Consider the following 65,269-nt stretch of genomic DNA (forward strand, 5'->3'; position numbering starts at 1 on the left):
AGTCGATTTTTGAATAGAAACTTGACCCTTGCAGCTGGTCAAATAGATCGTCGATACGAGGCAAAGGATAACGGTTTTTGACCGTCACCTTGTTGAGCTCGCGATAATCTATACACATCCGAAAGGATCCATCCTTCTTCTTCACAAATAACACAGGGGCTCCCCAAGGCGAAGAGCTCGGTCGGATAAAACCCCTATCCAACAGCTCTTGGAGCTGATTTGACAACTCCTGTAATTCCCCTGGCGCAAGACGATAAGGAGCACGAGCAATCGGGGCTGCTCCTGGCACAAGGTCGATCTGAAATTCTACCTGACGGTGTGGAGGTAGACCAGGGAGTTCCTCAGGAAACACATCAGGAAACTCACGAACTACTGGAAAATCCCCGATCTTTCTCTCATCAGGCTGTGAATTAGTAACGAGGGCTAACATAGCAGGATAACCCTTACGCAGACACTTCTGAGCCTTCATTGCTGAAATAATGCTAACTGTGGCACCACTACGATGGCCCTGAACCGATAAAGATTCTCCGCTAGTGTCACAACCCCCGACCCCTCAGGAACGGGCGACCGTGAGCCAGTTTCGGTGGTATCGTGTATTGTCTAATTTGGCAGCGGAATTTTTCATCAGGACCGTAGTTAGGAAATATTTTTATCAGAGTAAAACCACCATATTTTCATAATATTAAACACATGGGTAAAACCCAAGTTTTCAGTATACACACTTTCATAGGAATAAATCCTATTTTTATTAATAAAAACATCTATTTTATTTTAGGTAACTTTATAGCCACTTTTCCAAGCCTTCAGTGCTCTCCAGCTGGCTTTTATTGGCTTCACACTAAGTTACCTGAAACACGTGTTTAAAACATTTTATCAGCAGGAAATACTGGTGAGTGAATCCCAGTTTAATCAAGTTTAAATAAAAACCAATTTGCAGTATTGAGGGCACATCCGCAATTACATTTGTATCCAAGACATCACAATTAACATCAGTGGTACGGTCATACTCAACTTATGGGATGTTACCACGCCAGTAACCAATTTTGTATACAAAACCCCAACATACCCACTATAATTGTATTCTTTACAAATACTCAATAACTGCTTTGTATATATTTAATTAAGTGAGGTTTTGTAAAATAGGAACAAAAAGTTTACAAAAGATGGATCAACTCACAAAAAATGAGTTCATAAAAAGAAGGATCACTCACATTGCTATTATAGGGCTTTCCTTTGTGATTCCCTGGTTATAGTCTAATTAAATAAACAATGCACACGCGTTAGTATAATAACCCATTTTAACATTAGTAATACCCTCCCCGAGACGGTATTCCAACGACTACGTCGGGCAGAACCACGACAGCCGTTACGGAACCCTAAATCAATCGGGCAGAGTATCTAATACGTATCCAGGGGTTATGATACTTACAACGAGGCAGAGCTTTGCTAATTAGGGGGGTATAATACCCGCGTATAATAAGCCCACTATCAGAAATTTGAGAGAAAGAAACGTTTGTGAGCGAATTCAACTGAAGATCCGATGGCCTGATTATATAGTGCTTCACCTGGGTTTTCTCGCGGCCCGCGTAAGGGTATACCAAAGTCTACGCGGCCCGCGTCAACGCTGGTCAACAGCGTAGGTGATCCGGGTCACTATCTAGCTTCGACATGTGTTGGGCCACGTGGCGGCCCAGAGCTGCGCCACCTTTTGGGACTCTCGCGGCCCGCATAAACTTAAACGGGGGCGTACGCGGCCCGCCTGAACTAATGAAATTAAAGGAATCCGGTTACACCTTAATACGGCCCGCGTAAACTAAGGGTGAGGGTTGTCGCGGCCCGCCTAAACTTATATTTTCTTGTTTTTGATTATTTTTAATAATATATTGTATTTCGGGCTCGGTTTTCACATACGGGGTGTATTTTAGGAAGTGTAGGGTGTCAGAAAAATATTCGGGAGGGTTGTTATATTTTGGGTACAACTCCTGGATTATTTAATAAAATATATAGTGCACTCACATTAAGTATAGCAACCCAATTCAACTTTATCCCTACGTCACGAGACAGAACCCCCAACGAATTTAGGTAGAGCCTTGTCATACGTTACGGGGCCCTACGTCACTTGGACAGGGTATCAGTAATCAAGGGTTAAAACACTTAAAACGGGGCAGGATTTTATTATTATTATTAGTATAATAAAAGGAAAATTTTGAATTCAAGAGAGAGATTTGGCGAGATAGAGAGTATGAACAAGAAATGGTTCTATGAACTGGCTCTCTATATATAATTGTTTCAAGATCCTTGGGATGCAAGCTTCGATGTACACGTACCCTGAATCATTAATTTTCAAAGTTACATGTAGGACACGTAGACACAAATCCATGATTATCATATGTGATGTAAATGTTGGATGAGATTCCTTTTTAATTATTTCTTTCTTTCTTTTCTTTTCTTTGAAAGCCTACGTTTACATATAAATGATTTATATGTTAATATTATTTTATTATTTATATATTATAATTAATTTAACTGGTTCACTTATTTGACGCTTATAACTTATAAAATATGACGTTTTATAAAATAATGAATATGCCATTAGGACGAGCATATTTTTATCTACATTTTGAACCAAGTTTCATTAAAAACAGAGTAGGTTCAATAATATACCATTTAATTATTAAATGGTTCCTACGCTTGCTCAAAGTACCTTATATTTCCATTGGTCCACTTACCCATGATGCATCCTTTTAATAACATAAGTTTTTATATTTTATATAAATAAAATCTTTGGGAATGTTACATCCTCCCCACCTTGTTTTAAATCTCGTCCTCGAGATTCCCTGAAATATGGATTAATATTTTTAGTTAGTTTAGCTTCTAGGTATATTCCGTTCTTTGTTTTTGAATTTCACTTTACTTTGACCAGAACTATTCTCTATGCTTGGAGATTCTTACTTTTAATTTGTATGATCTTTTAATGGATTTAAATTCTTCATTTACCTCTATAACATTGAAGAGGTACAACTTAAGATTTATCAGTTAGGTATGTATTCCGGTCATTTCAAATAAATTTAAGGGTTCCGAATGATATATCTTAGTAGAATCATAGGGGAAGGGAGTTCTAGTCGTGGTTATTCTTATCTTCTCAATAGCTCTTAATAAAGGTAAAACGACTCTCTATAAATTTTTAGATGTTTTGTGTCTTAGCACAACTTTTGGTTAAAGGCTTCCTAATGCATTAATAATCACAAAGGGAAATCTTATACTTTCCATGGCGTCCCAACTTATAGGATTCCCGTCGTTCATCTTGTCGCACGAGTTTCGAGACTGATGATCAAACGAAATAGTGTTTGATATTGGAATTATAGACGTATACGGGAGATTCTTAATAAACCAAATTATCATTGACATACTTGTTCGTGATTTATCCCTAATTGTCAATCAATATGGTCTTTGGATTTCCTCATAGATATACATATCTATATAATCATATATTTCACATACTGTAATATACACACCATTCATCAGGTCAACAGATTCATATTTCCAAAATCAGACATCAAGTCATGGTACTATTTAGGGAATTTCATTATCATAACATATACCCCATCTCACCCGGTCTCGCCGGAGAGGTACCCCCATCTCACCCGGACAAGCTGGAGTGTATACCACATCATACCCAGGCTTGCCGGAGAGGTAGTTATCATAGTATTTCCCATAAATAGAATTTTCTCAAATAATGATTTCAGAAGTACATCATTTATCATGGCTTGTATCAAGGAAAAAGGAAATTAGTATTCTCATGATGGATCATACTCTAGAACCGAGTAGTATTAATAAACAAGAAATAACAGTGGCCAGTTGTTATCGCTTATTTATCATACTTGCACTGTTCTAGTCATCATCCTCACGGGATACCAATAACCATCACACTTTATCCACGCAAGTAATTAGCTTATCTCAAAGCTTTATACTAAGGCATTTTTCTTAGATTCAAGTCTAAATATTGTCCTGGTTGTTACCAGTGAATATCAATATCGTAACTCTTTCATTTAAGCATAGATATTATTATGGTTGTAGTTTTCTTTTGGTTGGAGAATGGAGTTTCAAATATATCATTGTCTCCATTGATACTATAGCTAGGTTCAATGTAATAAGTATGCTTACAGTCAACTCTGTTCATGCTTATATATTATGAGATTCCGATGCACGGAATATTTTGTTGAAACAGATGGTATTTTTAAAACATAGTAGGTTTCATGATTTATTCTTATAATGGCTTCATGTCTTTATAAAATAGAAGCAAATACACTGTTTACTGAAAACGTACCAGTAACTACGTTGCCGTCGTTCCGCGCTTCCCCAGCTCCTAATACAAACCCGCGCCCACGCGCAACATTATCCCCATTGTTTCCAGCATTGTTATTCCCGTTGTTACCCCCTGTGTTCTGCTTCAGCTGAGGGCAGTCCCGCTTGAAGTGCCCCTCGCCCCCACACTGATAACACCCTTTTTGAGTACCCTGATTCTGCTGAGTCTGTTGTCTACCCGACTGCTGTGATGGCTGCTGCTGAACTGGAAGTGTAGCCCTACAATCCCTAGCCACATGTCCTGATCGGTTACACCGATGACAAACCCGAGCACACTGTCCCTTGTGATGATAGTTACACTTGTTGCACAAAGGCAGCTTCCCCGCATAAGATCCCTGCCCTGACTTGTTACTCTGGTTTTGATTCACTGATGATGACTGGCTGAAACTGCGGTTGCTGCCAGTATCCGTCCTTTTCTGAGGCTGAGAAGAGTTGGACCCCTTGTCCATATCGTTCCACTTACGCTTGCTATCTGTAGCAGGTGTAGTGGAAGTAGTAGCGGCTGTAGTGGTACTAGAAATACGTGGTGGTAGTGAATCGCTCTCCACCTCTTGATCAACGATCTTGTGAGCCAAACGGACAATCTGAGTTAAGTTATTAAGGTTTTCCGCAGTAACCAAACCTTTCACCCGTGGAGGTAATCCCTTGATAAACAGCTCAATTCTTCGAGGCATAGGTCGAGATAAATTCGGACACAAGTCAGCCAACTCATACGACCGCTTCACGTATGCTTCAATCTCGGATCCCACCATTTTTAGATCATAATACTCGTTTTCTAATTTTTGTATTTCATCACGAGGACAATATTCCTCCCTCATCAATTCTTTAAAGTCGTCCCACGTAGTGGCGTTCGCCGCCTCGATGCCTAGCAGCTGAACCTGGGCATTCCACCAGGTCAGGGCACCATCTTCGAGCGTGCCCGCAGCAAATTTCACTCTGTCCCCAACCGGACAATTACACATCGCGAATACGGACTCTGCCTTTTCGAACCAGCGCAAGAGTCCTACAGCCCTTCAGTCCCACTGAAAGTCTGCGGCTTACAACCCATGAAGGTTTTAAACGTGCAAACAGGCGGATGGTGCGGATTCTGTTGCACCTGTTGACCTATTAACGAAAGGACATAAAACAAACGGGTAAGACTCAAGCATGCGACTCAAGGATAAAGAATGTTTGGTACACATCGTACCAGCCTGATAAGCCGCTAAGGCTTCAGCCACGCGAGTGTTAATGAGATCGGTTAACTCAGCCTGAGTCATAGCAATATGGCCACGTCCACCACCGCGGCCTCCACCACGTCCACCATTACGTCCGCCACGTCCGTTCATGATTCTATATATAAGAAAAGGAAAGATTCAACATGCAAGTTCGAGTAGGAGGCAAGCATTACTATGGTCTCCACAGATTTCTACGTTCTAGCATAACATCAACTAACATAGTGGAATCCTTTTTCACACTTATTAAGTTTCACTGGTACTCACATGCACCCCACATTATTATTATGTGTGCACCCACAATAATAATAATCCAATTTGCATGTTCATCTCAGCTCCACTCAATTCGTGTTAGAAAGGTTCCCCGAATTCAAGCAATACAGTAGGTGACACCACAACACAGATTATGAAAGTTCAAGGAAAAGTTGTACTCTGAGAAAACGTAATGTGGGTTATTATCATATAAGTTCATACTGTTGTGCCAAGTGTGCATTCACATGTAATGTTATCTAATAGCAAGTACTAGAAATAATGTGCAGTAGTAAACAAGAGACGAACCTTGCAGTCTGGAGCTGAGTGTCATGGTCGATTTCGGATCAGTTCGGTTATAGTCCGGTTTTATAAAAACGTTTTAAAACCAAGTTCACTATAACCAGTGGCTCTGATACCAAATTGTCACACCCTCAAGTTACCACTTAGGGAGTATCCCTGTTAGGCGTGTGACCCCTAGTAATGAGCCACCAATTACATTGAATCCATAAGTTTGAAATATAGTTTCATCATTTAATAGTAATAAAATCCAAACATAAGTAATTCAAAAAAACATCAAGTTCAGCGGAAGCATTAACGTAACATAATGTAAATACTTTCCAAACAACCATAGTAAATAAATGTTTGATAAATAAACTCATCAATGCAACCATGACCACTCACGCCCTCCAGCCAGCAAGTTCCTGCTCCCAAGTACCTAACGACCTGCGAGCATGTAACAAGTGTATCAGACAAAGCTGGCGAGTCCACAGTTTTAGAAAACGTTTGTTACCAGTTGTATGTAAAACAGTTCAATAACCAATGCAAGTAATATTGTTAATATCTCAATTCCGAACAAGACGGCTCCTGAAGTACATGACTGCCCTCCCCACGTACTCCTATCCAGTACTGGGCCACGACTGGGTCATTAGTTCACATCCGTCCTATCCAGGAGCGGTGTGAGGGTGCCAAACCTAAGTAGCGCTACCAACTAATACCCGTTACCCTCCAGGTAACATAATAAGGGACTTACAAAAATGATAGGTGAGAATATTAACCAATATACCCGTTTTTACCAAAAGACTTATCCCCCCTCACGGGATACCCACTGACTGTCCCAACCACCGGGACGCGTGCTCGAATGTAGTGAACTCACCTCAGTTTTGCTCGGTAAGATTGTTTACTTGATTATCAGTTGGATAAACACGTCCTAACAAGGTTACCAGTTAAAGTCAGTTTCACATGCATATATATCACGCCTTACACGGATAGTTGATTCACACATACATTCCAACTCGTGACAGTTTATTCGTCCGTCTAACGTAACACACAATGTCTAACATGTAATCACATGAATACACCATATACAAACCTACATGATCAACTAGTGTGTGCATGGCTCGAAGTTAACACATGTGTATATCATGATAACCAACAATTCCAACATTCTAGGTTCGGCCAAATTACATCAGGTGCGGCCCACATCACAACCAGCCCAACAATCATGCAGTTCAGACACATAAATCAATCCATAAGAGAGTGGGACCAAAACCCTTTTGTGTGATCGGTTGGCTTGTGGCCCACTGTTTAGAGTGCGGCCCAACAACAGTCCTAAGTGACCTGCTATCACATATTGTAAATATGTGCAGCCCAGTTATAACCCAACCATAATATTCATGCACTAGACATTTGGACCCTCGCAATATTCCTTTAATTACCCGACCCACTGTTGTCAATTTATTTAAAATTTATAACCCTATGACTTGTAATTTATCAATAATATGAAGTCCATTAGTTGCTGTTGTGCCGTTCTTAAGGCTCACCTAAAACATATGTGGCCCAACCGACTTGTTTATGAATCACGCATATACAGTTCAAACCAAATAACAAAACATTATCAACAACGCAATACCATCCATTTGTTTCAAAACAATCGGTTTCAACATTGGGTTCATGAGCCTAATCATAATCTACAAACAAATCGAACAACATGATCATGCTACACAGATTTGTGAATTTATCCTTGATATCAGTTCTCATCTTAATCATATATAATCAATAAAGTTCTGACCAAACACCCAAACCTTCACATGTATATGTCAGACATATTTTGAATTCAATTTTTAATTAAATCACAATCAATTAATAGGCTAGAATGATTGGACCAATTGTTTGCATGCAATTCCTCTAATTGGACCCTTTATAATCTTTCACATGCATCAATTGATATATGGCCGACAACTATACTTTATCATAATCATGAATAGATTTACCACCAATTATTTACAAGGTCACATGTAACATATAATAGGGGATCAAAACAACTAAAGGGAGTATTATACTAACCGCAAATTAGATGAACTCGAAGGAAGACTTTCACGAAGTAGAGATGTATGGCCGCCGGGTTCAAGAGAGGCTCTAGGGTTTGTATGTTTTTTTTTTTTTTCTTAAACCAACTTACGTACCCCTAATCATACTAACTAGTTTAATACCCGTCCGGTGGACGGGTTACGTTTATTTACTATAATAACCTGAATGAACCTATAAACACAAAAAACTATACACAAAACAACACAACACGAGAAACAAAGATAACATATACTAAGCGCTCACAGAATTAATCAATGTGACAAACAAAAGTACCATTCTTTAAGTTATCAAAGGATAACGGACATTAAAAATTTACAACCAAAAAACGAAAAAAAGTAGAAATGATAGAGTGTTGAAACATGAAATTGTGACATTTTGATGAAAAAAGATAAATGGTTCCCTGAAGACAAGTGAGGTAAAGTACGTTAACATATGCAGAATGACAAAAGTTTTTATTTACGTTTACATGTATATTATGAACTAATCAAATGAGTTCACAACGTAATTAAAAAGGAAAAGCAAGGTTGAAGACAATTTTGATAACTCATATTATATTAAGTCTTTAAGTTGACTATTGACTACTAAAACACAAAAGCACGTGTATTAAATTCTGGATGAATCATACGATTTAATTAGCTAGTACCTCCATAAAAAGAAGTGCACAATCTAAACATTCTGTAGGCTTGTGAGGGCAAGGCTTCAGCAATAGAGATAACAAAATTTCGTCACTTGACAAAGTTTAATTACCCTTAATTTCTAAAAAAAACCATCAAACGAATGCTTTTAAAACAAATTTGCTCATCTAAGGTAATTGACATACAAACCGAGGAGGGCATGATTGTGAGTTGATCTGATTTAGGAATAGAACCGTAAAATAAATATAAAGGGGTGATAATTTGATTACTAAAATACTTTAAAGATGAAAATATATGTACGAGTGATCACTCAATCAATAAATGAAGCCTCTAATGCTATATTAGAATATCTATATGCAACATTGGTGAGTGTATTAGACAATCATAACCTTAAATTCATTAATGTAGTCTTCAAGGAACTTGATTTTCTAAGCTATGCAGTTAATGCGGTAAAATATCGGATATCGGTCAAGGACCGATATTTGAAATATAGGTTATCTCGGTGAGATATCGGTAATTTTAATATAATGCAGAATTTATATATATAGCAATTTAACACAATAATTCAGTGATATATCGGTTATATCGGTCAAATATCGGTGATATATCGGTTATATCGGTCAAATATCGGTCAATATCGCCGATAATATCGGTACCGATATTTTGACCGATATTTGACATCGATATTTTACTAAGGGACCGATACGACCATATAACTGATATATCACCGATATTAACTGCATAGTTTCTAAGTTGATAAAAATATAAAAAAAACAATATGATCAACGTTAGAACATGTAAATTAAAGCCAATCATCCTACAAGCCTCGTTGAAAGCAACAATAGCCAAGTCAGTGATAACATAAGAATAAACGAATGATCATGATCATTTTGATGCTTCTCCTTTCAGTAAAAAAGTGCACTGCACTGTCTAAAAGATGAAGTATGTTGACAAAAGAGAAAGAATAGTTTTTGTAAAATCCGAGACCACATTAAGGTAAATACCATTTTCAAGCTTCATAGCTCTCATTTTTGCTGCAGCTTTGAAGTGACTTTTTTATGGTAGTGCAAGAGGCCAAAACATTATTTTAGCATATAGTGGTGATATGTATAGAGTAGTTACAAGCTCTATTCAAGATCCCATGTATCAGCAGGCAACAACTTCTAAATCTCCAACTGGGCGCTACCATCAATTCAAAACAAATTGTTAATATAATAAAAGACTTGCAAAGTTACAGTTTTGAATTAAATCATGCATCACTGCCAAAATAAATTACCTCAAGAAGCAACCTCTATACCCTCTCCGAGCACTTTAAAATTTATTGGTTTGATGAAGCAGTAAGTTCCGGAACACAATTCAAAGGCCACTCTGGTTATTTCTAGATTATGGTGTGAGCCTGCATCCTAGGTCAATCGGATCACGGATTGCTGAGATGGAAAAGAATCCTGAAGTTATGTTCAGCCAGTGTGTCAAACAACATTCTTACCTTAGACTATGGGGTATGGGGCGGGGGTTGGGGCGTGAGTTGGAGAGAAACGCCCAAGTCACCACCCCGGGTGGGCTTGGGTTTGGGCGTGGCCCCTTGGGCGGGAGTTTTAGGCCGGGCGTGGGGCGGGGCTACCACATGACATGGCGGAACCTCATTGGCCAAGAGCACTAGTCATTTGAAATGGTTTTTTTTTCCACGCCTCCCAACCCACGCCCCACCATACCCCTTTGAAATTGGCTTTTGGTCTTGGGTGTCCCATAGTCCACGTGTCGCACCATGCCCCCAACCCACGCCCCACCATACCCCGCGCTCTTAGTAAAGTTTCGAAGTAGCAATGGACAAGTTTGTATTTCAAAGAAAAGGTGTGTATCAATAATAACTAAAAGTATTGCAATGAAATGTCATATTAATAAGTTGATAACTAATGATAAGTGAAGAATGACAAAATTAAAATATTTTCTTAAATCCTCATTAAAAACTTCATACAATTGTTAAGAGTAAAGCCACACAAAATGACGCCGACTCGCAAGCTTTAAACATCGGAATTTGATGCTAAAAACTGGTGTTCTTCTTTTGCAAAAACTCTACTTTGCATATTAAAAATGGAAACTGAGGCTGCTATAACTGAGCTTTTAGTTGGTTTGAATTAGACTTGGAGATTTGATAATGCTAAAGCCCTGTTAAATTGTATCATTTTCAAAATAGCACTTGTATTCAACTTACCTGTCACCACAACATTTTTGTTAAACACAAATGATATTCCCCTCAACATTTCAAGGTTACACTCTGGCATCATAATCAAATAAGATTATAAGTAGAGAATTCAACTAAGAAATTGAATTAACATAATTTAGGGAAAATTTGATTAGAAAGGAATTTGTTAAGGTATTGGTAACGGTACCCACTTTCCCCGTTTTTCGGTACCGGTACCGGTATCGAACCGGTATATTCGGTACCAGTACCGATACCAACTTTTCCCGTTTTTCGGTACGGAACGGGTACCGTGCTCATCCTAGTGGCACATCCTATATATTTAATCTAGTTACCAACATTCAATCAAAAGTATAAATAAAGGACTTGAAGGTGGAAGCAATGAATTTTGACATTAATAATCTAACTATTAGATGACTTTTACTAAATGAGAAAGATGATGAATACAAACCTTTGTAGTATCCAGTATCCATACTTATGATTCTATTGTTGAAAAGAATGACTGGATTACAAAGATAATGAAAAAAATAGCGCCTGCAATCTATATCAGATTAATTAATAAACATTTAATTCAAATTTTTAATAAATATGTAGACAAGTCTTATAAAAACATAAACCTCATATGCAAATCTCTCAGATATTTGGGTTGCCAAACTCTTCCCTCCAAATACAGCAGCAGCTTGACACAAATGAAACAACCCTATGTATCAATTTTGCATATTTCTTTAAACTGTAATTAGTAGGAAAAAAATACATAGACACACCTATTTTTGGGACAGAGAGCTTTTTCAATGCAGCAGCGTATCCGTCAGCTAAATGTACATGGATATAATCCTGTACCTAAAGTCCACGGTGTAAATTGAAATAGCAAGATCAAATTCGCAAACGTTGCATACTCAAAACCTTAGAATTTCTATGAAATTATAGAATATTAAAGGACTGCATATCTAAATATCCAATCAAGTAAACATTACACAACATACCCTTGTTCCATCTTTAGTTAAGTAGTCAGTTCCAAAAACTCTTAAGTTCAGGTAGGCTCCCAATGGCAACTTACTGAAAAAACATATGAGTGTTGGGGACCCCCACGTGAGTGTTCACCAATCTCACCAGTAGGGTGTGCACCAACAGGGTCAAAGTACAGCAATAATATTATTTTCTATTTATTATGTGAAGCATAGCCATATCTTCTCAATCATCAGCTGCAGGGATTGATCAAATAATTATTAGTATATAATACTTTGGGTGATGGACGAAGCAATGAAAAAATGATGTCTGTTTTGTATACCTGCAAAGTTACTCCTTTAATTTATCATCTCTGGCCCTACAAAAAATCACAACAATTTAACGGAATTTATCAGAAAAAGATTATTTTTATTAGATAAACGCTATATAGTCAACTAATATGTGCAGGCAGTTACCTGATCACCAAGCACTCTACACATGCAAGAAAGTTCCAGTGGTATCAATGTTGATTTGCATATATCAATATAAAACTTGTTCAACAGTGAACAACTGGTTTTGATTAGGAAATAGATATATGTAGAAGCAAATATTATAATTTCATCTATTGTAGTGAAACTATGAAAGATGATATAATCATACCTCTCCTATTGTTGTATCTTTCTTTCCCTTGCGTAAAAGCTTCACAGCAGAGCATAGTAAAGTCTACACTAAAGAAACGCCAGAAAATTAGTTTACTTCAAAGAAAAGATCATGGTGACAGTTGACCAGCAATGATTATGAACAACGACCACTTTGTAACGGTTCCATCGGACCTCCGTCAGTGCGCTAGACTTCAGAGATATGATTAATGGATAATTGATATCAGTGAACTCAAAAAATCAAAACCCTAGATATGCAAATAAACATAAATCTCGCTGATTTAGGGTAAATCCCATAACTATGATGAATACACAAGCAAAGCGTATAAATCCATTAAAAAAACCCTTTGATTCAATGAAAATTAAAACGTACCTTGAGAGAGAGGCTGATACTACAGAGAGATACGATGAAGACGAAGATTGGTGGCTGGAGAGTGGAAAGATGCGAGAAGAGGGTATTTGTTTACCGAAACATGGGAGGTTACCAGCGAATAATGTGGGTAGGTGGAGAACGTGGAATTTAGGGGAGTTGTGGCGACGTGGGGAAGAGAGAACGGAAATTTAGGTGAAAAGCTAGAACCGTCGCTAACTGCAGGTTTATGGGAGAGAGAGTGTGGAACTGTGAAACTGCAAGTAACTGTAAAAAACCGCCATCATAGCGGTTATTTTTGGGAGTTTAAACGGCTGAGATTTCATCTCAGCATGATCGAACGGATAATATTGATTTCAAAGGTAACTTCCACTTAATGGGTTCCATATATATATATAATAAACACAATCTAAGGAGGTTTGGGCCAATAATAAGGAATGTGGGCCGAGTGAGTTAAGATAGTGGTGTGTGGGTGCGTGTATGGTCTAGTATGTGCACGGCGGCCCAAGTCGATATGCGGCTCATAAGTCCAAACACCAAAATGGATCCTACCACTCGTCTAGTTCGTCTAGCTATATCCCAGTCAATTCACATTCGACAGTTTATCGTAGCAATGAGTTAAAAGAAAAGTTCAATATAACAAGAGCGTGGAAGGAGAGAGTTACGAGAAGTTAGAATCACGAGATCACACGGTACTAACCTTGAAGGTTCGGGTTGTCACATTTATGGTCCGAGTTTCTTGGCCCTTTCCCCTGTCCGACTTTTAAACAAGGGAAGCCCCCTCACTTCTTTGTCTGAGTTTTAGGGGCATACCTTGTCCGATCTTTGAGTGTTGATAACCTGGTCCGAACTTTCAAATGCTTGTTGTTGCCTGTTAAGTTGTTAAGTGAATAACACTATCAGTTTCTTATTTATGTGTAACCTAATATTAATACTGGAGGGGATATTGTCTCTGTCACGCATGTTAACTGAGTTAAACTATGAATGGAACTTTGTTGAAATGTAACTCCGTCACATATGATGATCCAATTGAGCTTATTAACTTGGTTATGCATACTGGTGGATAAAAGTAGTCGAACAAACTGTAAATGACCCTTACATGAAACATGAATTGCACGACTTTGTTTATCTGCTTACGTGATACGTGATAATTGCTTAAGTGCATGTTATGACATAGATTGCATGCGTATCATTACGAACATGAACTGATTTATTACACATGCATGCAATAGGACTTGACTGATTACTTGTGAATACATAACATAGCATACCGAGCAAACCAAGGTGAGTTCACACAGCCAAGGCATGGGATTCCTGGGTTGGGAATTGGGTTGGAAGATTTGAAATGGATAATTACTCGTACTTACACTATTGCTAGACTATATACCATCGTCCTCAGGTTAGTCAGGACACTTACGTAAAACCTACGTAAACTAGTATCTATCACTGTCTCCCGGGTCGGGAGGACACTTACGTAAAACCTACGTAAACTCATACCTACTACTGTCTTCCGGGTCGGAAGGACACTTACGTAAAACCTACGTAAACCCCACGCGTACCACTGTCCTCGGGGAAGGGCACTCACGTAAAACCTACGTGACCTTGTACGTATTCCTGTTCTCGGATTAAGAAGAACACATGGTTACAATAGTCTAGTAAGGATAAACATGGGAAGCCCCCATTATTAATAAATATAATCATGGGAAACCCCCACTATTAGTACATACATACGTGGGAAGCCCCCACTAAATGAACATACGAATTACTGCTACGAACTTACTTTCTGTGAACTCGCTCAACTAGTTGTTGACTCTCTGCTGCATGCCTTGCAGGACCTTAGGTACTTATGGAGCTTGCACAGGGAGGAGCAAGTCGTTGTGGACAAGGATCGTGAATGCTATGATTAAACGTTATGACATTACATACTTATTTATGATTGGGCTTTTACTTATTTGCTTCCGCTAAACGTTGAACTATTACTTATGTTTTAAACACCTTTCATATGGATGGGTTTGGTTTAATGACATTTACTTTTACTATATACATTGTTCTATATGATTGGTGGCTTTATCCTGGTCAGTCACGCTCCCAAGCGGTAGTACTCCGCTTGTGGATTTTTGGGGGTGTGACAACCATCGCCACCTTCGCCGTCACCCACACCACCACCGCTGTCACCACCCGCCACTGTCTCCACCCACCACCACCGCCAACCGCCGCCACCGCTACATTTGCCACCTATCACCACACACCATCACCGCCCATCACTGACCACCGCCATCTGATTTTATTCCTTCTTCTTTTCTCGCATATCAAACAACAAAAAGTAATGGTTCATTCCATTCTCACATGGTAACCAAACAAGACATGCAATGATAATGACCAATTCCATTACCTCATCCATTCCCTTACCTTGTCCATTCCATTCCCTCGTTCTTTCCATTACCCCATACCAAACAGACCCATGTTTGTATCAATTTTGATGGAAATTTGAGTTTATCTGTTGTTTGAGATCTTTTTATTAATGCACCTTTTTAATATGTTTTAAATGTCCCATGTTATATCATTGCTGCAACTTTTAGTATGTTTTAAATGTCCCATATTATAGGCAGTATGCCGATGTTTTTCTCTTTTAGTTTCTTTTATGAATAACAGGTGATAAAAATATTTTGTAACAGTTCGGCTTGTTTATAGTCACCTAATTTATTTATTACCAAATTTAATTAGTTATGTGTATTTGTAGCATCTATTTAAAATATTAACATAACATATAATTCTTAGTTATACTTGTATTATTTATATAAACAATATTTGTAAGGCTTTCATGGGCATTATAATTCTCAGTTCCTCCTTTACACTCATCCATAGAAGTAGCTTGATTATGCAGTGTTAAATTGAAAACAGGTACAAAAAGAGCAAACAACTATCAACTATCTTTTGTTAAATGAAAAGAAATCATGGCAAATCTTTAGAGGCCCACCTTACTACCAAAAGAACATAAACTATTTTTCTATTTGTTTTTTCTTTTTTTGGTGAAGGAACAAGAACTGTTTTAAGGAGAAGTACGCAAGAAACAATAACGCCACTTGTCAATAAAAGGCAACTCATCCGGATTTAAACTTGGGAGTTGGCGATCTTGAAGGCTATTAATTATCTGCATAGTTTCACCATGAAGTTGGGCTGCAGCTTGTACACTCTCCTCCATTTTCTCTATGACACTCATGTGGCATTTTATTGCGATGACTCGGGGTAAGTTGGTGAGACACGCAGCCAATATGTGAGAGATCATTGATGATAATTGCACAAACATTTCCTCTTGGCTAACCTGGGCTATGCTGGCATGGAAGGAAACTAGGATCGTTTGGGTGACCCGGTACATTGAGTTGGCAGAAACTAACCTATGGAGTGACCTATCATCTAAGCCTTTCATATTCTTACCTTCCACCTCAATGGCCATGTTTTTAGCTTTATCATTGAACCATTGAACAATCTCTTTTGTTGCATTATTTTAATGAGCAGGGTTCTGCAACTTGTTTCCTAGCCATTTGTGATAAACTTCAACTTCTAGCCACAACGTTCTAGCCGCCTTTTGACTGCTTACATACTCGTCAGTAGCATTGAGGGTTTCTTCCACATGTTTGACGTATGTAAGGCCTTCGCTTGCACTCCTTAACAACCAATTAACAATGTCCTTTTTTATGTCAGGAAGAGATATGGCGATGGCTGTCAGGGTCACTACCGGTAACCTTCAGCAGTCCACATGCATTTCTTCAGGTAAAGGCAGGACTTGATGCATGTCATACCGCCCAACGCCTTCGAAACCACTAGATTCTTCTAAAAACTTCATTAGACTGTTAGGTTGTTGGTTTTCAGCCTTCTGGATAAAACGAGACACCAATTTTGAAATGCTTGTCAATGTTCTCTGAGCAAGCACCATATCATCTTGAAGTTGAAGAACATACTGTCTAAGATCTTTATCCTATTGTACTTGGGCAGGAGTTTTAACCGACATATTATACGAGGCATCAAATATGACCTTTAACCACTTCCAGCATTGAAAACAACATAAGATACCAATTACAAAGAAAATAGGGATCAGTGCTATTATTTTGCATGTTGCCACAACTGATTTTCGGATTCCTATACAAACACTCAAAGTTAGGACCTTTAGATCCTGGATGACAATCTTGCATCTGCGGCTACTGAATTTGAATGGAAAACTACTTCGTTTCCAATCAGATAACTTCTGAGTATAGTATCTCTCTACTTTAAACACCTTTAGATGGTTCCAAATCCATTTTATGGACACTTTAAAGCTTAGGGATGCAAAACATCTAGAAATAGGTGCGACTGAACCCAGTATTACTCCGGTAAATTGAGTTATAAGAATCACTATCACTGACCACTTATAATCCGACCCATAGTCATTAATATATGGTCTTGTGAAAAGCATAATAATAACAACATGTATGCATGTGCTTATAACGCATATTACCCCAGAAGCAGAGGTTGTAGCAGAGCATACTATCATAAACAGCGGACTGCCATTTCTGCCATGATCCAATGATTGCTAACAAGCTCCTTTGGCTTCTCATCGGTCGGTTGTTGCAACTCTAGATCCTTCAAAGCTGTTTCATGACCTGCTTTGTATTTGGATTCTAAGATTTGTTTGGACTTTAGAATCATTAGACCCGAACATGTATGTATCATCAGTAACACGAGTAACATAGCCACATAAAAGATTGCCAAAATCCAATCATAGTAAAATATAATATGGCTGCTGTTATTCCATTTTTAAGTGGTAACCACACCAGTTTCTAATTGAATGGATACATTCACAACCAAGGTGATTACTAGAACACCCAAAGCTATGATGTTTGTTAGAAGTTCCTTACTCTCCATAGCTGCTAGAAAAGGCAATAAATTAGCCATCATGGTGCACATAAATGCCATACTTCCGAGCTTTGCAGCCTGGTCCACAACTCCTGGCATTGAGTTATTTAGATCCGCATGTAGCTTCATTGCAATAGCTATGACAGTGAGGGAAGCAGCATTGAGAGTAAAGTATTTACATGGAAACCATATTTTTTTTTGGTGAAGAGGTATGGTCCCAATTCCCTGCCTACATGGCAGGGACCACACCACTTTTTGAGCACACTTGGCAGCCACATCAGCAAAGCAATCCAGAAGCTTCCAGAAACTTCTAGAAGATCTGCAGGTGGCACCAAAGATGCTCTACCAGACATAAAGGACAAAACGTGTCACCAACCGCAGGACGCCACGTAGGCCTGCAGCGAATCAGGGAGCAAAACTGACGACGTCAGTACAAGGTTTCCAGCGTGGGCAAATGCAAGCGCGCCACGTGTACCACTACGCCTGCCACAGCAGAGCAGACCAAGAGGATATTCCCCCTGGTCGGACAGCTGGCGCACACCCACAGCTGGCACAGCTACTCCTCCCTCCTTTACCCTCCGGCTATAAATAGGACCCTTCATCATTCAGGTTCAGGATCTTTTACTCTATACTCACTCTATACACACACTGTTTATTTCTCTCAGAACAGTACTTATTCTCACGCCGGAGCCTGGTTAAGAGGGAAATCCCCCTTCTCCCCCTCTTAACGAGACTGACGGTGTTTGCTGTTTTGCAGATCTCGAGCCACCAATACGAGTAAGGAAAGAGGTTGAACCCCATAGACGAAATAACCCCATCGATAAACCTTGTGTTAATCGGTGTTTCATCATTGGCGCCATCCGCTTTTTGCAAATACAATCTCATATCTTTTCTCTATTGAAAAACACTCGTAAAAAATGGCCGAACAAAATCCCTCACACCCAGTGACGGAGAAGTTTCTTCCTTCGAACTCGTTTCGGACACAGCACACGTCCAAAGGGGTCAAAGGAACGAAACCATCCAAGAGGGACAACTGAACAACGATTTTCCTCCTATCTTTGGGAGTGTATCCAGAGTTGTTAGCCAAACCACAACTGGACCCACTTTCCAAACCCCACCAGCAAGGATCATCACTCAAACCACAAACGGAGCCGCATTCCAAACTCCGACCGGGGTGTTGCACCAGACACCGCCATCAATGCTGACACCAAGCCATGGAGCTGGCCCCTCAGCTCCATCGGAACAAGCACAACTCAATTACTCCGCACTTTTAGGGCTACCCGAAGGAAAAACTCTAGCTTCCTGGTATGCCGAACAGATGGCGTCCATAAACCTCGTTTATACGCAACTCAGCGCACAGCAAGCCCTACTCCAAGCACAAGCTAACCAGTCAGCATTTGTAACTCCACAACCAAGGTCTCTGAGTACACATACAACTCAGCAGACTAACGCATGGAACCTACGTCCGGAGAAAGGACCAGTTCAAAATGTGAGAAGACCAAGCGCGCACGACACGCGCGATACCTACGGCGAAACAGAAAGCAACTTTGTGCAAAACCCCAACTTGCAAAGAAAACTGATCCAGGCTCGTTTGGGCGCGCGCAATATGAACACAGAATGGGATGAAGAAGAAGACGACCTAACATACAAAGGGGAAACCACAGTGTTTAGCAGACTCCATCCAGAGCATGAAGAATACAAGCCCGCAAAGCGCGCAGGGTACAACCCAAAGGCAGAGCATGATTATACCTTAAGCTATCGTCCAGACGACATGGCTGAAGATTCGAAATTCATCAGGGAGATTGCCACAGCCGCTATAGACAAAACCAAGCTACCGCACAACGTAGGCAAATACAATGGACTGACAGATCCAGATGATCATCTCCAGGTCTTCAAAGGCGCAGGAGCAACAGGTGGGTGGAACCTACCAACTTGGTGTCACCTGTTCGCACAAACATTCGTGGGCGCAGCGCACGTCTGGTTCGACAGCTTACCAGCAGGAAAAATTAAATCATGGGTTGACTTCAGAGAGAAGTTCCTGGCACACTTCTCTCAACAGCGGAGGCACGCCAGGGACCCAGCAGATTGTCTAAACATATGGCGTCGAGACCACGAAAGCGTGGAAGATTTTATCACAAGATATAACAAGGAATGTTTGGAGATTGGAGATGTGGGAGAAAAAATGATGCGCGCACACTTCATGAGGGCAGTCAAGTGTGATGATCTGATCAAGCGCGTGAAAGGAAGAGACGGAGGACCCAAAGATTGGGAAACCTTCATTGAGGCCGCCAAAACAATAGCACAGACAGACAAACAGTTGACCGGTGATGACCACCGTCAACGCGCACATAACTCTAATGACCGACATGGCAGAAAAGGCAGAGGCCAGTCATGGAGGTCTTCCAGTCATAGAGAAAGAAGCCAACCAAGAGAAGATGCGCGACACACAATCAATCAGATAGCACACAGAAAGGAAGTAAAGAAAGAAAACAGAGAGAAGCAGTGGACGCCATTAACAAAGACCCCTTCGGAGGTCTTGGCCACTGAAAACCACCAATTTAAACCACCCCTGCAAATGCGCAACAAAAGGGGTCAAGATCCCAATCTCTACTGTGAATTCCATAAGGATACAGGTCACCTAACCGATCACTGTTTTAGCCTGAAGCAAGAAATTGAAAGAGCCCTAAGAGATGGAAAGCTCACTCACCTGGTCAAAGGCGGAAAGCGCGACTAACGCCAAATCCAAAGAAGAGACGAAAGACCAGATAACAAAAAACTCGGGAAGTTGGAAACCCACACGGGGCAGGGAGGTCCACGAAGACCAAAGAAAAATTACAACAAGCGCACACAAGATGATTCATGGCGCGAGAAGCAAGTCATCTTCCCAGTTGTTAGAGGAGGCCCAAGGGAAAAACGACCAATAGTTATTCCAGGAGTGATTGGTCATTACCAGACAGACTACATCTTCATCAATCCGGGGAGCACCGCGGATATCATATACGAACAATGCTTCAATCAATTTGACCAGGAGGACAAGGCGCGCTTGGAGCCAGTAGACTACCCACTAACTGGTTTCTGCAACGAGGCCGTCTTTCCCCTGGGACAGATATCATTCCCGGTGTTACTTTCGGACGGACGAAATTCAAGAACAGAAGAAGTCACGTTCATGGTGCTGCCTGCACACTCAAGACACGACATCCTCCTAGGAAGAGAATCACAGGGAGACTTCAGTATGATTTGCTCTGCACCACATTCGGCCGTCGGATTCCCAACGGAAACAGGCATCGCACTGATATACGCAAGCAAGGAAGTCTTAGCAACAGATGAAATAAGGCCTACAAAAGCAAGTAAACAAGCGCCGCGCGCAGAGGCAGAAAAATGAGTGTTGAACATCGCTCACCCAGAACAAACAGTTACCCTGGGACCAGCGATGTCCGACCTAACACGCGCAACGCTCAAGAAGTTGTTACACGAGAATATGGACGTGTTCGCCTGGACACCAGCTGACATGGTTGGTGTTCCACGACACATTGCAGAACACCGTCTAAACGTCTCAGAGGACGCAAAGCCAGTGGTACACGCCAAACGCCACCTGGGCGATATAAAGCATGATGCCATGAAAGAGCAAGTACTAGAACTACTGAATGCAGGCATCATCAGAGAAGTCAGATACCAAACATGGGTAGCAAGCCCAGTGATGGTAAAGAAACCAAACGGCAGCTGGAGAATGTGCGTCGACTACAAAGACCTAAACAAGGCCTGCCCACGCGACTGCTACGCCTTACCAGACATAGACGAAAAAATCGATTCTCTGGCAACATTCAGATGGAAATGCTTTCTTGATTGCTACAAGGGGTATCACCAGGTTCAAATCGCTATCCAAGATGAAGATAAAACCGCATTTCGCACGCCGACAGGGCTGTATTGTTACACTAAGATGCCTTTCGGCTTGAAGAATGCGGGCGCAACCTACCAAAGATTGATGAACGAAACATTCAGTGACGCCATCGGCAAGTACATAGAGGTGTACATGGATGATTTGGTAGTTATGAGCAAAGAAGAGAGCACGATGCTGGCGAACATCCAGAAAACTTTCAACACGCTGCGCAGCGTGAATATCAAGCTGAACCCGGCAAAATGCTCATTCGGTATGGAGGAAGGAAAGTTCTTAGGCTTCATCGTCACAAAAGATGGCTTTAAGGTGAATCCGGAAAAAGTCCAAGCCATAGAGAGGATGCCTTCACCATCAAACATCAAAGACATGCAAAAGTTAGCAGGACGACTAGCTGCGCTCAATCGTTTCCTAGCTAATCATGCTGCAAAATCTTTTCCGTTCATCAAAACCTTGCGCAACTGTATGAAGAAAAGCCAGTTTCAGTGGACTCCGGAAGCAGAGTGCGTTCCGCGAGATGAAAGATTGCCTCATCAAACTGCCAACACTAACCGCTCCAAACAAAGGGGAACCCTTGGTACTCTACCTATCCGCTTCCGATAGAGCAGTCGGAGCTGTGTTGCTTGTCGATCGTCAAGGTGTCCAGACACCAGTCTACTATGTGTCACGCACCTTGACCGACCCAGAAACCCGATATACAATCATGGAAAAGTTAGTCCTTGCACTGATTCACGCTTCACGACGGCTGCGCAGATACTTTGCCAATCACGTCATCCACGTGCTAACAAACTACAACATCGGCAACATCCTTGCAAGGCCAGAAGTATCAGGAAGGCTAGCTAAATGGGCAATAGAACTGGGAGGTCACAATGTGGTTTTCAGACCGCGACCATCAATCAAAGGCCAAGTCTTGGCAGATTTTATGACCGAAGTCCCGGACGACAAAGAAAGGGAATGCAAAGCAATGGAAAAAGCTGAGAAAAAGCAAACAAAAGAGCCATGGTTGTTATACACCGACGGAGCGTCCAACGAAGACGGAGCAGGCGCAGGGCTAAGGCTGGTAAGCCCCGATAAACATGAATTCACGTACGCCATCCGCCTGGATTTTAAAAGCACAAACAACGAAGCAGAGTATGAAGCTTTCCTAGCTGGCTTACGACTGGCGATCAAAATGGGGGTCCGACACATCGAAGCGCATGTCGACTCCATGCTAGTAGCGGGGCAAATCAACGGCCAATACGAAGCCAAGGGGGATATCATGGCACTCTATCTCAGTCAAGCAAAAACATTGCTACAAACCTTCTATTCCTACAAGGTGCATCACATAAACAGAAGCGAGAACAAGCCAGCAGACGCGCTGAGTAAGCTCGCATCAACAAGTTTCCAGCACCTAGCAAAGGATGTGCGCATAGAGGTTTTAAGCAACCCATCCGTTCCACTCAGAGAAGTAAGTGTCATCCAGACAGGAACAACGTCCTGGATGACACCGATAATCATGTTCCTGCAGTCAGGGATACTTCCCGAAAACAAAGCCGAGGCGCGAAAGATCCAATACAAAGCAGAACACTATCAGATGGCAGACGGAACACTATACCGCAAGTCGTACCTCGGTCCACTACTGAGATGCGTTGACGCCGAAGACGCAAACTACCTAATCCGGGAAGTTCATGAAGGAATTTGCGGTATTCATGCCGGGCCTCGAATGGTGGTGGCAAAAGTGATGAACGCTGGATACTACTGGCCCGGGATGCATCTGGATGTTGTGAAAGAGTTGAGGAAGTGCAGTGGCTGCCAGAGACATGCACCCAAGACCATGCGCCCCAAAAATGAACTCGTACCAGTCACAACCGCATGGCCTTTTCAACAATGGGGCATAGACATGGTAGGTCCTTTCCCGGAAGCACCAGGGGCGGTCAAATTCATAATAGTCGCAGTCGACTATTTCACCAAATGGGTAGAGGCGAAAGCACTTGCTTCAACCACATCGGCAGTCGTCAAACGATTCATATGGGAACAAATCATATGCCGCTTTGGCCTACCTCTCAGAATCATCACAGATAACGGAACTAACTTCGCAGCGGACGACCTCGAAAGATGGTTCAAAGAACTGCATATCGAGCATACCTTCTCTTCGGTTGCGCACCCGCAAGGGAATGGCCAAGTAGAGGCAGTCAACAAAAGTATCGTTGATGGTATCAAAGCAAGGTTAGGCGAAAAAAGAAGAGGATGGGTAGACGAACTGCCCAGCATATTGTGGGCCCATAGGACAATGCCAAAGACAAGCAACGGCGAGACACCGTTCAGCCTAGTCTACGGGTCTGAGGCAGTCATTCCAGCAGAAATCGGGCTACCTTCTCCACGAATGCTCTCAATGAACTTAATCAACAATGAAGAAGAAAGGAGGATCGACCTGGATCTCCTAGAAGAGCGGAGAGAGATGGCGGCGATCAACGAGGCCAAGTACAAAACAAAGCTGGAGAAATACTACAACTCCAGAGTCCGAGTCTGCACTTTCAATCCAGGAGATTACGTACTAAGGGACAATGAAGCTTCCAACGCAGAAAAGCCCGGAAAGCTAGCCCCCAAGTGGGAAGGCCCATATATCATCGATGCAGTGCTCGGCAAAGGAGCTTACAAATTGCGCACCATCAACAACAAAGAGGTTCCGCGAACCTGGAACGCTCAGCAACTTAGGAAGTGCTACATGTAAAACAATTATGTAATCGAAAAGGCCGAATCGCCAACACATTTACTATAAAGAAGTGTTTGGCTACTTTTACTTCATGCAAATTTCTCGTCACAGCTGCATTTATTACTTTGGGCGTACACGAAAACATCGAATGGCTCGACCACAGGAAACGTTGTAGACCTCCAAGGCCCGTCACAACCAAGTGCACAGCCGGGTCGGAAACACAACCAAAGCCTACAAAACGCCGAAACTAAAACTTCGTGCCCAATTAAACACGAAAATATCGATAGCAAGGTAACTAAATATTGTAATGCTCCCAAGGCTGAACACAGCTGAGCTCACACAATAACCTGCAACTCGATCACTTCGTAAGTCACAAAATAAGCGCGCACATCAACACGATAGAATAAAACGTTGTAGTAACACAACATCACCTGTCAGCGCCATCATTCATTCGTGACACCTAATCAAAGTAATTACACATGCACATATTATGACGATAACAAAATTCGCATAAACACAAAAACGATAACAAAATATCCACCAAGCAATTACGATCAAGTACATACGACTATAACAGGTAAAACAGAATAAAATTGTCCAAACCATCAACATTACAAGGCCAATCAAGGCCATACGCGGCTCACAGGCCGGACTTCACCAATCAAGCATGGCTGGTGCCAGCACCCCCTGCCGCATCAGCATCGTCTCCAAGGGCTTTCTTCAGAAGAGCAACTCCATCCGGTTTCCGAGATAACTTTTGCGCAGCCCGGACGACAGCAAAGTCAAGGGTCGAAAACTCCTTGCGCTTAGCAGCATAAGCACCGTCACAATCTTCTTTATACAACTTAAAATGGTAATCTTTCTCCTTGTTGACAGCTGCAGCCTTGCCCTCAGCATATCCAAACTTACGACCGCTATTATAACCCGCTCGGCCCAATTCGAACATGTACGTGGCAAGTTCAGTTGAATTCAGAATGCGGTCAGCAAACTGCATAAAACAAGGCAACCAAATAAAAGATTACAAAAATAAAAGAAGGCGAAAGAGTAACACAAGACAAAAGAAATTACCAAGGGTACACCACGAGAAAGCAACCATTTGGTGTCAGCAGCTGCCTCCTCAGCAAGGAGTTCAGTTGCCTGACATTCAGCAGTCTTCTCAGCAAGAAGGCGCTGTGTAGCCTCACACTCAGCCGCCTTCTGCTGGGCAAGAACCTCTAACTTATCAATCCGATCAACATATTCTTTCTCTTTCTTCTCGGACGCAACACGCGCCTGCTGAGCCTCTTCAGCAAGTTCTGATTTTTCACCAGACAACCGCACGATCGCATCACGCTGAGATTGCATCTCAACATTCGTGCGCTCACACGCGACTTCCCAATCTTTCTGCTTCTGAACATTCAACTGTTTTTGCTCTTCAAGTTTTTGTTCAGCATCAGCTACCCTCCACTGCAAGCCTTTCTTCTCCGCATTAAATCTCTCCCTCTCTTCAGCAAACAACTTCTTTGACTCCTCAAACTCGAGCGTTTCCTCTCCCATCAACCGCCATTCACGAAGAATTTCCTGAGAATGGCAAAGTAATTAACCCCGGCACGAACATGGTCGTCCAACAAGGCAAATCGATTGCGGTTTTTCTAGAACATCCTCTCAGCAGGAGGGAGAGACATAGCAAAAAATTCATGGCAATTGTTCACGTCATTCATCCTGGAACCCTGAGTAAGGTTCCAGCGAGGGGCGTGTGGTAAGTCATCACAAGCAGGATTCTGGGTACCCCAAGAATCAGCATGATTATGTTCAAATTGCGGGCTACGCACGACACCAGAAGTAGCCCCACCTCCACCAGGAGGACGCTTGGTATAAATGGTTTGGTGGGGAGTAGTTTCACTAGATTCTACCTCCACCTCAACACCCTTACCCTTATCAGCCCCACCATCACCACCAATAACTCCAGCATCACCACCACCTTCACCCACATCTTCAGTAGCCCCTTCCCCACCCTTCTTGCCTGCCTCAACATCATCACGAGGAGGGGTCAGACCAACCGTCCTCGATGGTGGGGAAGTGGGCGGCGTGATCTGAGAAATATCCACCACACGAGGTTTCTTGCCAATCTTGACCGCTGTCACGAAACAAGAATTAAAAACAACACGAAGAAAAACGAAAGAAATATACAACTAAAAACAAGTTACCAACAGAAGGAGCAGACGCAGCATACATCTCCTCCAGAAGATTTCCACGACCCCCACTAAAAACACCAAGATCAACCTCAGATTCAGAAGGTGCCGGGGGGCCTCCTTATGAAGCTTCGCTTTTTTAGCAGCAAGAAGAGCAGCAGACTGCTCATCAAGCTTGCGCTTGTGATCCTCGAGGGCCTTTTTCCTCATGTGCTCAGTCAGGGTAGCACTGTCATCAGGATCCGATTCTCGACTTCTCTCACCAACCCCTAGGCCAAACAAAGTGTCAGAAACTACCACCTAACCTAGACAAGGAAGAGTAGAGGGTTGCTTACGAGAAGAACCAGCAGCTTTACCCTCAGCCTTTCCCTCTTTCCTCCCAGACTTATTAGTTCTTACTTTCTTCCTCGGCTCCAACTGAGCAGAAGGATCAACAGGCACTTCTACATCATCATCACCAGCAACCTCATGCACGGGTTCGGAAGCATCACCCTGCGCGGTACCTGCACGCGCGCAACAAGAGGTTAGACCTTCAAGGTTTTGGTCAGAACTCCCACTTGAAAGAACAATGACTTCCTCTCGACCCGAGTCGACAGGATCATTCCAAACATCTTCACCTAGAACCTCGCTGGCATATCTACTCAAGCTGTCATCAGTTGGATGCAAAAAACGACCCCGGATTTGGTCTAGCCACGTCGGTTTCCCATTTTCTTGAATAGCCTCAACCATAGCACCCGCCGACCTCGGATCCAAGACATTTATCAAGCTGTAACCAACTACAAAAAGGCAAGAAGATAAGAAAACACAACAAACATAAGAGGAAATAACTCAGCAGTAACTTATGAAAGAAACATACATTTGCCCTGATAGCTATATACAGGTTGACCCAATGGATTCTTGGGCATCCACAATAAACTCATCCCGGCACCAACCAAAGCCATCTTCTCCAGCTGGGAAATGGCAGTCGCCTTTTGGGTTATCTTCTTGTACCAGTCCTGGGCAGCATAATCCTCCATAACGTCTACCTTTGGAATCCCTTGGCTCACCTGTCGATAGGGCATATCTATCGGAATTACACCACGGCGGATGTAGAAGAATTTCTGTTTCCAGTCATGAAGGCTCTTCAAAGGCACAGAGCACACCGGAGCAACACCCGTTCATGCTTGAAACGAATAGAAACCACTAGCATAGGTAACACTATAAAACACATTAAACATCTCAAACGTAGGCTCAATACGGTAAGCCCTACAAACATACTCAAAATGAGTAATGCGTGGAAGCCCAATAGCATTAATTTGTGAGATATGAAGCCCATAACCCCTCAACATGGCAGCAGTAAACTTTTTAATAGGTAATCTGAAACTACCTTCACGAAAAAATGCAGCATATAACGTGATATGGCCCGGAGGGGCGTCCAAGGCAGTAGAACCGGCAGGAGGATATTGGGCTCCCCACTCGGGACGGAAACCCATCCCCCGCACAAGATTCATGAACTCTTCCTCCTTCCACCCAATGACCGCCTGGTCAGGACCAGGAGGAGCCCTCCCCTTATATTTCCTCTTCCGTTGAGAAGGATTCGCACCAGACATGGTGTAAATACAGAGAAGTAAGATATAAGAATTCAAGAAAACTACTGAAACAACGGAGAATATAGAGAGAAGATAGAAGGAAAACACACTTGAAATTTGAAAAAAGTGAAGAGGAACGAGTAACCGCCTCCTATTTATACTCATCGCATTTAATGCGATAGGTAGTGGACCGTCAGAGTACAGAAAAAGGAACCAATAAAGGAGTGACACGTCAGAAGAGAGAGAAGACGTCAGCTCTTTTTTCGGGAAGCATGGGTAACAGAACCGGCTGACGTGACAGAAAGTAACTGCAAAGCAACTGTTCACCTCCGATAAGACAGGGATGTCAGATAGTCACACCAAACACTTCCCCATGACCACCAAGCTTCCATCAGAAGGAAACAACAAAGAGCCAAAACCCATGCGCCATGCGTCCATTTGGCTCACTTTTTATAAAGGGCCAAAACCCATGCGCCATGCGTCCATTTGGCTCACTTTTTTATAAAGGGCCAAAACCCATGCGCCATGCGTCCATTTGGCTCACCTTTTTATAAAGGGCCAAAACCCATGCGCCATGCGTCCATTTGGCTCATTCTTTAACAAGGAGCCAAGACCCACACGCCACACGTCCATTTGGATCATTTTTTTATAAAGTACCAAGACCCATGCGCGGCGCGTATGTTTGGTTCAAATCTATCTTCCAAATCACCAAACTCCACGCGCCGTAAAAACCTCTATTCTTATAAGTCCAGAATCCCTCCTAGACGATCAACTCAACTAGAAGGCACACTGGACTGGGGGGACTTGAAGAGGTATGGTCCCAATTCCCTGCCTACATGGCAGGGACCACACCACTTTTTGAGCACACTTGGCAGCCACATCAACAAAGCAATCCAGAAGCTTCCAGAAACTTCTAGAAGATCTGCAGGTGGCACCAAAGATGCTCTACCAGACATAAAGGACAAAACGTGTCACCAACCGCAGGACGCCACGTAGGCCTGCAGCGAATCAGGGAGCAGAACTGACGACGTCAGTACAAGGTTTCCAGCGTGGGCAAATGCAAGCGCGCCACGTGTACCACTACGCCTGCCACAGCAGAGCAGACCAAGAGGATATTCCCCCTGGTCGGACAGCTAGCGCACACCCACAGCTGGCACAGCTGCTCCTCCCTCCTTTACCCTCCGGCTATAAATAGGACCCTTCATCATTCAGGTTCAGGATCTTTTACTCTATACTCACTCTATACACACACTGTTTATTTCTCTCAGAACAGTACTTATTCTCACGCCGGAGCCTGGTTAAGAGGGAAATCCCCCTTCTCCCCCTCTTAACAAGACTGACGGTGTTTGCTGTTTTGCAGATCTCGAGCCACCAATACGAGTAAGGAAAGAGGTTGAACCCCATAGACGAAATAACCCCATCGATAAACCTTGTGTTAATCGGTGTTTCATCATTTGGTTTTAAAACCATGTACTTGATCAGGCACCATTGGTATGATACAGAAAAGAGAAGTTATTGCAATATAAAATCCAATCCACAACATAGGTTTACCGAACCTGTTTTGTTCCTCTGTGTTGTACAGTGAGTTCCACAAGATATCTGGAACACTTTGTGAAATGCTTGTACCATCAGACTCTAGATCTTTCTTAACTTGGTAATATATATCATGCAAGCCGAGACCCATAGTTATGATCCCTCTAAGGAAAGGAAACGAAATGAAGGAAATGGTTATATAAAACAAATGGTGTATAAATATCAAGTGAATTATGCAGGGCTTAAAAGCTGTGGTTATATTTGAAGCAATATAGAAAGATTAAGGTAAGGCTATGTTTGGTTAAATGCACGTTAAGAGACAACAAACATCCATCTCGTTTGTATTTTGGTGTCTTAGATAAACAATATCCTGCTCTTTGAGTTGTACGTAACAGTGACCGAATGAATGAAATTTCCAACCACTTTCCGCCAAATGTTAGGTGGTTGTTGTGGTGTCTAATTGGTCAAGTCGTCAACCATCTCATCACATTTATAAATTCTTCATGCATCTCTGGACCACGTTTGACGCAAAGTCTTGAAATTGGCATAATACTTGAATACATCAACGAATTAATAATAAGGTACATCATTTCTGGCCAATCATACATATAGTTTACTGTTGAAATATATGATTAAAAGGATTGGGATCAGTCTCCATCATTTCCCAAAATAATTCATTGACTTTGCTAATCAAGACCAAATCAAGACTAGCATGGTCTCGCTAATTGCTAGTCATATTGCCAACCATTCTTTTCAATATCATTAATTGTGATTTCATTTTCTAGTATTTTGTAAAGATTATAAATAGCTTGTACATAGGCTTGTTCAAAACACACAAGAAATACAAAGTATCTTATTCTCTTCCCCGTTCATCTGATTATCATTTTCAACATGGTATTAAAGCAGCGCTTTTGATCCGAAAGCCTTTGTGCTCATAATCTACCAGAACTAAAAACAATGTCGGAAGAATATACCAATAGCCTAGCCATCCAAATAGCCAATCTCCTCAAAAATGGAGTCCAAACTCAAACCCATAACCCAAAACCAAATCCCTCTGATAGCCTAAAAATTAGTCTCAACCTCACAAGCCAAAACTACCCTCTATGGGCTCGGATGATACGAGTCGCCATAGAGGGAAATCGAAAGCACTTTTAAACCATCTCACCCAAAATCATGAACAGTGGGAACAAGATGACTTGATTGTCTTTTCATGGCTGATACAAAATATTGAGCCGAGCCGAGCCTTGCCAGTAACCTTACGCTCTGGGACGCCCTTACAGTTACATATAGCAGTGGCAAAGACAAACTTCAAACTTTCGATCTCCACGTTAAGGCAAATGAGTTCAAACAGAATGGCTTACCGTTAGAAGAATTCTAGATCGTGATGCAAGGTATCTGGGGAGAGATTGAACAGAGAGATCCAAACCTGATGACGTGCCCGACTGACATCGCTACTTACAATAAAGTCAGGTCAGAATACAAACTGTTTCAATTTCTGAATGCACTTGATCGAAAATATGATTCCCTTAAAAGGGAAATCCTCCGGTGGGATCCCTTGTCGTCTGCCGAAGCTGCTTATGCTGATGTCCGAAAGGAAACAGCGCATCAAAGTATCTTCGGGAATGTACACCAAGGGGTGGAATCGGATTTAAACTCAACCGGCAAGTCCGACCGGTTAGGGCTCGTTACCAGAGGATGCCGGTCAGACCAGAAACCAAATCAGTCATCATCCCGGATCGATAAGAGCAAGTTGAAATGTGATCACTGTGGAATGGCCAAGCATACGAAGGAACAGTGTTTCAAGCATGTGGGGTACCCGGAATGGTGGGACAATGGACATAAAAAGGGAAAGCCTTCAGCCGCCGTGGGCAGTCAAGGGACCAGCAGCAGCAACAGCGGCGGCGGCAGCAGCCACGATAACTAGAAGTCCACTGGCAACACAGAGAGCTTCGAAAAAAGGAACAATGGGGGAACGTGTTTTTTTTTTGCCGCGGACAGGGAAGAAGAAGCAGATGGTACAGGTATAGGGTTTGAGACTTATCCCTCAGACCCTTCTTTTTCTCAACAATATTATATAAAACCCAAGAATTCCAAAGTGGCAGTTTCAAACCCCCAATTTTTTAGCCCAAAAATACTTGATTTGTTAAATGAGTTCCAAGTTTCAGAAATTACAGAAAACCCCCCTCACATTTCTAACTTGGATAAAAGAAAGTCAAAAATTCTTGTAATATTGGGAAGGTTAACATGGCAATAAAAAATGGAAAAGATAAAGACTCATGGATCTGGGATTATGGTGCCACCGATACAATGACCTATGAAATATCCGACGTGTGCTCAATGTCGAAACCACAAAAATCCAAGATTCATACTGCAAATGGAGAAGTTCTTCAAGTAAAAGGAGAAGGAACTATTCAAATATCACCAAACATGAAACTATCAAACTGTCTCTATGTTCCATCCTTATCTCATAAATTGCTATCAATCAGCCATGTTACAAAAGAACTAAACTGTGTTTTGTTAATGCATCATACCTTCTTTATCTTACAGGACATCAGGACGGGAAAGATCATTGGGCGTGGTAATGAGAAACAAGGACTTTACTATGTGGATGAAGTAATTCAACAAGGTACTGCAATGCTTGCTCATGGGTCTACAGATAGGGAAGCTTGGTTGTGGCATCAAAGATTGGGACACCCATCCAGTGGTTACTTACATCATTTATTTCCTGAGTTATTTCCAATAAATAAAGTCTTGAAGTGTGAGACATGTTTTTGGCTAAAAGTCATAGACACACTTTCAATCCAATGATATTTAAGGTTGATTCTCCTTTTTTTATTAATCCATTCGGATGTATAGGGGCCAGCAAAAATAGAGGGGGGCAAAATTTTCTCTATTTCGTAACATTCATCGATGAGTGCACCCGCATGACTTGGATTTATCTATTGAAAAATAACTCTGAAGTTTTTTTCAAAATTCACAATTTTTTGTGCCATGGTTAAAACTCAATTCAAGAGTGATATCCAAATTCTTAGGTCCGATAATGGGGGGAATTTGTTACTACTTCCATGAAACTCTTTTGTCAGGAAAAGGGAATAATTCATCCAATTTCATGCGCCCATACCCCTGAACAAAACAGGGTATCTGAAAGGAAAAATCGTTTCCTTTTAGAAATAACTCGTGCGCTCATGATTGAATCCCAAGTTCCGAAATCCTTTTGGCCCGAAGCTCTCGTCACTGCAACCTATCTTGTTAACCGTCTCCCAACAGGAGCTCTTAACTTAAAAACCCCAATTAAAGCCTTGTCCAAATTCCACAAACCTCCATCTACCCTTACCCTTGAACCACGTGTCTTTGGATGTTCTGTGTTTGTTCACATACCAAAAACAGAACGTTCCAAACTGGATGCATGTGCCGAGAAGTGTGTGTTTGTGGGCTATCGAATCAATCAACACGTTTATCGATGCTACAACCCAAAAACACATCATATGTACACCACGATGAACTATGATTTTCTCGAAACCGAATATTTCTACAATACCCAACACACTGGTCAGGGGGAAAAGACATACGATGACACAGTGAATTGGATAAAATGGTTGCCATCCTCAGAAGAAATCACTTAATCCACCAGTCTTGAAGACAGTACCACTAACAATGATCCTCCTAACCTGGCGTCAGAGGTAAGTAACTCTCGAACTCAAGAGTATGTTGACTTCTCTAATGTTGACTCTTCTAATATCTCTGACTCATCCACTGACTGTGAAAATCATGAGCATGTTGAAAGTCCTAACCATACAGCAGGGCAAGAGTCATCAGAGGTGGAACAAACTGGATATGTTCTCCCCCCAAGGTCTAACAGAGGAGTTCCTCCAAAAAGATACTCTCCTGAGAAGGAAGCCCGAAGTTCCTGTCGATGATGCGCGAATGCGAAGTACTGCGCCAACCCGTGGGCGAGAGCTCACGGCCTCTTGTACAAGAGGCAATACAAGAAAAACAGGTCACCGCTGGTACACCACTCCCGGCTCTTGTTTCGAGAGGTGATGGAAGTGGAAATCATCTTGTGAAAATACCTGCACAAAAGGAAACCAATCAGTAAATAATAATCAGACGACATCGACAAAATGAGGATAAAAAAACAATATATTTTTGACTCGTTACGGATTTCGACGCGCGTAACGGACATACGCTCGTAACGGACGACGTCGACTAAATAATAAAAATACAATATTATTTTGACTCGTTACGGATTTCGATGCACGTAACCACTGTTGTAGAAGGCACTAGGCGCTAGTCGGGTGGTGAGGTACTGCCTAGGGATTAATCGGGATTAATAGGGATTAATCGGATTGGACTTTTTAAGTATAATTTTATAAATTTATATATATATATATATATAGATAACTTTATACTTTTTATTAATAAATTTACAAGTTTAGGAGATAACTTTATACTTTTTATTAATAAATTTAAAAGTTTAGGAACCATATGTAAACCAGTGAAAGATAGAGGGGGTTAAATGTTAAAATACATAAACTTAAATGTTAAAATAGGTTTATAACTAAATTTTGGGCTTTAAACCATGGGCCAGGTTTCAAAAATTAGGTTTTTTGGGTCAAAAAACATGGGCCCGATTAGTCTGATTTTGACCGATTTTTATCGACTTTGACCGATTTTGACCATAACCGATTAAATTTAGGCAGTAACCCACCGACTAGCGCCTAGGCGCCGATTAGTCGGCCGCCTAGGCCGATTTCTGCAACATTGCGCGTAACCAGGGGGTGTGGACGTGCCTCCACAGGGCTCGACGACCTTGCGCCGTCTCCGACACCACATAGCCTAAGTATATTGTTAAATATTAGTGAGATGATAACAGCTAAAAAAAGCAATACGATTTCATATACGGCAGAAAATTTTGAATAATTGAAGCAAAGTTTGACATCAATTTAGAAATTGTTAATGCATTTATAATTTCTACACCCAAGTTTGATGGTATGGTTTTGATGGCATGTATACAACTGTATAAGGCTTTGTGTTGTCCATTAGCGCCTAAGCCACCTCACCATTTTGATAGTTACCCGACGCCCACATCAACAAGGTCGCTACTAAAACCAACCGTTAAGAATATCAACGATCAAAAGCATTAAAATAGTATTTATAGAGATAGTAGGGGTGTTCACTATCTAAATTGGATTTGGAAAACTCGAAATTCGATTTAATTCAAATCGAAAATCATTTATTCGAAATTTGAAGTATGAAATCAAATTTCAAATGTGTGATTTTCGATTCGATCTAAATACATGCATGTTTCTTGTTGCATTGCGTGATTGAATTTCCATATAAGCATTAAGTTGTAAAATTTGTTGATACCAAAGGGGCAGCGCTTTAACGGTACCCAATGATTTTCTCTAGAGAAGGCTGTCGGATGGAATCTCGTTTCCTACAAAATGTCATGCACGAGCCAAAAGTTTTATACACAGTGAGCCTTCGGTTAGTTGATTTCTCCTAGAATTGGTGACGAGCATGGGTGACCTTTTACCTATGGGGTATAATAAGGGGTTGGGCTTTGTTCCGCTTTAACGCTCTGTTCCCGAGTTAACTTAACGAGGGGGAAAAAGAAAATAAAAGTGAAAAAGGAAAGGACGAGAAATAAAAAAAAATGTCTTTCCCACCATTTCCTCCCAAATCGGAAGGAAAGAAAAACTAAAGAATTTAGCCTAGTTTTCATTTCATTTCCTCGGGAACACGAAATGTTTTTTTTTTCTTTTTTTTACTTCCTTAAATGAAACTCTTAAACACAAAATATTTTTACTTTCGTTTTATTTATTTTCCTTTTCTTCAACACAGTGTAAAAAAAGAATATTAAAAGCCATTTTAATTTTCAAGAAACTCTAAATATAAAGACAAACTCATCGTATGAATTCTGTACCATAGATCTCATGAACACCACTCCCCTCAACTCTAAGGTACGCCTCTTAGATCTATACACTCATCATTTTAATCTACAAAGCGTTTATTTTTTGTGTCTTAACATCGATTCACACTGCTTCGTTTATGATTAGATCTCAGCATCTGTTTGTTGCTGATCAGATCGTTTATGTGTTTTGTATTTGAATGTGAGCATGTCCAACCTAAGCATCACACTTGTCAAGGCGTGTGTAAATTAATATCATGATCATCATATAATCAATCAACTTTGAGAAAATGCCATCAAGCACTCACATTGAAATTTTAAAGTAGATCAAATCTTTATTTTATGATCATGTTCTATTAATTTTGCTATAAGAATGACTAATCAAAATGAAAACTCAAATTTTTATCTCATTCATTTATTTAATGTGTTGCAGCGTGGGAATTAAGTGTTTCCCTATACTCAGAAGCCGAATTTGCATATGGGTCTGGGCACATTGATCCTTTAAAGGCCACAACTCCGGGACTTGTCTATGAAACTTCTTTTCAAGAGTATCTTAAAATATAGTGCAACATATCTCGATCAAAGTGGATTATATCATTAGATATTACTAACAAAGTGGATTATATCATTAGATATGAAGTTTTCTTTATAAGCCGTGTAAAAAAAATTAAAAAAATAGAGTGTATAAAAGATTTATACAAATATGAACGGATTTGTATGACTTTCAATCCGTTTCACCCCATTCGACTCATTCCGCTTTCCATTAAAATTTCAATTACCTTAGTCTGAATAACATCTTTCAATATAGCAGTAATCCTTGCTAACGATTCACATGTGTCAAATGAGAGATATTCATATCTTCCTTCTAAAGAAAAAGTGAGTTTATTTGTTTAAAAGTAACATGTTTCTCAACATAAAACGTAAACTTGAATCCATAAACTTAAGAGCCCAATAAAATCCATAACTTTGTGACTTCAATTAAAAAACATAAATGACTAAATTTTCAATTACTCATTTAAATTTGCGCAGTAATTTTACTCATTTAATACATACTTATAATCATACAAAAAGTATGATATATGTCTTCACTGTAAGAAGAGTTATAAACTTTTCATGCTGCGTACACGTTGGGAATTTGGTAACTATTACGAAACATTATGGCCACTACATGTATAATTACAATTGATTTGTAGTTGATATTCAACGCGACCTGCCTATGGTATTGCCTTCTTGACAACAACTCCTTAACTCACCTGAAAAGCGCAACAAAAGAAAACCCATTTGAGCAAAGGTAAAAACAGAAAGATCATCAATACACAAGCCTAAACGATAAGGAGGAAATATCAATTCAAACAATTAAATGGAGGAATATTACCTTCCAATGTTTTATTTGTATTCTGATCAACTGAGAATTCCCACATTGATCTTATCGGTGGCAACAAACAATCCTAAACAATAAAGGGTAAAATATATTATAAACAATTCACGTTATGTCAAAAATGTATGGAAAAGGAAAGGCGGCTGGTTATTTGTAGAAATATAAATTCGCAGTTTCAAAAAATATATATTTTCCTAACCATAAGATGACATGATTTTAACCATGTAAATTGTCGCCTATGCAGTGCACCAAAAGTAAATAGTCACCACCATATAAATAGGCTGATTGAGCAATATAGATCAAAATTAATAATTGTGTCTAACTTTCTCTGTTAGGCTGAGTTGAACTAAAACAATTTCTTAGACTTCCCATATGTTTGACTTGTTTCATTTTAAGATAACTTTTTGAATCTCAACCATTCCAACCGTCAGAGATAAATCATAACCTAAAAGTAAAAATTAATTAAAAAATTGGTCCAAATCAACCTCCCATTGTAACCCATTAGACTGAAATTGCCACCTCTAAATTAGGTTTTCAACATTGCATTAAATTAAAATAATTTAACATACCTTCAACCTAATATGTTCACATGTCAACATAAATACATGTTCAAATTAATAGATATATAAAAAGTTGTCAATATAAAGCAAATATAATGCCCCTAATCACCAAACATCACAGCAAACAGATGTGGGAATGTTACCACAGTAATACTCCTAGACTTATAGATCTTCATAAACCATTAATAGTTTATAACTTATAGTACGCAGCATGGAAAGTTTATAACTCTTCTTATAGTGAATACATATATCATACTTTTTGTATGATTATAAGTATGTACTAAATGAGTAAAATGACTGTGCAAATTTAAATGAGTAATTGAAAATTTAGTCATTTATGTTTTTTAATTGAAGTCTCAAAGTTATGGATTTTATTGGGCTCTTAAGTTTATGGATTCAAGTTTACGTTTTATGTTGAGAAACATGTTACTTTTAAACAAATAAACTCACTTTTTCTTTTAGAAGGAAGATATGAATATCTCTCACTTGACACATGTGAATCGTTAGCAAGGATTACTGCTATATTGAAAGATGTTATTCAGACTAAGGTAATTGAAATTTTAATGGAAAGCGGAATGAGTCGAATGGGGTGAAACGGATTGAAAGTCATACAAATCCGTTCATATTTGTATAAATCTTTTATACACTCTATTTTTTTTAATTTTTTTTTACACGGCTTATAAAGAAAACTTCATATCTAATGATATAATCCACTTTGTTAGTAATATCTAATGATATATTCCACTTTGATCGAGATATGTTGCACCATATCTTAAGATACTCTTGAAAAGAAGTTTCATAGACAAGTCCCGGAGTTGTGGCCTTTAAAGGATCAATGTGCCCAGACCCATATGCAAATTCGGCTTCTGAGTATAGGGAAGCACTTAATTCCCACGCTGCAACACATTAAATAAACGAATGAGATAAAAATTTTAGTTTTCATTTTGATTAGTCATTCTTATAGCAAAATTAATAGAACATGATCATAAAATAAAGATTTGATCTACTTTAAAATTTCAATGTGAGTGCTTGATGGCATTTTCTCAAAGTTGATTGATTATATGATGATCATGATATTAATTTACACACGCCTTGATAAGTGTGATGCTTAGGTTGGACATGCTCACATTCAAATACAAAACACATAATTAAAGTTGCTTCAGAATTCCTTATACAAGTTGGTTATCACTAGTAGCACCTATGTTTGAAATTGTTTTAATAATTTACGTAACATGTCACTTTATTTGCATTAATTTTATCTATACCCCTATGATTAACGCAATTTAAATTTTCCTGTCGGGGAAGCAATCCCAGATGATAACCTAGTTAGGTTGTATGGATTAACCTGTAATTTTGCCGGTTTTCACATCCCGAGTGTATCTTGTCCTTAAAACTGAGAAAAACATCATGATTCCAGACTGAAAAGAACAATACACAATTAATTAAGAAAATGACATGAAAGATGTTTATTGATATGTTAGATTTGATGAATAGGCTATGTGCTTACACTTCATATCACCAGAGAATTCTTTCAGTTTTTTCCTTTTCCTTCTAAATCCCATCAGAATTGCAAGTTGCTATTGTGAGATCTATAAAACATAAATTAATTCAAAATGAAAGATATTCAACAGATCCATGAAGATTCAACGTTTAATCGAACAAATCAGTCAAATTTCAATCGAATTATCCAAATAAAATATAAAACAACGATCTGATCAGCAACAAACAGATGCTGAGATCTAATCATAAACGAAGCAGTGTGAATCGATGTTAAGACACAAAAAATAAACGCTTTGTAGATTAAAATGATGAGTGTATAGATCTAAAGAGGCGTACCTTAGAGTTGAGGGGAGTGTTCATGAGATCTATGGTACAGAATTCATACGATGAGTGTCTTTATATTTAGTTTCTTGAAAATTAAAATGGCTTTTAATATTCTTTTTTTACACTGTGTTGAAGAAAAGGAAAATAAATAAAAAGAAAGTAAAAATATTTTGTGTTCCAGTGTTTTATTTAAAGAAGGAAAAAAAATAAAACATGTCGTGTTCCCGAATTTCATTTAAGGAAGGAAAAGAAAGAAAATGAAATGAAAACTATGCTAAATTCTTTAGTTTTTCTTTCCTTCCGATTTGCGAGGAAATAGTGGAAAAGACATTTTTTTTTCATTTCTCGTCCTTTCCTTTCTCACTTTTATTTTCTTTTCTTTCCCCTCGTTAAGTTAACTCAGGAACAGAGCGTTAAAGCGGAACAAAGCCCAGCCCCTTATTATACCCCATAGGTAAAAGGTCACTCATGCTCGTCACCAATTCTAGGAGAAATCAACCAACCGAAGGCTCACTGTGTTTAAAACTTTTGGCTCGTGCATAACATTTTGTAGGGAACGAGACTCCATCCGACAGCCTTCTCTAGAGAAAATCATCGGGTACCGCTAAAGCATTGCCCCTTTGGTATCAACAAATTTTACAACTTAATGCTTATATGGAAATTCAATCACGCAATGCAACAAGAAACATGCATGTATTTAGATCGAATCGAAAATCAAACATTCGAAATTTGATTTCATACTTCAAATTTCGAATAAATGATTTTCGATTCGAATTAAATCGAATTTCGAGTTTTCCGAACCCAATTTAGATAGTGAACACCCCTACTATCTCTATAAATACTATTTTAATGCTTTTGATTGTTGATATTCTTAACGGTTGGTTTTAGTAGCGACCTTGTTGATGGAGGCGCCGGGTAACTATCAAAATGGTGAGGTGGCTTGGGCGCTAATGGACAAAACAAAGCCTTATACAGTTATATGCGTGCAATCAAACCCACACCATCAAACTTTGGTGTAGAAAACATAAATGCATTAACGATTTCTAAATTGATGTCAAACTTTGCTTCAATTATTGAAAATTTTCTGTCATATATGCGATCATATTGCTTTTTTTAGCTGTTATCATCTCACTATTATTTAACAATATACTTAGGTTGTACGGTGTCGGGGACGGCGGAGGGTCACCGAGCCCCGCGGAGTCACGTCCACACGCCCCCCCCCGGTCCGTCTCGTCTCTAGCGTCCTCCCCAAGCCATGCTCAACAAGCCAACTTTCTTATCCAACAAACACACATATACATACATACATATGTATAAAGGAGTTCATCATCACACCCTTGACCCATCCCTTGAAGCTCATTTCCCACACCTGATAACGTGACCGCCTACATGATGAATCATCTCTAAAAGACTACCCTCCTCTACAGCCACAAAGGAGTGTATAAGCGAATCTAGTGATGGATGTATCCCCACCGCCAAAATTTGTTTGCCATTGCAATTTGCAAACACCACCTTTTGAAAACATGACAACCAAAAGCTACTTCCAAACAAGCATGTTTCTTTAAATTTTACTTTTTCATAAAAAAATATGGTACGACTATGTTTAGTTTTGTGGGATTTTGAATAGTAGTAGTTTTTATTATATTGAAATAATTAATATTAATTGTAATTACTCTTATATATTCCGGGTTTTAATGTTATTTTATTTCAAAGAGGTCAGTCATACTTTGTTGGTTCAGGATGGATATTTCAGAACATGAGGATCATAAATATCTGGTCCAGAAAGCTGTGTTTCGGTTAGTTATTTCGAAGAGGTCATACTTTGTTGGTTCAGGAGTCAGGACGGATACATCAGAACATGAGGATCATAAATATCCGGTCCAGAAAGCAATATGCGTTTTGGTTCGACCATACAGATTTGCATAAACAGCATATTCAAACCATATATTATGCACTCCATTCTTCTACATGAACTTAGAAAAACACATCTTACACATGCTCTCAATTATTATTACTATAGTTGTCACTCACACAATTTTCTATGGAAATATCATGAGTTTTGACACCGTCTGGGTAATTCATAAACTGGTCTAGAGCTTAGAAGTTATGGGTTTGGGATCATCAAAAGTAATCATCAGCTTCCCAATAATTTTTCTATCCCTGATATCCAAAAATGCAAGATTGGCCTGCCAACAACATTAACACTCTTAGTTTTCTTTCTTTAATCATATGGTTTTATCAAGAAAGAGATCGGCCTTGAAATAGAACACTTCTTGCAGTCAAAAGAGTTCCTTTCGAGGTCGCAACGACTCATCTTTATTTGGTCATTACGAGATTCTTGCTATTTTGTCTTGACCAAATAACATCTTACACACCTAACTAGGCGTGCTGGGTAACAATCAAAAAGAGTTTGTGTTCTTTTTAATATTTAGCTCAATAAACGAATTCTTCATACCTGTTGGAGCTTGTATGAACGAGAAATGTTGATGGTAATTAAGCCTCTTGCCAACCAAGATAGCAGCTCCTTTAAAGAGTCTTCAAGTATACTTGGGTTATTCCATTTATAGCTCCCCCAATAGAGTCCATGAATTGTCCAATTCTGTATAAAACATTTTTTTTAAAAAAAGTTCAGTTCCGTCTGCGCATTTTCACTGTTTTGTGGGTCCCATTTCGATTAACACACAAACCTACACGTCCACTTACTATGTACCTAAGGGGTGCTAAACGAGTCGTGTTTGTGGGTTGGCGGGTTCAACGCGATCCAAACCCGAAAAATTTAGGAGAACCCGAACATGACCCGAACCTGAAAATCGTGTCATACATAAGAACTTGAACACGACCCGAACACGCCCCATTTAACCCGATTTTTTTTATTTTTTCTGCAAATTAATATATTAAAATTACAATTTACTGCAAAAACACAAATGTATATAATACAATTAAATTTAAATAATAAAATCTTATGTCAATTTCTCTTTTTAAGTTAAGATTACGGCACAAAATACACACCCAGTTTAATTTATATCATAAAACATATTGTGTAAAAAATTTAATATAATATAAATGGGTTAAATGAGTCAACCCGCCAACCCGAACCTGTTTAGACCAAACCCAAACCCGCGAATTTCATGTTAGGTTCTGGTCGTGTCAGAAATTCACACCCCTACTTTGTACCAAAACGTCGAAACTTATTAAAATAATCATTATAAAAAACAGCTTCTCTTGGTCAATTTTGCCAATAGTCTTTTAAGTTAAAAAAAAAAAAAAAAAAAAAAAAAAAAAAACATGTTCTTTATTTAACAGTTGTATATTGTAGGTCTCGTTTGAGAACATGGGTGATAAAGAAGAGTCAAGCAATTGATTTACCTTAACGAGAGCTATATTAACAGGAATAAGAGGGACCTCCCCACTCGCAAACCCTATAACTAAAATCTGCGCCCCCCAATTCAACAACTTCATGCTTTCTTTCGTAAGCTTGCCTCCAACAGGATCATATAAAACGTCAACACCTTTCAGCTTTTTTGTTTTCAAGAACGCCCTCACACTTTCAATAACACCTTCCTTGCTCACGTCAACAACATAATCCACGCCCATTGACTTCAAAAACTCCACTTTCTCAGTTCCTCTGAGACGTCAAACAGAGTCGATATATATATAGTCAAAAATTATGAACGGTAAAGACTAAAGAGAATCTAGACAGAAGTGCACACCTAGCCACAGTAACGACAGTAGCACCACAAATCTTCCCGATTTGAACAGCTGCAAGACCAACACCTCCAGCTGCACCAAGAACTAGCAATACCTGCGGTTTTGTAGGAATTACATGACTTGCTTGCAGCTATAACAATATGATGACAGATATTTCGATATTAGTATATGATGACTCAATATTAGCTCTAAGTTATATATCCTCTGTCCTTGGTTTAAAAAAGTATCAAGTCCAGCCATAGTTGTTAATAGCGAATAGCGACAAATAGCGACAAAGGACCTATATGCTACATAGCGAATAGCGACAAATAGCGACCGATATTTTATATATAGCGATACACTAGAAAAAGAATTTTGAAAATTTTTATATGTATATTATATCAAAATACCTTTGTATATATGCTATTTTACATGTATATTTAACAAAAACCTATAAATCTAGCTATTTTATAGCTATATCTAATTGCTATTTACATCAAAAAAAACTAACTATCGCTATTCATACTATTGGTCGCTATGACCCATATAGCGACACTTGGTCGCTTCGCTACATAGCGCGCTATGGCGGTCGCTATAGCCACTATTGACAACTATGACTCCAACTAATAAGCAAATTATTCTACAAAAAACAGGGATCACAACACTTCAATCACCACTTTCGCTACTTCCTATTGTTTGTAGTGATTTTTCTTTTATGTTTGCTGTTTAAAATCATTAACTGGAGCATAATATTACAATTTTCACATTGATTTTCATAAATTATTATAATGGTAATAACATGGAAGAAGATTAGAACAATATGGTAGAACAAACTGAAGCTCAAAAATCCTTTGAAAACTGCAGATAAGAACATACTCCATAGAAACCTGTTACAATACCTGACCAGGTTTAAGGTTGGCTCTATGAACCAATGCCACATGAGTTGTTCCATACGCTACGGGAAGTGCAGCAGCAGCCACCAAATCACACCCATCAGGTACACCATACCTTCAATAATCATATTACATCTATTAATTTAGTCATTTTTAATTAGTTTAATCCCTTCTACTTCAAGACTCTTGTTTAGCCCATTTAATTTTTCATTTGATTTGATTGTCTTTAGTATTTTGCGTCGTTAACTTTAAAAGAAAAGTTGAATATGCAGGTGTGTTTAATTTTCTTTCTCGACGTTCCAATAAAAAAATATTATTGCAAAGGGATAAGGCTACAAACGAACCGGACGTTCAACGAACAGTTCGTAAAACGTTCGGCGGGAAGTTCATTTGTGCTTTTTCATTTAATAAATGAACAAACATAAACAAAGGTTGTGTTCATTCATTTATGTTTGTGGGTGTTCGATAGTTCATTAGGTTTTCTTATTTTTATAATTTAGTTAAATACTTCAAAATTCCCACTAATCAGTCTTTGTCCTGATTGCTAAGTGTTATGTGCCTTATATCCAAGGTTTGATGCAAAACTACTATCGAGCCGGGGTCTCAGTGGAAGCAGCATCTCTATTCCTACGGGGTAGAGGTAAGGCTGTCTACATCTTACCCTCTTCAGACCCTACCTTTGCTTTGCTATTGGTGGGATTCACTGAGCATGATGATGATGACGACTTCAAAATTCCCACTAATAATATATATAATCAATAGTAGTGCATTTTATATTACAAACCTTTTAAAATGTTCGTCTGTGTTCGTTTTCGTTCATAAACGCTTGTTTGTGTTCATCAACGTTCTTTTGTATTCGTTAGCTAAAATTAACGAAAGAACACAATCACAAACACGTTAATTTTCTTAATGAGCAAACATAAACAGAAAATCTTGTTCGGTAAGTGTTCATGAACAGTTCGTGAACACATTCCGTTGGTTTTGTTTGGTTCGTTTACAGCCGTACTAACATAGTTGTATTCAAAAGTACCGATACCGAATTCCCACCTAACCGCGCAATTTCACTAATTTCCCAACAAAACTCAAAATTAGGGCAAATAACAATCAACTACAAAATCCAAAGAAACAAAAACAATTACTCACAAATCCTTCTCATCCGCAACAATATATTGCGCAAAAGTGCCAGTATTAGCAAGGGAGCAAACACGATCGCCGACTTTGAACTTAGTGACGTTGGGGCCAACAGATTCAACGACACCGGAGTAATCGGATCCAGGAACAAAGGGTAAAGGGAACTTTTCTTGATATTTACCTTGAATTTGAAGGTAATTTGCGTAATTGAGGCTGGTTGACTTGATTCGAACTCGAATTGAAGTGGGGGAAGTGAGTGTGGGGATAGGGTGAGATTTTGAGATGGTTAAGGCGGTGCTTTCCGATGAGTCTGGTGGTGTTGTTGGGTCACCGAGCTTCCTGCATACCAGAGCCTCCATTTTCGTTCGTTAGATGAGTGTTGTTGATTTTGCAATGAAACAGGTGGAGTGAGAGTGAACGGATAGATGTATTTTTTTTTAGTTTGGAAAAGCGTTATAAACGAGGAATGATAAGGTTAGTTTAATTCGAGTATTTTTATGTTTGGCTAGTAACTTGACCCCAGCGACGCGCCGCGGACCCGATGCAAACTCGAATTGATTAGTTCAAGTGTTATGTTATACGTTAATCATATGAAAACATGAGTTTTTAGGTATTTGATTTAACTCAATTTAACCCATTGCGGTTAGATCAAAAGGTAAAGTAATCAAATTTATATTGTACAGTTATAACGTATTATATGTGACCTGACTCACACATAGGAAAAGTACAAAAAACATAAAACATTTATAAAGGAAAAACCAATATGAGTAATCAAAGAGATTAATTAGAGCTTTTATAAAAGAAAAAAAACCAAATGACAAAAGAAAACACATTGGGTAAACATGAGAGTTTTGCAAAGTTAAAGGATCAAAGTCATGACGTAACATAATATTACTTTTACCCGTCGCTCATTGCGACGGAGTCAAAACGTAAAGTAACTTTAATTCATACCGTCAAATGAAACGTAGTATATTTGACCCCACTCGGTTTGGAGCAAAATTTACGTCAAAATGTAGACCAACCAAAAACATTTATAAAGTAAGTATGAAAACGTATTATATTTAACCTGACTCATTTCTAAAAAAGAATTACGTCGAAACACTGAAACAACTTGAATTTATATGCCTACGTACCTAAAAATACATACACAAGCATGGGCTTATCTAACTAAGATTACGTATAATATAATGTATTAAATCACGTATCTTATCCCATGCGTAATTCTTTGATACAATATATTGTAAATGTAAATGTTGAGCAAAATAACTATGGCCAAACACCCCTTATACTGAAGTAACATGCAGAAAAAAGAAGGGGTTATTCATGAAAAAGCAACCGACATTGTTTGGAGAAACTTTTGGCTTGTATGGCCGGTGGCCAATGCCACCGACTTTCTATTTTAAGTTATAGTATAATATAGGTTCGGTTTATTCTGGGTAATCTGTGATAGTGATACTTGGTATAGTAAATTAGTAATTGAGAGAGAAAACTAAAATATGCTAGATATTGTTGTATGTATTATATTTGATCGAAAACCATAAAAATAGATGGTGGTAGCAGTTTTGATAATACCAATCCTGACATGCTGGTACCAATATTGTTCTAATCAGTTGGGTTTGTCACCCTATCGTACCGACAGTTGCTATATCTATAGTACCAAAAAGAATATTTTATGATGAATACAATGCCATTTTCAAAGAAATTTATGTCAAGATGTTCAGTGAAAAACCCTAAACATGTATCTGAATCTAGGTTTTTTTGTCAAGATGCTGAGTGAAAAAACCTAAACATGTATGTGAATCTAGGTTTTTTTTTATAGTAAATAAACATAATAAATTAATAAAAAAAATAGAATTACATGAACATTAAATAGATTGCATTCATAATATTATTTATAGGATAAAAAGATAAAATTAAAACTTAAAAAAAATACTATTCACACCAATGTAGAAATGTAGAAATTGTGTTGATAAAAATAGTGAAACATTAAAGACACTTTATGGTAAAAATAGGATTCATCGAAAAAATACATGTGCTTTAACGAATGGTATTTTGGAGTCATGTAGAGAAATCTAATAATTTGTTGAATAAAAATTTCATTATTGATAAAAATCATTCAACTTTAATGTTGTTAGTTATATATTGATATAAATTTGATATATAACTAGTTTTTTTAGCCGTGTCGCGCGTTGCAGCGACAACCTAGCATTTACGACTTCGTTACACGCACGTTTGACTTTGTTATATGCATGACATACAACAAATCGGCTCACCGTGTGATGTCGGCTCGTTAATCATAATTTTGCTATTACTAATGTACATTATTAAGAAAATCATTTGAGTAAAGTGTTTGTGTAGCCTAGATGAATCCCCGTATACAAAACAGAGTACAATTATATACTTCCTAAATCAAATAGTAACAAACAATAAAGAAATCATGAGAATAATAGTACCTTGGTTTTCTCTTGCAATTTGCTTGCATCAGTTAGATCGTGCACATAACATACAATTTCAGCATTTAACCCGCTTATACCAATCTCTTCATGTTTCAATGCCCATAATGAAACCTTATAATAATTGATGTACATGAACGAATAACTCATTGTCATAATATATACATAGAATCCCATCAAAGTCGAAGATGAGCATAAGCATGTCAAAATTCATGGGTGTTTGTCATTTCACAAATTTTGGTTATTTAAGTACCTAACGATAAGATATGTCATTTCACAAATTTTGGTTATTTAAGTACCTAACAATAAGATAAAAATATTTTATTTATATTTTGTTGAATATAACATTACATTTTGGAAATCAGCATATAGAAAACTCAATAGTTATCTTCCTTCAAATTAGAGTTATAAACAATAAAAATGCAGATTAAAAGTATTGAAAATAAGGTAAAAAAGAGGGTAGATAATGGTTTCTCCGGTTGCTGTAAGAAGCGTATTAAGCATCGTATCAACGAATATATAACTATGGTTCTCAGAATTAATTCAATCCCTGAAGAAATTATGAAAGACAATAAACCATCATTCCAACATAATTTATACATATGAATAATAGTAATACGCGTATAATCAAAATTCAAGAGCATTTACCATGTATAGTGTATCAGGTTGGTTTTAACCTCTCTTCATTGGACCATCAAAATTACAATAACCTTGTGAGGAGAAACACCTGAAATAAATTAAACTTGGAACAAAATCCAGTTCATGCGTCCACAATTAAGGCCCAAAGATTCGAGGCTGATGCCACACAACCTATGTATAAACCTTTGGCGATTTCATGTTGTTACACCAGCAAAGAACCAAGACCACAATGTGTTAAGCTTCTCCAAAACAATATTAATAAATATAAATATAAAAATAGCTTGTTCCAATGATAGTCGCAACTTCTCTTATGCAGTTCCTTGGAAGCATATCATTAAAATCGAGTCCGACTTGAACCGTGGGGCTTTGGACTTGAGAAGTATTATCAAACCGTTTGTTGGGAACGGCTCCACAATCTTGTTTTGGCTCGACAGGTGGGTTGGGTCATCGCCCCTGGCCTCGGCTTTCCCAACTCAGTTTTGCCTCGAAAAGGACAACTTCTGCACCGTCTCAGGTTGGGGTCTATGGAGTATGCGGGTGTCTCAAATGTGGGCACAATTACAACAGAGTAAATCTACATGTTCCTGCTCAAATCAAAAAAAAAATTGCCATAACTGTTCGCTAACAATCATAAAACGCAATACCTAATGTCTCTATATTCGCCTAACTTCAACTATACAACCATACCCGATCATACATGCAGGCCCATCAGAGCATATCATCCTTCGAACCTCCATGAAACGGTAGCCTCCTTTTGCTACATCAGAAAACAAATCAGGTCATCGGAACACTAAACGTCATTGCTGATGGGGTTGCGTCTTTGAAACCCTTCCCGTCGCGGTTACCAAGCAACGTAGGACGGCACATGCCGTGGAGGGCGATGGTGGTGACGTTAATGTGTAAGATTAAATATATTATGTTTAATATTTAATCTATAGCCATCTTAATCATTTACATTATAGAGATCAAAATATATTAGAACCTATTATTTAATTAGTTGGTAATTGTTGATGGACCATATTACCCTTAGTAACTAATTAGGTTTCCTCCTGGGTGCTTATATAAGGAGAGTTATGTGGAGGTTTAAGGGTTACTCAGTTTCACAATTCACACCCCATAAGTCATAACATCAATAAGGTTTTTGGTCTCCTCTCCATAACCGATACCCTTTTCGGTTTCTAAGTCCCCATCATCAGTTAGCACCCTAAGGAGGAACCAGATCAAGATGACAGGTATGTCGAACTCCCTCACTGGATTCTCCTCTGCCCTATCTGCTGTGACAGGTATGATTTACATGTTTTCCTTCATGAACAAACAGAACTGAACCAACATGTGGTATCAGAGCATATGTTGATTAGTCAGTTCTGTTTTCGTATCCATAATTCTGGGATTGAAACTTGGAAAACGGAATTTTGAAACCTTTAAAACCTTAACAGCCGGTTTCGAGTCATAAGTATCGACTCGAAATCATGATTTTCGATGAAAAAGATAAATTGTTTGTTCACCGAATTAACTGGATTATAATTTTAGCCGAAATCTGTTTAGTAAAATTATTAAAATTCAGGTTTCGGGTTCCAGAATTTTATTTTTTATGATTAGGGTTCATCATGTTCATGAGAAAATTCGAAGATTTCTATTATGTTTTGGAATGATTCAGGATTAATGGGTGTTTTTTTCCATGTTTGATCTAATTTTATCTTTTAATTTTATTCGAAACTGTTATTAGATAAACAGTTATTATTTTTCGAAATATGTTGATAAAATTAGATCACTTTAAAACAGGAAATAATATCCCATAATCCCTTAGATTTCGAATTTTCGGTTATGATATCACAATTAACAGCTGTTAGCGAGGTTGCTACTCGAGACCACGAGGTTGCTACTCGCAACCATGAGGTTGCTACTCGCAACCATAACGTCATCACTCGCAACCATGAGGTTGCTACTCGCAACCATAACGTGATTAGTCGAGACCGTAGTTGCGACTCGCAACCATAACGTGATTAGTCGAGACCGTAGTTGCGACTCGCAACCATAACGTGATTAGTCGAGACCGTAGTTGCGACTCGCAACCATAACGTGATTAGTCGAGACCGTCGTTGCGACTCGCAACCATAACATCATTAGTCGAGAACGTCATTAGTTCGATCCGCGCTAACGGGTAGTTTGCTATTAAATAAATGGTTTTGTAATTTACTTAATTAATTAATCAGAATCAGATAATGTTTTGCAAAACCAGAATAGCTTAACTTGAATGAGCTTTTGATATATCATTTCTGGCCAAAGCTGACTTGATACATCTACTTATCATTCAAGTATTACGAAAGCTATGTTAAGTGTGCATCATAAGCATGAATGTTTTAATATCTGGCCAAAGCTGATTTAATTCTTTCATAGATGGCATACTTAACAAGTGCATAACTAAAGTGATTGTTTCAATTTCTGGCCAAAGCTGATTTGTTACAACTACTTTGCACATATGCTTAAATGATTACACTTCTGGCCAAAGCTGTTTTGTTTTCGTTTAAGTAGAATTTTTTAGTTAAGTCTATTATTTTGATGTTAGTAATAGACATTATCACAGCTTCATTATGTAAAATGGTCATTATTTTGCCTGCCTTAGTTTAACGTGCCCATAGATCACATTAGAATTTTTTTCCTTAGTATCATAACTTGCTCATCTTATTTCCACTATCAGCACCCAACTGCGGGATTCCACCTTTGACTGGTGATAACTTTGCTGCATGGAAGGATGCTCTCATGCTTACTCTCGGATTGCTTGATTTTGATTATGCTCTAAGAGAGAAAAAGCCAGCGGACCTTACCACTCAAAGTACTGCTGCTGAGCAGTTAACTCATGAAAAGTGGACTAGGTGTAACCGCATGTCTCTCATGTTTATGAAGCAATCCATAAGCAATGCAATCAGGGGAGCTATTCCTGATTCTGAAGATGCTAAAACCTACTTGGAACATGTGGAGGCGCAGTTCAAAGGGACGTCTAAGGCGCACGCTAGTACCCTTATTCTTAAGCTGGTGACAACTAAGTATGATGGGAGGAGCGGCATTCGCGAGCACATCATGATGATGAATGACATGGCCAATAAGCTGAAGGGGCTGGAAATGGAAATCAGTGATGGTTTCCTTGTTCATTTCATCATTACTTCGCTTCCTTCTTCTTTTGAAGCATTTAAGATCAATTACAACACTCAGAAGGAAAAATGGACGATGAGTGAGCTGGTCGCCATGTGCGTACAGGAGGAGGAGCGTATGAGGATGGATCGCCATACTGATGTTGCCAACTTTACTACCTCCAATCCTAAGAAAAGGAAGCACAATTATCAGAGGAAGGATGCTTCTAAAGTCCATAAGTCTAATCCTAATTCTAATACAAGTGCACCTTCCAGCTCTAAGAACTCCTTAGGCAGTATCCGCTGCAAGTTCTGTAAAAAGACAGGACACATGCAGAAGGAATGCCCTGACTTTAAGGAGTGGCTGGCTAAGAAAGGTAACGATTATTTTATGATACTTGAGTCCTATAATTTAAGTGTTCCTGCTAATTCTTGGTGGTTTGATTCTGGTTCTATGGTTCATGTTACCAATTCTACTCAGGGATTCCTTTCAATCCGGAAGCTGGAAAGAAACCAAAGAACGCTTAAGGTTGGGGACGATAGAGAATTAGAAGTGAAGGCCATTGGAACATTACAATTAGTTATGAAAACTGGTTTATGTATTAAACTTTATGATACCTTATATGTTCCTGAGGTAACTCGGAACCTTGTATCAGGACCAAAGTTAGACATGGACGGTTTTATTGTTTCCCATGGTCATCGCCAACTCTCTATCCATTATGATTCTGTTCTTTATGGTACTGGTGTTCTGGATGGAGGTCTCTATAGATTAGAACTAGATGATGGCTTTTCCAAATCTTTGTTGTCATATAACATTAATGAATCACTCACAAAGATGGAAGAGAAACGAGACTTAGAGACTTCATCCATGTTGTGGCATCAGCGTTTAGGCCACATTTCAAAAGAACGATTAAATCGTCTTGTGAAGGATGAAGTCTTACCTCCTCTCGATTTCTCTGACTTTGGAACATGTGTCAAATGTCTTAAAGGTAAAATGACATTAGCGAATAAGAAAGGTGCCACTAGGAGTTCTAATTTATTAGAACTCATTCACACTGACATTAGTGGCCCCTACCAAATCGCTGGCATAACAGGACATACTTCATTTATCACTTTTATTGATGATTATTCTCGTTACATGTACTTGTATCTTATTAAGGAGAAATCTGAATCTCTAACAACTTTTAAAGATTATAAGGCTGAAGTTGAAAAGCAATTAGATCGTCAGATTAAAGTTGTGAGATCAGATAGAGGCGGTGAGTATTATGGAAGACATACTGATGTGGGTCAAGCTCCTGGTCCATTTTATGAGTTTTGTAAGGGCCAGGGGATTGTGAACCAATACACCATGCCTGGTACACCTCAGCAGAACGGTGTCGCTGAAAGAAGAAACCGTACCCTTATGAACATGGTGCGCAGTATGTTAGCCAACACTAACTTACCATTATTCCTCTGGACTGAAGCGTTAAAAGCAGCTGTTCATATACTCAATAGAGTTCCTTCTAAGTCTGTCCCTAAAACTCCTTATGAACTTTGGACAGGAAGGAAACCGAGTCTTAAATATATGAAAGTATGGGGCTGCATTGCTGAAGCAAAACTTTACAATCCTTTCCTAAGGAAACTTGACCCTAAAACAGTTACCTGTTTCTTTATCGGGTATCCTGAGAACTCTAAGGGTTATCGTTTCTATTGTCCTTCCCATGTCACCCGTATTGTTGAAACCAAGCGTGCTGCGTTCCTGGAGGATTTCAAGGTCAGTGGGAGCAGTACCAACCCTTACGAAGAATTGCAAGAAGTACAAGACGCGGGGGGGAGAGACTCGTCGCTTACCATTACTCCGATTACTCCTCTTGTACCCAATGCAATTATTGCACCTGAAGCTACTGCACCAACTCCAAATTCACCTCTACAATCAGAACCCATTATACCTCATGACGAAGGCACATCAAACGCTCAAAACCAAGACAACGCTGAACCCGATAATATACTCAGGAGGTCATCCAGGCAAAGAAGGCCTCCTAACTGGGATGATTATGTTACCTACCTGACTGAAATGGATCCCGGAAAGCTCAATGATCCTATCTCTTACAATGAAGCCATTAGCAGTGATCAGTCTTCTGAATGGAATAAAGCAATGATTGATGAGCTTGATTCCATGAAGAAAAATGACGTTTGGGATTTGGTAGAATTACCCAACGGAGTCAAACCCGTAGGATGCAAATGGGTGTTCAAAACAAAACTGGATCCGAATGGTAACGTTGAACGCTACAAAGCGAGATTGGTTGCAAAGGGCTACACTCAGAAAGAGGGAATTGATTATCAAGAGACGTTTTCACCTGTCTCTCGTAAAGATTCATTAAGGATCGTCATGGCCCTAGTAGCTCATTTCGATTTAGAGCTGCATCAGATGGACGTTAAAACCGCTTTCCTTAACGGAGATTTGGACGAAGATGTTTACATGAAGCAACCTGAAGGCTTTGAGCCTGAAGGTCAGGAGCATCTAGTCTGTAAGCTGAAGAAATCCATTTACGGGTTAAAACAAGCATCACGTCAGTGGTACCTCAAGTTTGATGAAGTCATGAAGAAGCAAGGTTTTATGAAGAATCAAGTGGATCAATGCACCTACCTCAAGATGAGTGGGAGCAACTTTACTATACTTGTCCTTTACGTTGACGACATTCTATTGGCAAGTAATAGTTTAGACATGTTGCATGAGTCGAAGCGGTTACTCTCGCATAACTTCGACATGAAGGATCTCGGAGATGCATCTTACGTCATTGGCATCGAAATTCACCGAGATAGAAACAAAGGGATCTTAGGATTGTCCCAAAGGGCCTACATAGATCGTGTCCTTACACGATATAACATGCAACAGTGCAAACCCTCTGTCGCTCCAGTAGTTAAGGGAGATGTTTTCGGTTCATTTCAGTGTCCGACAACAGAGGTTGAGAAGGAGCAAATGAGCCAGATACCTTATGCATCAGTAGTCGGGAGCTTGATGTATGCTCAAGTCTGTACTCGTCCAGATATCGCTTATATTGCTGGAATGCTAGGCCGTTATCTGACTAATCCTGGCTTAGATCATTGGAAAGCAGCTAAGAAGGTACTTCGATATCTGCAAGGGACGAAAGACTATAAGCTGACTTATAGGAGAAGTGATCATTTAGAAGTGGTGGGCTATTCTGATTCTGACTTTGCCAAATGCAAAGATGACAAGAAATCCACTTCGGGCTATATCTTTATGTTAGCAGGCGGCCCTATCTCTTGGAAGAGTCATAAACAACAGTTGACCACAACTTCCACAATGATGGCAGAGTACATTGCTGTCTATAACGCAACCTGTCATGGAATGTTGATTAGAAATCTGGTCACTGGACTCAAAATTGTTAATTCCATTTCTAGACCATTGAAGCTTTACTGTGATAATTCAGCTGCCGTTAGTTTCTCGAACAGTAACAGTTCGACTGGAGCTGGTTTATATCTCGATACGAAATATCTATTTGTACGTGAACGTGTTGAGGAAAATAATCTTTGTATCGAGTATATTAGTACTAAGGATATGCTTGCGGATCCGATGACTAAAGGCCTCCCTCCTAAGGTTTATGAAGAACATGTTCGGAATATGGGATTATGTAAAGACCTTATTTGAGCATATTGTACTAGCTTATGTTTTATGTTTAATGAAATTTCCTCAAGTTTGATTTTGTATGTCTGTTAGAATATGTTCAACCGGTATAATGGCATATAGACAAATAAAAGTTACAAATCAAACAAAGGGCTTACGCGTATTTTGATCATAACGACTAGGTTTTAAATTAAGGCTATAGTATGATTAATGGGGGTCCTGAGTCGCATAATGATTCAACGGCTGTATTTTTCTGCTATAGTACTTGTTTAAGGCTAAAATGAGTGTTAACTCCTGATCAGGCTTAGCTAATACTCATAGTAAATGATTACTCGGCTAAGTGGGAGAATGTAAGATTAAATATATTATGTTTAATATTTAATCTATAGCCATCTTAATCATTTACATTATAGAGATCAAAATATATTAGAACCTATTATTTAATTAGTTGGTAATTGTTGATGGACCATATTACCCTTAGTAACTAATTAGGTTTCCTCCTGGGTGCTTATATAAGGAGAGTTATGTGGAGGTTTAAGGGTTACTCAGTTTCACAATTCACACCCCATAAGTCATAACATCAATAAGGTTTTCGGTCTCCTCTCCATAACCGATACCCTTTTCGGTTTCTAAGTCCCCATCATCAGTTAGCACCCTAAGGAGGAACCAGATCAAGATGACAGGCATGTCGAACTCCCTCACTGGATTCTCCTCTGCCCTATCTGCTGTGACAGGTATGATTTACATGTTTTCCTTCATGAACAAACAGAACTGAACCAACATAATGGTGTCGGTGGAAGAGAAAATGTTGCAGATGGTTGAAAAAATCCCCGTTCTTGCTGATCCGATCGAGGTTCAGACCTTGCGTTCTGCTGCTATTCGGATCGATGTTGCATGGATGATTAACGGTTCAGACCATGTTTGTTGATGCTGTTCCGAAAGCCGGTTGGTGCATGGTTGCGTAAAGGTGTAGACGGTGAGCGATTGAATGAAGATTTGGCAAGTGATTCGGTGACAAAAGAGACTACCGGGGCAGTTTTGACTTTTCGCTTGGTCGGTGGCATAGCCACCGACTTTGTGTTTTAAGACTATAGATAATTTGTTAAAATTTAATTACTTAGTGAAACAACTAAGATTTAGTTAGTTGGTTTTCAATTTTAATCTATAGTAAAATATATAACACTATATTGTCACTAAATAATAACTAAATGTCACAACTACTTCCTTGTGATCTAATCAATTATAAAAATGAGTTTTTTTTTAAATTATCATAATAATAAACTAATATTGAAATTTAAGTAATTTTATAAAGAGAAAATCGAAGGGTTATTACAGAAGAATGTTGAATTGAGAGGCATTTGGTTACTTAGGCGGGGGGTATAATCTTCGGTGAGTGTATCGGTGAGTGGGTGTCACCGATCGGTGACCATACCCACATGATTGACTTGATCGGTGAAGAAACACGTAACTAATTTTAGTGTTAATTAGTTTGGTTTATCTTTCAACCATAGTGGTTAATCTTCTTTGGTTTCCTGAGCTCCTTGATGACGGTTTAATCCTACAAAACAGAAACACCGTTAGCTTGTTAAGAGGGGAATATGGGGGTTTCCCTCTTAACCAGACTCCGGCGTGAGAATAAGTATCTGCTTTGGGGAGATTAAAAATGGGTAAAGAGTGAGAGTAGAGGGAATAGAATGGTTTAACCTGTGAACTAAGGTCTCTATTTATAGTCGGAAAGGTGTAGAGGATGTGGGCTGATGGGCCTTGGGTCGGAAGGCGACAACGCAGCGGATATGCTCCTTGTCTCACTGGTGTCGACTGTTAGTGGCTTCTAGAAGCTTTCCGGTGCTGGCGCACCGTGATTGGAGCCACGTGTCACTGTTGTCGGCCTCGTTGTCCCTCTGCCATCAGCAGGTAAGTGGAGATCGTGGGGCAGGTGTCTCTGCCCTATGATTGGTGCCACGTGGGCGTCCTTGAGTACCTTTTGTCTCCTGTACGTCAGACGATCGTGGAGCACGATTGAGCAGAGCCTGGAGGACGCGGATTGGATCTTTTTATCTGCCACTTGTACCTTTTGTACTTTCTGAAATGGTCATGCGCTACGGGTCCTGCGCGATCCTTACTGAGCACGTAACTATCCCGCGCAGGATTATAGTTGTTGACGACTCTTATCCAGAAAGCTAAGTGTTGAGATTAATGGTCTTTCTTGTTTAGACCTCGCGCGAGGTCAATCAATGTTGAAGTAGCCCGCGCGAGGTTGGGGTTGAACATCTTGTCGATTAAGGAGTATGGTCCTGCGCGCGACCTGTAGGGAGGTTTGCGAAGCTTTTTGGGACCATACCCCTTCAAGTCCCCCTAGTCCAGTGCTGCACCATGCGCGAAGTAAGTGGTTGGAGCTCTGGACTTAGAAAAAAGAAGTGTTAATGCTTTGAAAATGCTTGCTTGATCCTTGTTTGACGGCGTGCGCGTAACTGCTTGTCAACTACGACGGCGCGACTACCAGGTTGGCTATTGGTGGTTTACTGCCTTTATGTTGACGCGCGAAGGAGTATTGATCAAATGTTAATGATGCGCGGCCTTAGTACCTTCTCCATGAAGTTTATAGTAACTTTAGGCGGGAAAACACTCGAAATTTGAATTCTGAAGGGTTGGTGCAAATGTCGTTGATGGCGACGACGTTTGAGTTGACTGCTAACACGGCTGTCATCAAGTTGTCCCGATCAGGCAAGTGAGGCCCACGCGCGCGTGGTAACCGTCACTCCGATAATCCCGCCTTACGTGGCGTTCTGTGATTGGTCACGCGCGCGGTGATCTCGGCACGTTTACCCATTGCATTAAATGCGATGGGTATATATACCCGATGAGATGAGGGAGGAAATCACTCTCCTCTTCTGCTGTCGTCTTTTCTCTCCCCTTGCTTTTGATTTCTTTGAATCTTCAAATCACTAAAGAACACGATAGCAGATCTTCAAGATTCTACATCACATCTTCAGAACTCCTTTCGGAACCTTCGAAGTTTAAACTCATATTCATGGCTGAAGAACATCATGAAGCCCATCCCGGTGAAGAAGGTCCTGTTCCCATCCTCAAGTGGGATCTAGGGTTGTTCGGGCAGATTGTTCGAAGTTTCCGGTTTCCACCGGAATGGGATGCCAGGTATCCCGGTCAGAACCAGACGGCCGCTGATGCACCACCGGGGTATATCACGTTATTTGAAAATTTCTTTCATCAGGGCAACTTCCGGTTGCCGGCGACTAATTTTATGCCCCATATTCTTCAGTTTTATGGGTTTCATATCTCGCAGATGAGTCCTCCTGGGATGGTCCGGGTTCGACACTTCGAGTTCCTCTGCCGATCTCATGGCATTGAGCCCACTGTTGAAAGATTCAGGGTCTTTTACCAGTTGATCAGGAATATGGGCTTCTACTCGTTCGTCAGCCGAGGTGGCGTGAAGAAGATACTTCTGAACCCTCCCAAGAGTTTCCATGATTGTAAACCAATGTTTTTTTATATTCGCGAGGAGGTGATCACGATCGCCATAACCTTCCGCGCCTGTTCTGAGCCGATTGTGAAGGAAGATCTATCGATTCCTAAGCAAGAGAATTGGTATGTTCAGCTTACTTCCACCCCGAACCGCATGTTTGGTGAAAACGTTTTAGTAGTGGCGGGGATGAGTGACCAATAGGCTGCGGACAGTACGGATGTTCCAGTCTTGAAGTTCGACGATAGAGGTTAGAAATTTTCAGTTTTTTTGATTTCTTGTTTCGTAACTTGTGTTTACTTGTTTAATTTGATGTATAGAGGCGCATTTGTATCAAGCTGCGTTCCCCACTTTCGGCGGGTCTATGGGTGTGCGCCCGCTTAGGGCTGGAGAAGAATACTGGTATGACCAGATTAAGGGTAATTTTATGTACCCAGTTGCTGATGCCTTCGCCGATCCACCTATAGCAACCGAAGGTGCGCATATACCTAACCCTCGACCCTTGCGCGCTTTGACTTCTGCTGGGAAAGAGATTGTTTATCTTTCCAGCGAGGAGTCTGTCGGATCTTCCAATGGAGAGTTAAGTTCCTGGTCTATCATCTTTGTAGGTGTGCTGCGCGACTTGGGCATCGACCCCGAAGAGAAAAGAAGAAACCCAAGAAGGTTATCACTATTGATGCCGATGTCCCCAGTAGGAAAGGTGGTAGTAGCCGCGCAACTGCTGGTGTTGCTGATAAAGGTACCCTCCGCCTTCATTAAAGTAACTTAGAAGATTACGTTATTATCAGTGACTCATTTGAAGGTTTGTCGCGCATAGGCGAGAAGAAGGCGGGAACTGACGGTTCAAAGAGCTTATGGAGCGCGGGTTCTCGCAACCCCGATGCTGGGGCCACTCCATCTTCTGTCGCGCATGAAGAAGAAGAGAAAGAAGAAGAAGTAGAGGAGGAAGAGCCTGCTGTGAAGTTGATCAGGAAAAGAAGCAGGGAGGCTGCAGTTGGTGCCTCTGTGATGTCCAAGCCTGGTAGAGTTCCTTTGATCGGAAAGAAGAGCAACTTGTGCTCTCTTTACCGATTTTCTCCTGGTTAGCTTCTTGGATCCTACTTTTACATTCCTTTGTTAACTTTCTTTTGACACTTTATTTTTGCAGAGGCCAAAAAGAAGACCCCTGAAAAGAAGGGAGTCGTTGTCACACCCCGATTTCCACGTGTATCACCGGTGGGGGATTACCGTGACGTAGTTGGCAACAATATAGTCAAACCACAATATATGAATGCACAGCGGAAGCATAAAGATAAATATAATTCAACCATTTACTGTAATATCGAATGTATCACATATAGTTGAATAGTATCCACAGGAGAATCAAAAATTATAAAAAGTGTTGTTCAACAGACAAGGCATCAAAGTTTGCGAGACTTCTTAAGATGCTAAGGAGCTATTGCCAGCCGATTTCGTGTAGTACCTGCACTTAATCTTTTTGGGAAAATACGTCAGTTTACACTGGTAACTACATTCAACCGACACTTTTGTAAAAATGTTTATTTAAAATTGATTTGAATGCACAAGGCACAAATTCTTTTATAACTTGGGAGAATTATTTAATATTATAATCTTGTGAACGAATTACATGTTCCTTCTTTGCGTTCAGTAGCCCGGATCTAGTCCGGGTTAAAGATCAATAAACACACCACTTTGCGTAAAACCGCGGTGGGTAACCAACGGCTACGTCTTTTAATAATATAGACATAATACCGGGTGTACGCCTACACCCGAGTGTCGAGGTCGTGGCCATTTCGTAAAATGATGCCTAGGATATCCGGGACATGGTCATTAACCCCCCAAAGGCTTTTAAGTAACAAGACTGTTTAAATGAGCCGATCAAATTATTCAATTAACCACCTAAACTATGGAAGATTTGATGCTCAATCAAGCAGTATTAATATACCGTAACCCAAGCCCGTATAACGGAAAATAAGTTAAAAGTATTTACCTTTGCAAGTATTGTCCTTAATTGGTTAAATCACAGATATCTTTTACTGGGGCTCCTATTCTGGAACGAAGGTTTTAAAAATAACCTCTTAGAATCCTAACGGGTCTTTATATTAGCCGTAGCCTAGACCGGTCAGTTTCAAGGGATAGATACGGCTTAATCGCGTGAAGGGCGAAAACCGAGAATGGAATGTGATTCTGACCCAACAAGTTCGAAGACTTGTTTTATATGGGTTTAATATTCACACTCTGGATTTTGGGGTCAAAATAATATGGTTTGACCCGTATCGGCTAATTTTATGTAAACTAGGTACATAAGCCGAACCGCGCGCGCAAAAGGCGCAACGGGTAACCGTAAGAGTCCTACACTTGTTTCCTAAGTCAATATGCCTTAAAGAGGTTGTGGTATCAGTAGGATACCTTCCGTGATGCCCGTAACGAGTTTAAGTTTATTATACGCCCCGTAGGGGTTTTCCGATCATTTTAAAGACTTTTAAAGGAGGTTTTAGAGTTCTACAGGAAATCTGAGTTTCCCGATCAGTTTACAAAGTTCAAAATACTTTATTTATTATTTAAAATCAGTAGCAACTGGAATCGGGTCAAAAGACCTTATAGAACTCAAGTTTTGGCCGAAAAGGGTATATTCGGTATTTACCGAACCGTAGCCATAACCGCAGGTTATGAGCAGGTTAAAATTAATTAAAAATCCTTAAAAATCCCAAAATATTATTTTACAACAGTGAGTAAAAGGTTTGGTGACGAAATCTTGGTTTAGGTAGACGTTATGCTAATCGCGCCGTTTATTACAAAAGTTTCTTTTAATTTCGCTATTTAGTATAACTCCTATTCTAGACCTCGGATTGGCGTGAAACTTTAGGGACATGCTTAGAATTTAGTAAGCAAGGTTATGGTCCCTTCACGTGTCTGAAATACTCGTTTTATTTTGAAAAGGGCGTTACGGTCAACTTTTAAGCAATTAACGGAAATGCGTAAAAGACTCGGACAAACAACGAACCGGTCACAGAGGGTGATACCATCACGTGACCTGGTCCTAAAAGAGCCCTAAGGCATATCTACATTGCACTAAAACGGGTCAGAACTGAAGTCAAAGCAAAAGTCAAACTTTTGCGACATTCGGCTCCGAACCGGGTCAATATATCAAATGGCCGAATCAAACGAGTTTAGACAAGTTTATATACTTAATATCATGATTTATAAGTATTCAAACAGGTTTCATATCATCTATATTACAGATTATGCAAGAATCGCAAAAAAATGGCTTTCTGTTGACTTTTTAAGTATACGTTTGACTCGACATTTGAACTAGTTAGAGTGGTGATCAGGGGGAACCCTTTTAGGGGTTTATTACCCATACAAATACCAACTTATAACTACTTTTGATTCGAGATATGACTGAGCCATTAAGGACTTATCTCGAAGTCAAACCGTAGTTACGACGGTTTGATTTTTAGCTATTTATCTAAGTAAAACTAAACCACAAAGGATTTAAACAACTTACAGAAGCTTGAGCACGAATTAGGATGGTAGAATAAAGCTTGGAAGCTCCAGAGGTGATCAAGAGAATGTTTTTGAAGTGTGGTGAACTTATGCATAACATAGGCCTATTTATAGTACAAGAATGGCCTTTAGATCCTTACAACTCAGCCTACAAGTGAGTATGGATGATGGGCAGGTGTCCTAAGGTGCTATGGGTCGAGTAGGGGGCGCCCATGCCTCCTTGATTGCTCACAAGGTCGTTCACTAGCCAAATCATTGAGCTGCCCATGTTTTCTATTACTGTGTGTCCCACGCGGCCCGCGTTAAGGATTCACGTAACTTGGTCGCGGGTCGCTTGAGTTCGCATATCAGAACGCGTATAAACAACAGGCTCGCGGCCCGCGTTAACTTAAGTGTAACTTTAAAGCGGCCCGCGTTAGGTCTGTTTTTCTGGATTTTTGAATCTTTTATAATCATGACAAAATCTTGGTAATTAATAACGAAATCTTCGGTAATTAATAACCTGACCTTTCGGGTTTGAAGGGGTAACTTTGCGATTTGGCCCTCGGTTATTTACAACTAAGGGCCTCGTGTTATTTACTCGCATTGTTAAGTCCCCGGTTAGTTTGTTAATTATTCGGAAAGCTTTAACTTTCATTGTTGACGCATTTAACCCCTCTTATACGAAATTGATCATATCTTTCTCGTTTTAAAACGGAACTTCGCGGAATTTATACAGTATATTCTAGTGAGCGTATTTTACTGTTACAAAGCCTCGGGTACGTCAAAGGGTCACTCAGAGGTATAATTAAACATGTTGACACAGTTAACTCCTGCAGCTTGTAATCTCTCACTTTCTTCCGCGTTTCGCTTCCGTACGATCCATGATTTATTCGTTTGAAGGTACGAGCATCGTTTAGGGTTACTATACAGTATACTTACCCTTGTTTGACATTTATAACCCTCGAATTTACATACTTTCAAGGTTTGTCAACTTTAGTCCTTTATTTATTATTAAACGCCACGTGTAAACTTAAGACACGTGTCAATACATTATTGGACCCAAAATTTCGAGGTGTTACATCCTCACCCCCTTAAAATAAATCTCGACCCGAGATTTACTCAAACAAATAGGGATATTTCTCTTTCATCGTGGATTCAACTTCCCACGTGAATTCGGGACCTCTCCGGGCATCCCATTTAACCTTGACTATAGATACGTGCTTTCTTCGAAGCTTTTTCACCTGTCGGTCTTCAATCGACAAGGGTTTCTCCACAAACTTCAAGCTCTCATCTATATGCACATCTGTGTGTGGGATCACCAATGATTCATCAGCGAAGCACTTCTTTAGATTGCAGATGTGGAATACATTGTGAATTCCATTGAGCTCTTCTGGTAAGTTCAATTTATAGGCAACTGACCCGACCCGTTCGATAACCTCGAAAGGTCCTATGTATCTCGGGCTCAGTTTGCCCTTCTTACCGAAGCGCATCACCCCCTTCCAGGGTGATACCTTTAGTAACACTTTTTCACCTACCTCGAAGTGAAAATCCTTACGCTTCGGATCAGCGTAACTTTTCTGCCTATCACGGGCAGCTTTGAGACGTTCCCGAATCTGGACAATCTTGTCCGTTGTTTCGAAAACTATCTCTGGCCCCGATAATTGGACCTCTCCCACTTCCGCCCAACAAACAGGCGATCTACACTTCCTACCGTATAATGCCTCGAAAGGCGCAGCCTTTATGCTGGTATGGTAGCTATTGTTGTAGGAGAATTCGATTAGGGGTAGGTTCTTATCCCAACTACCACCTAAATCGATAGCACATGCACGCAGCATGTCTTCTAACGTTTGAATAGTACGCTCACTCTGACCGTCTGTCTGAGGATGGTAAGTCGTACTAAAGTTCAAACGTGTGCCCAAAGATTGTTGGAAGCTCTTCCAAAAATGAGATGTGTATCTAGTATCTCGATCAGAGATAATAGACACAGGTATGCCATGTAAGGCTACAATCTTATCAACATACAACTGGGCCAATGTGTCGGAGCTATAAGTCTCCTTGATGGGTAAGAAATGAGCTGACTTAGTCAGTCTATCGACTATAACCCATATCGTGTCATTTCCCTTGCTCGTCTTTGGTAACTTGGTGATAAAATCCATAGTTACACACTCCCATTTCCATTCAGGAAGTTTAGGCTGTTGTAGCAAGCCAGATGGCTTTTGATGCTCAGCCTTGACTTGCGCACAAGTTAAGCATTTGGCTACATAAGCGGCTACAGACTTTTTCAAGCCTATCCACCAATAATTTGCCTTTAAATCCTGATACATTTTATCTGCTCCAGGATGGACAGAATATTTGGAACTATGGGCTTCCTGGAGGATAACATCTCGTAGTCCTCCATAAACAGGAACCCATATTCGCCCATTCAATCTCAAAAGTCCATCCTTGTGAAGAGTTAACTGCTCCTCAGTTACTCCCAACTTTTCCTTAGGATAATTAGCTTCTAACACGGCTTCTCTTTGTGCAGCTAACACCCTTTCAATCAGGTTATTCTTTACTTCCATCCTCCTAGCATTGATTCGGATGGGTTTCATCCTTTCTTTCCGGCTCAGGGCATCAGCGACTACATTCGCCTTGCCGGGATGGTATCTGATCTCACAATCATAATCGTTTAAGGTCTCCATCCAACGGCGTTGCCTCATGTTTAGCTCCTTCTGATTGAACAAATGTTGAAGGCTTTTGTGATCTGAATAGATCACAAACTTGATTCCGTACAGATAATGCCTCCACATTTTAGTGCGAATACAACGGCACCCAACTCCAAGTCATGAGTGGTGTAATTCTTTTCGTGCACCTTCAACTTTCGTGAAGCATAGGCAATAACCTTGCCTATTTGCATGAGCACACACCCCATGCTAGTGTGTGACGCGTCGCAGTAAACTACGAACTCTTCTGTACCTTCCGGTAGCGTCAACACAGGAGCGTTGCTCAGCCTTTGCTTTAAGATATCAAAGTATTCTTGCTGCTTAGGGCCCCAAACAAATTTTTCCTTCTTCTTGGTCAGGGAGGTTAAGGGCGCAGCAATCCTTGAAAAATTTTCAATAAATCTCCTATAGTATCCTGCCAATCCCAGAAAACTACGAATTTCGGTAGGCGTCTTTGGCTCCTGCCAATTCATGATCGCCTCTACCTTAGCGGGATCCACCTGGGTACCACGCTCGCTTACGACATGTCCAAGAAATTGGACTTCTCTTAGCCAGAATTCGCACTTGGATAATTTGGCATAGAGTTTCTCGTGATGCAGCAATTTGAGAATACATCGC

At 39.9% G+C, this 65,269-nt stretch overlaps 2 protein-coding genes and 3 long non-coding RNA genes across 5 annotated transcripts; 1 reads left to right on the plus strand and 4 right to left on the minus strand.

The window, feature by feature from the left end:
- Positions 1–9,627: 9,627 nt before the first annotated feature.
- Positions 9,628–12,356, minus strand: LOC110872772. The gene is made up of 5 exons (XR_004864347.1): positions 12,319–12,356; positions 12,014–12,232; positions 11,043–11,870; positions 10,107–10,275; positions 9,628–10,012 (listed from the first exon to the last, which is right to left on the minus strand). It is a non-coding gene; the product is annotated as an uncharacterized LOC110872772 (long non-coding RNA).
- Positions 12,357–19,212: 6,856 nt separating this feature from the next.
- Positions 19,213–20,628, plus strand: LOC110869939. Its single transcript, XM_022119140.1, has one exon. It carries the CDS (start codon positions 19,213–19,215, stop codon positions 20,626–20,628), a length of 1,416 nt encoding a protein of 471 aa, XP_021974832.1.
- A 16,053-nt stretch (positions 20,629–36,681) lies between these two features.
- LOC118481091 lies at positions 36,682–37,458 on the minus strand. Its single transcript, XR_004864348.1, has 2 exons — positions 37,037–37,458; positions 36,682–36,914 (listed from the first exon to the last, which is right to left on the minus strand). It is a non-coding gene; the product is annotated as an uncharacterized LOC118481091 (long non-coding RNA).
- Positions 37,459–38,175: 717 nt separating this feature from the next.
- Positions 38,176–39,512, minus strand: LOC110872773. The gene is made up of 4 exons (XR_002554691.1): positions 39,436–39,512; positions 39,107–39,188; positions 38,945–39,017; positions 38,176–38,495 (listed from the first exon to the last, which is right to left on the minus strand). It is a non-coding gene; the product is annotated as an uncharacterized LOC110872773 (long non-coding RNA).
- Positions 39,513–41,270: 1,758 nt separating this feature from the next.
- Positions 41,271–45,580, minus strand: LOC110872774 (quinone oxidoreductase-like protein 2 homolog). The gene is made up of 6 exons (XM_022121651.2): positions 45,147–45,580; positions 44,010–44,118; positions 43,134–43,225; positions 42,790–43,048; positions 41,879–42,022; positions 41,271–41,609 (listed from the first exon to the last, which is right to left on the minus strand). Exons 1-6 carry the CDS (start codon positions 45,491–45,493, stop codon positions 41,514–41,516), a joined length of 1,047 nt encoding a protein of 348 aa, XP_021977343.1. The 5' UTR covers positions 45,494–45,580; the 3' UTR covers positions 41,271–41,513.
- Between the last annotated feature and the right edge of the window lie 19,689 nt (positions 45,581–65,269).

This window comes from Helianthus annuus, chromosome 8, assembly GCF_002127325.2.
Source record: "Helianthus annuus cultivar XRQ/B chromosome 8, HanXRQr2.0-SUNRISE, whole genome shotgun sequence".
Classification (NCBI taxonomy): Eukaryota; Viridiplantae; Streptophyta; class Magnoliopsida; order Asterales; family Asteraceae; genus Helianthus; species Helianthus annuus.

What these genes read in the sequence shown, in the direction of transcription:
- LOC110869939 (XM_022119140.1), top strand. Translation starts at nt 19,213, where the DNA reads ATGGCGTCCATAAACCTCGTTTATACGCAACTCAGCGCACAGCAAGCC.
- LOC110872774 (XM_022121651.2), bottom strand. Translation starts at nt 45,493, where the DNA reads ATGGAGGCTCTGGTATGCAGGAAGCTCGGTGACCCAACAACACCACCA. An exon ending in ACTGTCGTTACTGTGGCTAG is followed by an intron (nt 43,049 to 43,133) that starts GTGTGCACTTCT and finishes TTGACGTCTCAG; the next exon opens with AGGAACTGAGAAAGTGGAGT. An exon ending in GTTCATACAAGCTCCAACAG is followed by an intron (nt 41,610 to 41,878) that starts GTATGAAGAATT and finishes TGTTGTTGGCAG; the next exon opens with GCCAATCTTGCATTTTTGGA.